Here is a 71779-nt window from a genome sequence, read left to right as displayed (position 1 = left end):
CTGAATGAAGCACTGGGAACAAGATGCCAAACTTAAATTCATCTTTCAGACTAATAGTGAAAGAACTTGATCCCTAAATGTTTGGGTTTATTTCATGCTGCTAGTTGTTGAAGAATCCCCAAAAGAAAGAAAAGTAATCCAAATTGAACAGAGTCAAATACCCTTGCAGCACACAGAGATGATAAAAAAAACAAACTCATGCACTGAAGAAGAATTTAGTTAAGAGATCGGAAAAAAACAGACCATGATCCATCATTACTTTCAGAAGGCTCATTCCATTTAATTTCATTTAACATATAAGCATTATTGATAAAGAACAGCCTTGACATACTGAAGCATTCTCATCCAGGGAGAAGAGAGAGAGAGAAGACTGGCCCTCTATTAAGAGAGGAAAAGGATAAAAAGAGGCTGACGAGGAGGAAGAGTAAGAAACCCACATTAGCATATTACGATTTACAGAGTTTCTCTCTAATGAATGTTTAAGTCTAAAAGTCTAGCCTTTCCTTCAACACATTTTTTCCAGCAAATTTGAAACTGAATTTCACCTCTCCCACTTCTATATCAGCCTCCATCACAAGATGAGGTACAAACAAAATCCTCCTCTTCAGGTAGCAAATGAGGCTTTCTTGAAGATTTGGCACCAATGAAGGAAATGCATGGAGCACATTTAAGCAGCAACATACTCATTCCACGTTCCACTGTCAGTAAAGATGATATAGCACGACTTCAAGTATGTTATTGCCTTTGTTCAACATGCATAACATTTTTTACAATAGTACCAAACATTAAAGATGCATGCTTTGGGTTTTAATTTAATAATTTAATTTTGGCTCTCCTTCAGCAAAAAGCAATTAACATCCTTTCTTGCTTCATTGCAATAAACCGAGCGAGTGAATTAAATGTAAACAAGGTGGAGTGATACAGTTCGAGTTATATGGTACACGTTCGTAGTTTGTACTCATGAAACGCCTCTTGTCCAATCACAATGCGTGATTGGAAACAAATGTTACATTACATACATTCTCATTTAGCTGAGTCAACAGCAGAAAAAACTTCAATTCCTACATCACCAACGTTGCAAGCCACCAAAAGTGAGGAGTGCAAGCAGTGCCTCAGTGCCTTTGCAATATTCCTGTGATCATAATAGTAAAGTTACATACTACTGTAGAGACTGGGAAAGCCCTCATGCTCAAGCACTTGGGGGAGATACTGTATGTTATAAAGTGAGGGAAAAGAATAAACCAATCAAGTCTATAGAATATGGGCGATGTAAACTTAAGTATCTCATAATGTGGCACACTCTCACACATAGGGTGTCCACAAGTCCTTACAAAAAGTCTTAAAATGTTTATTGTTAATGTTAATTACAGTATCTGTATTCAAGGGCTTAACGTGTCTTTAATATGGTGTTACCTCTGACTCTTAAAAACAGTTTCAGACTCTAGTGAGAAATATCTCTGGTACCGCTACTGTCATTTTTTGGGGGTGAAATTGGTTTTAACTCAAATTGGCAAGAAACTAGGGTCTTAACAAGTACACACACAAGTACAAATATTGCTAATCTCTCGGTTTCTCTACCTCTGTTCCCACTTTTACTTAGTTAACAGCAGAGAGAGGTAGGAACACTTCATGAAGACCGGCCCCTCCTCCCCATTCCACTTCCTCCTCCCCCTTTACTCCCCAAAATACAGATGGTGACCCTGCTGCTCCCAAGTTTGGGCGACACAGATAGAGCACACGACACTCCACCAAGCAAAGGGAGAAGGAATCACACTGTAGATGCACTTTAAAACGAGACAGCACAGGAGGACCAAAATACTTCATGTACCACTTCGACTGGAACCCTTCAAAAGGTTGGTTTGATCATTCCTCAACTCTTGCAGGCATCAAGTTCACGGTCTGCCCATGCAGAGCTAATACGTAATCTCGTTTCCTGAGATGTCATTGTGCATGTGTTTTCCACGGCTTATAAATAACAACAGCTCTCGCTCTGACCAGATGAGAGGAGAGAGTAAGTGTGTGGAGAGAGATCTTCCATGGAGCCTAATGGGACTTTAATGAGTTGACTGCCCAGGAATCTGTCTGCGACCCCAGCCACCCTTCAAAACCATTTACATCTTCTGCTTTACTGGAAAGCTATCATGGAACACCATAGATATTCCTTTGAAATATTCTCACTAGTATCCTAGAGAAAGTAACTTCAAAGGAACCCATCATAAAGAAAAAGACAGGAGAAGAGTGATTTGCCAAGAACTCAAACTCTTCATTTCACCTTAAGGAGGACGTGAACCAGAGAACAAGCAAAGGAAGTAGAAGAAGAGGGAGATACAAGACTTAGTTTCTGAGCTACACACCAATCACCCCACAACTGAATCTTCTTGAAACTTGGGGGTGGTGAGCGTTGCTAAAACAAAAGCCATGGATCAAGCGACAGAGAGCTTTCCAGGTCCCTCTGTGGAGAGTGTTCGTGAGGCGATGGTAAGCGAGGCCCTGGTTCGCTTTGAGACCACGCTGCAGGCTGCCGTGAGCGAGGTGCACGTGGACGTGAGCGCGTTCAAGCAGCGCATGGAGCAGAGGATGGAGGAGGTGTGCAAATCCAGCGGGCCCCTGGCCGAGGCGGTGGCCAGGCTGCAGGAGGATAACCAACAGCTCAGGGGGCAGCTAGACGCCCTCAGCCTCCTGGTGGAGGGTCTAGCCTCCGGGGCGAAGGGCGAGAGGAGTCCTGCCGAGGCGGAGGGGAAGAAGGAGAAGAGTCTAGAGAATGGACATGGACAGATACAGTCCAAGAGCCGTGAAGCTCAGAGTGGCCTGGTGAACTCTGGAGCTTCAGAGAAGGACCAGGCAAGTCAGTCCACCTCCACGCACCCAGAAACATCAGGGTCAGGTGTAGCATCGAGCCCAGCTGCTGCTGCTGCTGCTGCTGCTCCAAGTTCTGCTCCCATCGACTCCCCAGCCCCCCCTCCCTGGAGATCCAAGAGACATGCTGAAGTCAATGTGAGTATTTTCTACAGGTACTGCAGTCTACATAATAGGGTATTGCACGATTAGTGTGTATGTGTTTGTGAGACAGATAGATAGAAAGCAAGAGAGGAAAGTATGTTGGAGTCAAATCAAAGTTCTGCCTCTGCCACGCAATCTTGTGAGTTGATTGCCTTTCTCGGTTAGAAATTAAAATGCTAATTTGTTTTAAATCTCAGGGCTTCACTAATGAATGAACACTAGGAAGGCCAAGCCACTGCCATTTGATGGCTGTTTTGAATTTTGGGATTGAAATAGCTCAGCTTTCAAAATGTCACTCTGTGACTTTTCCTCGACCCACTTTCTGTACAAACCAGAGTTGTTAGATTTTCTAAAGCACGGAAGAAAATAGTAGTTATAATTATGTTTATCCTCTTCAAATGACGGCTTGTTGGCCTTCTCTTAGATCCCCCAAAATCCACTCACTTTTCTAGAGTTAAACAGTGTCAATATCACTGCAGCAGTTGCGATGACAGAAAGATGCTCATGTCGAGATGCAGTGCATTTGGAAAATATGTTGACTATTAACATTGAAAGGAAAAATCCACCTTAAAACACTAACGCTTATTTAACTAGAAGGGCACTCGGAGAGCGCAGACCTCCGCCAAGGTTCGTGCTATTATTGCTTGTTCGTGAGTCGGATCCGGATCCGCTCCAAAATTTAATGGGTTCTTCATTGGCCCATGCTACAAGTTTCATGAAAATCGGGCCACTAGTTTTTCCGTAATCCTGCTAACAGACAAACAAACAGACAAACAAACGGCACCAAAAACATAACCTCCTTGGCGGAGGTAATAAAACAGCTATTGGTGATGCACCATCATGTTGTCTGCTGATGTATTTTATATTGTATGTCATAGCTACAATGGAGTTTGACAGCAGAAAAAATTTCAGCTATTTAAAACATCAACAGTAAACTTCATTCAAAGAGCAAGGGCTTCTTTCTAGAGCTGCCATTTTGCACCAATGTTCAACCATACAGGGAGAAATCCATTGTAGAAGAGGCAGAGATACCAATTTCTACAGTGACAGCAGCCTCAATAGACCAGAATGCAATGCAGCCATAAAATATGTTGTGTTGTGAGTAAGAAGCGCGGGTAGTTCTGGGTAACATAGGAAATCACTAGCTGAAGTAGAAGTAGTTGAGGCAGGTTGAGACAAAGTATAAGGTATATTCCATCACTTCATAACAAAATAAGTCCTGGAATGCATTGAACATCACAGATTGATGATATCGTAAGAGTAAGAGAGATTATATTGTAAGAGTATCTGAGGGCGGATTTTTCCTTTCAAGATATTGTATTGATCTCATACATACTGTATGACACTTATTATTTCCTACCTCTCTGTCTCCTCTGTTACATTAGGCAAGCCAGCAGCAGCAGCACTAATAACTTGTTGTGTCCCCCAGGGTTCAATTCTGGGCCCCATTACTTTCTGTCTATTCTTGCTCCCATTTGGCCACATTATTCAAATGTAAAGTATCTTGCTCCATCTACCCATAAAATTCATTGATCAGGACAGCTTAACCAGCCTTAAAGAAAGCCCTACATTAAGTGGATTAAGATATTAAGTGGATGCCCCTACATTTTCAAAGATTAACAATAATAATAAATTTGAGGATGATTTGGCTCACCTAACTCTGCAAAAGTCCATCATCTCAATCTTCAAAGCATCTGTCAAGACGTATTTCAGGTCATTCTTTCTTCAGGTAACAAATGTCTCTTTCCATACCTTTATTTCTGACTGCTGTCTAAAACTTGTCCAGGATACTGCAACAAGAATTTTACTTATAAATAGGTGATGTGATCACATCACCTTGATCTCCCCGCACTGGCTTCCTCTGCATTTTAAAAGTGAGTTGTGAGTTTGAAGTGGGTCATATTTTTAGTCTCAGGGGAAAGAATAGAGTGCTTCATGTTGTTCTTGACCAAATATTTTATAGCTTTTGCCATACCTTTTGATGGCTCCACAGCCTCAACTGAAAACAAATGGAGTTCGGCCTTTTTCAGTCAGGGCCCCTAGACTAAATAGTGTGTCCAAGGAGGTCAAGCTGACCAAATTAGAAGGCCGGATAAGTCACTTTTACATGATGCGTTGATGCGAGTTCCTTTAATCCAATTGTCTCTCATAATATGCAATACTACTACTACTCCTACTACTAATAATATCCACCATTATTAGCATTGATATTACAATGCCCATCATTATTATTACCATTACCATTATTGGGATGATATCCCCACATTAAGCCCTTGGCCTAGCTGAACCTCAGTACCCCCCTCTCTCAGCCTCCATCTGCTCATGACCCTCTTTTATAACTGCAAGTCCTCCAAAGGGCACATGTATTTTTGGGTGGGAGGTTTGGGACTGAGCTGCTGCTCTTTGGAGCTGCTCTTACAGCATCCGCATGCTGTATCAACTTAAGCAGCATTGCAAATTCCTTCCTTACCTCGGACTCTTATACATTTTAAAAGTACAACTTTAAAAGTGGAGACAGGGAGAGGTGAAGAGTGGCTGCCTAACAATCCTTCCATGGCTTTCTAATAACAAGTCTCTGATAGGAGAAATTAATCTAATAAAGTCCTATAAATTTGGAAACCCAGCTGAAACCCATTTTAACTCAGTCTACCCACCTTTTTTTATTTGCAGAATAGAGTTTACTCACTTTTCTAGCCTGACATAAATCTAATGACTTCATTCCACAGTATACATTATAGTGGATAGTAGATAGGGTATTTTAAGGGGAAAGAAAGCATTAAAGGAATTGTTTGTATCAGTGGTTGTTGGCCTTGACCAACTGGAGATCATAGTTTATGCACCTTTTTATTTATCACTACATCCACTGTGATAGAATTATTGCCACTAACAATACATACAGTCGCACACACTGCCATTTCTTTCTGTTGAAGCAGTATAGACAGATGGAGAGAATAGGATCCAAAGAAGAACAATGCAAGGCATGCCCCTAACTGTACATAGTTGTTTGCATACCTATGACGTAAAACTTACACACACACACACACACACGCACACACACACTCACTAAGAACCATGTGCCGTGGTCAAGGCCCATAATGCCTTGCCCCCGGAGGGCTGAGGGCATCGCCTGCAGGGAGTCCTGCTTCCCGGCCAATCTCAGTCTCAAATCTCCAGATGGAAAGTTGAATTGCGTCTGTCTCCCTGTCAACGACCCCCTCTGACCCCCCCCCCCCCCCCCCCCCCCCCCCCCGAGTGGGACGACCAGCTGTCCTGTCGATGCACACACCCTGCCAACATTCCTCTCTGCTGAAATCACCTGGTCATTTCCCCTCGTCAACCCCCCCCACCCCCCCACCCCCACTTTTGACATGTGTGTGTGTATGTGTTTGTGTATGCGCAGGGCCGTAGTGGACATGGGGGCCATGGAGAGATATGTACGGGGGGGGATATGTATGTATGTATGTATGTATGATGTGATATCATCTTCTTTCTGAAATTTTGAAATCTGTTGAGTTGATCTGCTTAAATGCAACTGACATTGTTAAGACATTGTGAACAAACCCCTCTCTCAGCATTCTCTTATAATATGTATATATCATTAACTTATTCACTGGTTTGGAAAATAGTTTAACCCATGGTCTGTTCAGATTTTTGTTGGATGAAGGATAGGGAGTGATATAGCCTTGCAAAGTCCTCAATGAGAGTGAGAATTAACTTCAATAGTTAATACATGAAGTATCACACAAGCTGATTGGCAGAAAAATCAATGCGGCTACATCAGTGAAAGAGCTTTGCAACTCAGAGAGTGCACACTGACATGAAAGTAATCCTGTTTATATCCATGTTATGATGAATGTCTCGTGAATTATTTAACTCTGGTTGATTTATGTTTAAAGTTACAAGGAAGCTTTTCAGTGGCATCTTGCTTCCGTAATTGGATGTATTTCCGGTGGAAACAGGATGTTGGGACGGGACAGAACGCTGGTAGGGACTGTTCAAAAGTGGCCCGGTTGGACCAGAACAAAGTTGGAAACTGTGAAATCCTTTGTACGGAATCTTGAGCTTCACAAATTCCAGGTTCTTCAAAATGAATCCATACACCAGGACGAAACCATGGTGTCTTAGGAAAAGAAAACAGGGTTTTCACCACTGTACCATGTTGCCACTCTGTCCCTTTGAAAGTTGATAAGTTGCAGAGGCATTGTTCAAAAAAATCTGTGATGGTTGTATTGGTTCGAATTTATATGTCGCCTACTGGTATGGCATGAAGTAACCACTAAAAAAACACAGAAATAAAAGTAATGTAAAATACATAATATAACCGTATATATAATAAAAACATGAGAAAAATAAAAATGCAGTAATTTGTTTGGCATTTATTGTTAAACAGGTGTACCTTATGATGTGGAGAATCAGCTAACAAGATAAAAAAGTCATTTTTCATTTTTATTGTGACTATAAAAATCTAATAGGACAGGGTCATTCCACAACGCTGGTAAAAATTGTCTCAGCCCTGACCAAATCTGTCCCCCTCACTTGTGAAATGACGGCTACGCCCCTGTGTGTACGTGTGTGTGTGTGTGTGTGTGTGTGTGTGTGTCCAAGCGATGGCATGTTTCTAAGAAAGAGCAAAAGTGATATCGAGCTAAACCCGGCACGAGGATGAAACTGAGGATAAAGGGATGAACAGGGTCAGACGGAGACAGACTGTGATATACTGCCACAGCTACTGTGGAGCCCACAGATCATCGCGGTGCTAATCCCCTCTTGACGATGAGTTGACTGACTTGCCGTAATGGCTCTATTGCGTGGCTGCCAGGCCATTTCGTGTCTCTGGAAAGCCAACGGGTTGGGGGGGGGGGGGGGGGGGGGGGTTGAGGGGGTGTAGAGGGGGTGTTTGGGAGGACAAACATGGGGTGATATACTTAGGCACTGTTTTGACCGTGCCGACGAGCTCCCCCCACCCCTGATTTCCAAAGCGTCCATTTGGGGCTATATTGGGATGTAAGGGGAGCGGAGCGGGAGTATTTGCGAAGGGCCGATTACAAATCTAAAATAGCCGCTCACCGGGACCATGGGTTTGCCAGCCACAGCTGTCATTAAAGGAGAAGCTTTCGGCTGGAAACAGCTGAAGATTGCACACGTGTAGAAAAGCGGGCGCGCACACACACACACACACACACATATGGATAGATTTACCATGGATGATGAAGGTCTAAAACTAATTTTAGCCCCAAACCATGCAGCAAATTGAAAGACAAAAGATCCCTCCCCTGCTTTGCGGTTAGCAAATCTCTCAAATATTGTCTAGAATCTGGAAGAAACTATGATGGAGAGCAAGACTGAAAAAGCCAGTGAGCGATGTTGCTAAGGCAAATGTACAAATAGACAGAGATACAGATGCAGTCAGCTGTTTGTTATACAGCTATACATATTGAAGTTTATTAGGACATCATGAAAACTGTGTGTTAAGATGATAAGAAAGGAGAGAGGATTCCTCATGCAGTTTTTCATTTAGTTTCAGCGTTGCATTAACCTGCCTCATTTAAACATTATTGTACTTTTAAAGGAATACATTGTGGCGGACTCTATGGACATTATTCACCATAATCTGTGGTTTGGGTATGTTTAACACACGCAGTTATATTGTGTGCTTCTCAGGGTTAAGGAGATACGGTAAAGAAGAAACAAGAAAGTCTGGTTTTCTGAGTGACGTCAGCTCGACGTAGTGTTGTTGTGTTTTTGGGCAGCGCGATGTAAATTGTCTTTCTCTGTGGGTTTCAAATAAATGACACACGAGTTGGTGTAGTCAACGAGAGAAGTTGTCCGTCTCCACATTCCTGCCACTTCTACACTGGTGACCCCGACATTTGTCTGCTGGACGTTTCCAGTGACAGCTCTTCATAAACATGGCGACTAACGCAGTTTCCCTCAAACTGCCGGAGTTCTGGGAATCGTCGGCCTCAGCCTGGTTCGCCCAGACGGAAGCGCAGTTCGTGCTTCGGGAGATCACCGCGGATGCCACAAGATACTTTTACGTGGTGTCGGCCCTCGGGAGTTCAACTGCATCCCGAGTGGTGAACCTCCTCAAAACTCCCCCGCAGCAGGATAAATATGAGACACTCAAAGCCCATCTGTTGAAAGCTTTTGAACTTTCCGACGCCGAGCGGGCTAACTGGCTCTTCTTTCTGCAAGGCCTCGGTGACAGCAAGCCGTCTGAGCTCATGGACAGGATGCTGGATCTCCTGGGTGGACACAAACCCGATTTCCTCTTCGTCCACCTGTTCCTGCGACAGCTGCCTTCCCAGGTACGGGCTGCCCTGGCCAACACTGCCATCACTGACTGCCGTGCTCTGGCTGAGGAGGCTGATAAATTTTTCCTGGCTGGTCAACAACACTGCGCGGTCGTGCTGCTTCCTGCCCCAGCTCTTTCACCACTGCCTGGAGGCACAACGGTCGCCGCCGTAGCAACAGCTCCTCGTCGGCAGCAGGACCCCGGCACATGCGACCCCTGTACGAGGCTCTGAAAGGCAAGGCCCCCAAACACGCGGTGGACTGGTCCGCGGAGAGGGACAAGGCGTTTACGGACGCTAAGACTGCTCTGGCTAACGCCGCAATGCTGGCGCACCCGTCACCCACGGCCCCGATCGCCATCACCACGGACGATTCGGATTATGCCGTCGGCGCGGTGCACGAGCAGTGGGTGGGCGGTGCCTGGCAACCGCTCGCTTTCTTCAGCCGCAAGTTACGCCCCAGTGAACGGAAGTACAGCACCTTCGATCGGGAGCTCCTCGGCCTCTTCCTTGCCATTCGACATTTCCGTTTCCTGCTGGAGGGCCGCCAGTTCCCGGCGTTTGTGGACCACAAACCGCTGACGTTCGCCATGGCTAAGGTGGCCGAAGCGTAGTCCGCCCGCCAACAGCGGTAGCTCTCCTACATTTCGGAGTTCACCACGGACATATGGCATGTCGCTGGCAAAGCCAACCTCGTCGCCGACTGCCTCTCCCGGGCCATCGTGGGGGCCGTTCACTTGGGACTTGACTACGCTCGCATGGCAGCTGATCAGGCCGCCGATCCGGACGTGCAGGCTTACAGGATGGCTGTCACAGGGCTGCAGCTGGAGGACGTGGTTTTCGACAACGCTGGCACCACACTCCTGTGCGACGTCTCCATGGGTCATCCGTCCCCCTCCACGTTGACTTTCTCTGTTATGGTGAATTCTGGGGGGACGTATGTGGCGGACTCTATGGACATTATTCACCATAATCTGTGGTTTGGGTATGTTTAGCACACACAGTTATATTGTGTGCTTCTCAGGGTTAAGGAGACACGGTCCCTTTAAGAAAGTCTGGTTTTCTGAGTGACGTCAGCTCGACGTAGTGTTGTAGTGTTTTTGGGCAGCGCGATGTAAATTGTCTTGCTCTGTGGGTTTCAAATGAATGACACACGAGTTGGTGTAGTCAATGAGAGAAGTTGTCCGTCTCCACATTCCTGCCACTTCTACAACATCAAGTTTTGGGGAGACTGTCCCACTGATTGAGTTAGCTAAGTGATGATAATAGACACCAAAATCATCCATGTCTCCCATTAGCTCCAGTGCTCCATGCTAACACTTTAGCATACACTATGTTGAGTCAGAGGCGTTGTTAGGATCTTGAAACATTGGGGGCTTAGCCCAGCCCAGAAATCAGGAGGTAGAGCGGGTCATCCACTAATTAGAAGGTCGGTGGTTCGATCCCCGGCTCCTCCAGTCCGCATGTCGAAGTGTCCTTGGGCAAGATACTGAACCCCAAATTGCTCCTGATGGTTGCGCCAGCACCCTGCGTGGTAGCTTGCCGCCATCAGTGTGTGAATGGGTGAATGTAGGCGTTGTTGTAAAGCGCTTTGAGTGGTCAGTAGACTAGAAAAGCGCTATATAAATGCAGTTTAGACACTGTGCTCTACCAAAAGGTTCCGGTCAGGTGTGTAGGCTGCCTTTCACAACATGAAATCAAAATAAACAAAATGAGTGCAATCTGAGTTCTCATTCAACTTCGTTATTATTTTTATTTTCAGCAGCGGGAGTAAAATCCTAAGAAAAAATAAGAGCCTTGACGTTGATGAAGCATATGCTAGATTGTATGTTGCCAATGCTTTGCTCAATTTTGAAAATTGACCAACCCTGGCTTCTGCTCTATTGTGTGAAAACCGTTTGAGACCACTGAGCTAGACTAGCTAGCTAGCTAAAGAACCCTCTTCTTCACCAACCTGAGCTTGTAGATGAGGCAGTAGTACTCTCACGTCCTGACTCATCTGCTGCTACAGCAACAGGAGATAACTCTTCCTCCACCTCCTCTAGCCTCGCCTGCGCCTCATTGCCTTCATCCTTTTTCTTTTTGAAAAAGCTTCTTATATCCATAGCCTTCAAGTCTTGCCTTAGTGAATTAGCTAGCCAGCTACCACCAGATGCCAACAATGACAAGCCCTGTAACCGGTGCGCGTGCTCTCTCTCTCTCTCTTTCTCTCTCGCGCTCACACAAAATGCGTGCGTGCCAAGTAGTGTGAAGTAGATCTGCTGCTTGAATGACACACAGAGGACCCAAAACGTACTTGCGTTTTTGATCAATGATATCATATTATTTTAGAGGGCTTTAATGCATGATCGGAATGACAGATGAATAGATCCGGGGCTATTTTTTTATTATTCTTATTTTTGTAAAAAAAAAAATCCGGACGCCCAGGCCTAATGACGCCGCTGTGTAGAGTGATAGTAGGCTTCATGCTAACACTTTAGCATGGAGCATTATACTAAAGTGTTAGCATGGAGCCTACTATCACTCACCATAGTGTATACTAAAGTGTTAGCATGGAGCAACAGAGCCAACAATATACCAGGGACACATGGATGATTTTGTTGTCTATGTTCTCATCACTTAGCCTAATGGGTAAACAGGCCAATCTGCCAAAAACATGGTGTGTTCCTTTAAGGTTATGAATTTCCCTACCAGTTTGTTGATATGTGTATTTTCTTCAACAATGTGAAATCATGAAAAACTACAGTTCACCTAAATAGTAGAATTGCATGTCTTGTACTTTTTGTCCTTGCTGAATAGGGCACTGATGCAAAGGGAGAGAAAAACTTGGCCCATACATCCACAACTGTGCAAGAGAATGGGAATCACAAACAGCAAGGTACGCAGAAACGCTGCAAAGCTCAATTCAGGTGACTTGACAAATTGATTCTTGATCCGAACCTCTCACCTTTGGTTATGTTTGCTTGTATCTACTCAGAAAGCTTATTAAAGCTGCAGGAGGAGGCTTTATTGTTGGACTCTGAGCATAAAACCACCAAAGCTGTTCCCCAGTCTCATCTGCCTCTGACTGCCATTACCAAACCAAGCCCAGAGTCCTCAACCATAACCAGTCCTCAGTCTACGGTGGAAACTCCGAAGATGCCTGGTCAGTCAGTCCCTGTTGTCACCTGATTTGTTGTTTGCACCTTAAGCATCTAATTCATACATATTTCATGTTTTATCAAGTTTACATATTATGCACTACTTGTGTTTTCATAATATGAAAATAGAATAATTCTTGATGGATAGCTATATATCTCAATGACATGCTTGATTAGTTAAAAGAGTAAGATAAGATGGAACTTTAATGATCCATGTGGGGAAATTGGGTTATCGCAGCAGCAAATAGTAATATGATACAGCAAAGAAAAAATGGAATATAAATAAGATTAGAGCAAATGGGGAGTATTAAACATAACGCAGCTGACACTTCCAATGTGTCAAGAACATATGAAGTAGAAATGTATGAATGAAAAGTAGGAAAAAATATGAGTTACAGCATTATGAGTGTGCAAAATAAAGCAGCATATCAGAGGTGGACGACACTCACTGGACCATCTTCCATTTTCAATAAAGGCTCATTATCAGCCAGTTAATCACCAAGTATGTTACATTAAAAATCCATAACCACTAACCACTAAATAAATGCATTTAAATTTATTAAAATTGTTTATGTCTGCAATGCTTACTTTTTAATCATTAGACATTGGAGTTGTAATTGTATACACACATTAAAAGCAATGAGCATTCACTAAACTGCAAATTTCAAGCTGATATTTAAGTGAGCTTATTAACATATTTCCTAGATCACATTGTTTTTTAATTTTTATTTTTATTTTTTTATTTTTTTACAGAGCAGGAAGCACCAGTACTCCTGACCAAACCCCATCTCCCCCTCACTGCAATGACAAAATCCAGCCCTGATTCTCCAACTGCTCCTCAATCTCCTGCTTCAATGCCCAAGTCACCCAGTCAATCAACAGCAGAAACTCCAGTAAAACCAGCAGAATATCCTGCTATAGGTGGTGAGTGGGAAAAGATCTGTGTCTTTCATTCTATACTTCACTGTATTTTCCCCTTCATCAGATACCAATCAAACTCCAAACCTCTCTCTCCCTCGCTGCTATAACCAAACCCAACACCAAATCTTCAGCTGCTCGTAAATCCAGCTCAATATCTCCTGCTTCAGTGCCAAAGAATCTCATTTATCCAGAATCTCTCATAGTAAAACCCGAGTGATGTCCTTTGAATAGTGAGGGCATCATAGATGAAATGGCTGCAGTTGTATTATTCATGACATAAGGAGGCTCTAATTGCTCTAATTTAAACCAACACAGACTCACAAAATGTGGTGACACGCGGAATGATCACGAAATGCAGATTACGTGTTGTGGACGCAAATAAAGTGACGATTACTTTCCTCCACCATGAAAGGATTATGTTCATTTTTCATTTTATTCAATTTCTCCCTTTCTCAGATGTTACTGAACCCAAGCTCCATTTCCCCCTCACTGCCATGACCACCAAAGCCAATCCAGAGTGTCAGATTGCAGCCAAACCTGCTCAGTCTCCGGCGTCAGTGCCTAAAGCAACTGGTCACTCTGTAACAGAGATTCCGACAGTAAAACCAGGAGAATATCCTTTTAAAAGGGGTGAGTTATTTTCATAGAAAACATCAGCGGTTCTCAAATGTTGTCATGTCACAGACCCAAATAGACACACATCAGACCGTGGACCCCCATTTGATAGGATATTGTCTCCGGACCCATAGGAAAAAATGTTAGTTGTTGATATAGTACTGGATTATAGAACTGACTACACGTAGGGAGATAATAGTGGTGAGAGTGAAACCTATGATTATAAATTATTCTTTCATTCTCTAACTGGGATAATTTCTAGTAGTGAATTAAATTATGGTGAAATTAAATTATCCCTCATTTTACTCTGGAACCCCCTGGAATCCCTTCAAGGACCCCTGAAACCCCTTCAAGGACCCCTGGGTGGCACTCACCCCCACTTTGAGAACCAGTGGAATAAATGACCCTTGTTGGACTGTGTGATAGGGACAGAAAATGAGACCCACCTCTGGCAGGTTTTTTCTAGCTCCACCTGGTGGACTGTATTGATGACTCCAAAATGTCTGACTGCTGCTGGCACTATGTGAGAAACTACTCTGCACTGAGTTTCTTGTTGGCTCCAGTGACGAGAATCTATTTTTGGTACATTATCCTGCCAGGCTGGTAGAGAGCAGAGGCTGCGGTATTGACATTTCTACCTGCAATGACGACGTTTCTATCTGTGATGACAGCATTTCTACCCACGCCAATGATGTTTCTACCTGTGATGATGACGTTTATACCCACGCCAATGATGTTTCTACCTGTGATGATGACGTTTCTACCTGCGATGATGACGTTTCTACCTGCGATGATGACGTTTCTACCTGTGGTGACAGCGTTTCTACCTACACCAATGATGTTTCTACCTGCGATGATGACATTTCTACCTGCGATGATGACCTTTCTACCTGTGGTGACAGTGTTTCTACCCACGCCAGTGATGTTTCTACCTGAGATGATGACGTTTCTACTTGCGATGATGACATTTCTACCTGCGATGATGACCTTTCTACCTATGGTGACATTGTTTCTTCCTGTGGCGGTGACATTTCTACCCACGGTGATGGCGTTTCTACCGATGGTGATGACATTTCTACCCACCGTGATGGCGTTTCTACTATTGTTGTGAACGAACAAATCTTTTTGACCAAATCTTTCTAATTAACTGAGTGTAGTCAAGGCAAAGGTGATCTTATCTCTACCCTATCCTGCCAAGCGTGAATAACAAAAATCCTGCCTTGGTCAAGCAACTTAAAGAACCATACTGGTGTTTTTGCACGTTTTATCCCATCTCACCACAGCCCAAGTCACCAAAATACCAAATGGGCGCAGGGGAGAAAAAAAACACTTTGCGCCGGCGCAAAGCCCTGCCATACGCCCTTACGAAAATAGAGCCCAAATGTGTTTTTTTTTTTCAAATGTAAGATCCCTAGTGTACGATTCCATCAGACTCTGTCTCTTTTTATTTTATTCGTTCCTGTTTTGTTTCCATTTACTACATTATTCCATTTCCACTTTAGCAGGTCCATCTGAACCAAAGGAACTGAGCTCCCAGGTATCCCAGGAGCAGTCAACCCCTGTATCCCAGACTTTGCCCCATTTTGCCCTCAAAGCAGTGACCAAAGCCAGCCCTGAGACTCCTGCTGCATCAAAATCTGATCAATGTCCTGCTTCAGCACCCAAGTCTTCAAATCCTTCAATACCACAATCCCCAACAGTAAAACGAGGCGAATATCCATTTAGATGCGGTGAGTACAGTACAATATTGGCTTATGGCAAGGCAGCACAGGTGAAAATGGCAATTTTGGCTGGATGGGTCAATTTTGAGATATTATAAAATATTATAATATTTCATATAAATAATATATTTATAAACAGCTATTTCCCAAATACATTTTCCCATACATTTGCATATTAATGAGATGAGATCAAACTTTTGTGAAACTTTTCTTCACACCACTATAACTCCTTAATGCTTTAAGATACAGACTTCATAATACCACCCATGTGAATGTTTTATGTGACAAATATGTTGACATAGAAATATTGCTAATTAATGCATTAAGTAGCTTTATTAGTGACCTCATTAGCATAACTGGTTATGTTTAATATATCATGGTAACTATGGTAGGGCATTAGGCAGCTTAAGTGTCTCTTGTTTACAGTGGCTTTTAAACATGAATATAGCAATAATATATTTTAAAAAATGTTTTAGAAATTCCTCAGTAAATTACCAACAGTTATTCATCAGAGTGAAACAGGAAGATACACTCTGACTCTATCAACTGAGAGAAGTGTTCTACCTGATATGCAAATTTGCACCTTTTTCTAATTTGAAATGTCAGTAACAACATCAATAAAAAATCATTCATCAAAAAATGTATTTGTGTCCATATCCTATTCACCTGTGGTGCCTCTTATTTCTCAGATACATTGCTCAGTCAGGCTTTAGTTGTCTCCTCTTTCTGGCTCCCATTTCAAATGTTTGCTTTTTTCCTCCTTTCATTAGACATCACCGAACCCAAACCCTATCTCCCCCTCTCTGCCACGACCAAACCCAACACCGAATCTTCATCTGCTGCTATACCGGCTCAGTCTCCTTCTTTGGTACCCAAGTCACCCAGTCATTTAATATCACAAGACTCTGCAGTAAAACCTGGGGAATATCCCTTCAAGCGGGGTGAGTTCAACTCGGGGTCAAGGATCCCCCTCTAAAATAAGTGTCATGCAGTCATTGTTAGTTACTTTTGATGGTTTAAGAAGGAGGCTGAGGACAACAGGGTGGGAACAGTCCTGGAAGATGGAACAACTTCACTTTCTCCATTCCTCTTTCTTTATTATACACATCTTCAAATAACCTTCTTTCCCACTTTTCCCCTTCTTTCTCTCTCTCACTCCATCACTTCAGCACCAGTCCTGAAGACACCCAGCCCCAGTCTAAAGAGAAGCGTAAGCTTTCCTCAATCAGCAGGTACAATACAGTTGCCCCCTAATAGTCCAAATTTTCCGCACATACCATACTAACAGTTTATAACATTTTCAGAATGTTTTCAGCTTTTTAAAAAAACTACTTGATCGAATGTTTTTTATCTACAGGCGTGTACAAGCGTGTGTTATTGAAATATTATCCTGTTTATTATATCATGTAGATGCACACACACTGCACAAAAACAATTCCCAACTTCAGAGAATAAATGTTGCATTGGTTGCTTTGTCAACTACAGATTTCTGAGCCTGTGGATGATTTTTTGCACTTTGTAAATCTGTGCAGTTCCTGGAAAGCTGCAAAAACAGTCAACAAAAAAGTGTGTGAAAGGAATCTCTTTAAATCTGCAAGTGTATACAAAGCCCTAGCAATCCTCATGGTGTGCATATGTTTGTTTTGATCTCTCTCTCTTCTCTTTCATGTTGTCTCTCTTATTCACTCTTACTCTTTCTCCAACTGTGTCTCTCTGCAGAGAAATTACTTCCCTCCAAGTCGGTTATAAAATCGGGTTTCTCCCCTAGTTTGGAAAAGTAAGTCATAAATCATGAATTCTGTTTTATAACATGCAGTCAAATGGATTACTGTTGACTACGGTTAGACTGATATATTGTTTTGCCAATATCCACCTCTGATATGAAGCAGTTTGATTATGTATTTGTTGTGGAATTGATCAATACTACATTAGTTGTCTATGGGAAGACCTTAACCTGAATTGATTCTAATGAGACATTTTGACTGGATTCCACACAATTATGCATGAGTACGTATTATTATTTTCTTGGATTTCAATGGAGATTTGTAGTGTCCCATGATGGTCTAAATGCTGTTTCAGAGGCTTTTTCACCCTGACAATAATACAATTCTGGGGGAAACACTGAATTTTTGGAATTTCTTTGTTATGAAAATGGCAGCTTCAATCCAAAAATACTGGTATCGGCTTTCAAAGACCCATATAGGTCAAACCCTATAGTCCTGGCATTGTGCTTCATTTTGATGTCCACTAATTATTAGGAAAGTGGACAAGGTTGAGAGCTTGGCATCAGGCCGGGGTGTGGATTGGAAGCAGGATCTGATGAAATCGCAGACTCTTCCTCGCTCTAACGGCACGCAGGCCAGACGGGCTCTCTTTGAGAGGCTGAACTCAGACCCTGTCAAGTAAGTATTTTTGAAATACTTATCTTAAACCAAAAGTTTATTCCCAGATGTGAATGACATTTTACTGCAGTGAATTGTGTTTCCTTTGAATAGGCCCAAGTCCCAGGAGTCCAGGCCCAAACTGAAGCGCTCTCAGAGTTTCGGAGTGTCCAGTGCCAGTGGGATAAAACAGATTCTCTTGGAGTGGTGCCGCTCAAAAACCATCGGCTATCAGGTGTGGCAGCAGATACTGATTATTTATCCTTTTCTGTCATATCTTTACCTGTGACTAAAATCCTCTTTTCGTAGCAATATAAATTTTTAGTAACAACATCAATAGCCCAATTCAGTCACCAACCAGTGAAAAGGGCCATTATTGTACACTTTGAAAATATATGATAACAATATTAATCAGTTACATATTACAATAATATTGGTGATTTTATAGTTTTGACCTCAAAAATGGATCGATGTGATTATAGCCTATAGAGTGTAGTTTATTAATTAAATTTTACATAATACATTTTTCCCAGTAGACAGTTTCAAGGGGGTAAGAGTTATATTTTGCTATATCCTATGCTTATTACAATGCAATATATAATTACAATTCAACAGAACCCATTTTGTATTATAGAAACAAACTGCAATTCCAGTAAATTTCATTTGCATCACAAAAATAACGCTGTACAACAAAATACCATATACCAAATATAAACAGTTGGTGTGGCCAACAGCTCGCTCCAGCCCGATTCATAAAAAGCAAAAAATGCATTTGAACATTAGCTGTTAGCTAGCATCCACATCAAAAGTAGTAATTTTGTGTATCATTAGCTTGTGCTAACATTCCATTATAGAACCTCCTTGTAGCAAACGAGTAGCTTGTGCATTAGCTTGTGCGTTAGCTAATAAGTTAGCTAGCATCTTCTATCTATCTTCTATCTCTGCTATCCACCAAACACATTTAAAATTAAGTGCCATATACTTTTATGAATATGCCATCATACCAAGGAAAAATGATGGTTAAAAATTTGCTTTCCATGTCAAAAACAGTGGGAAGAAATAAGCTTCCATATATTGGCTATAAACATGCAGAATAGCCTATATGTTCACCTGCTCATTATGCGCTGTTGTCAGCTGATGCGCTTCTGAAGCTTCAGTAAATCATTGACCTTGTACATGTAAGATGCTTCCAATCCTTCTATTTTGATTGTTTTTTTAATTAGCTTTGAAATGTAGTGGGTGGAACAGGGTTGTGAAAATAACAGAATGGACTGCTATTCTTTCAAAAAACACACAATGGCAATGTGCTTACCTTGGTTACCTGATTCTGTAAGCCTATAAAAGTATTCAGTCACTGACCCCTTGGGGGACATTAGTACATTTGTGTGCAAGAGTCACATTCATAACTGTGTCTGGAACACTAGATAAAAAAAGTCAAACTCAATCAAAGGCTTGATTAGATATTAGATTAGATTAGATTTTATTGATCCCTATGGGGAAATTGTGCTGTTACAGCAGCAAAAGTAAAAAGATGCAACAAAGAAAAATAGAATATAAGAACAGAGCAAATTGGGTATTAAACATAACACAACCAACAATTCCCACAGTCAGACATATAGTAGAAATGTATGTGCTAAAAACAAAAAAACGGTCTGGATTCCAGATGTGCAGCTCAGCAGCAGTAGTATCAGGAGCAGCAGAACCTTTTGAGACACAAAGACAATGTGAGATTTGTGTATTATGAAAAGGTGGAGAAGGCTATAAAAATTATAAAAATGGCAATATGGCAATATGAAAGTATGAGAAAGACAATGTGAAAGATTACAGCATGTATATAGGTTGTGCAAAATATTAGACATTATAACATCATCAACATTTTATCTCACCACCAGAACATCGACATCCAAAACTTCTCGTCTAGCTGGAGTGATGGGATGGCTTTCTGTGCCTTGGTGCACTCTTTCTTCCCTCTGGATTTTGACTTCAACACGCTGGACCCCGCCAACCGCAAACACAACTTAGAGCTGGCCTTCGCTACTGCAGAGTAAGCTGGCTAGAGTGCAGTGAGTGAGGCAGTGAGCAAGTGTATGATGTTGTTTTTGGTTACATTTGAGTGCAGTTTGTCAGTGTTATTAAAGGTGCTACATGTAGGATTTTAACCATCAATATATCATTGTCAAATTATCAATTATCGTAACCAAAAGAGACCGTGGTGGAAATGTTTGGTAGCCTTCCAGCAAGCATTTCAAGGCAGGAGGTGGTTAAGTGCAATGTCAACCCAAACAAGAACAGAATTTTCACAATATGATATTATGGAATGGCAGAAATTCATATTAAAACAGCTTTTGAAGCTGTTTTGAACTGATATCAGAAAGATATTTAGGTCCCAATTTCACAAAATGATACAGGTAGCAGCTATAGACGACTACGGACTACAGGTTTCAACATTGTTGTAGTGGCTGTCATACTAACATTTATTCCCCGTCAAAATGTTAATTCTCATGCCAGTGGTACTGTTAGTGCTAGTGTGTCTCAAAATAAAGGCCTAATTTCCCATAAACCCTCTTGCCTCCTGCCCCCTCCCCCTCCCTGGTGTCTTTGTCTTTACTGAAGAGGATAAACATGTTGAAAGTGATTTTTTCCATCTGCCTTTCCCTCCTTCCACCATCTGCCATTACCAGAAACTCTGAAAGCTTTAGCTCCGTTTGCGCAGGAAGAACAGCACCCTCTTCCTGTTTTGTGCCGTAAAGCAATCTCCCTTTGTGCCGTAAAGCAATACAGCAGATTACCTGCTAAATCTAATCCTGTGGCTCACAATGTAAAATGCAGTGTAGAGGCCGGTAGAGGCTGCCAATCTTCTCAGTGAGGGTCTTGTTTATTTATGGTAATTATACTAATTTCTCAATGATAATTTATAGCACTTTTAATACACTTTCCTGTTCATCCCTCCTCTCCCTGCAGGGAGCAGGCTGACTGTGTGCGTCTGATCGAGGTGGAAGACATGATGGAGATGGGGAACAAGCCAGACCCCATGTGTGTGTTTACGTACGTCCAATCCCTCTACAACCACCTGAAGAAGTTTGAATGACTCTGTATCAGAGACAAATCTCAAAGGACAGATTCCCCATCGGACGCCCAGGACTTAAGCTCCAGACAAGCAAACTAATATTAAACCACTGTTCTCCAAATCATATGAAGAATGACATTAGTATTTGACAAATAATCCTCTAAATAATATCTGCTGTATAACTTTTATATGTGTACATTTGCCATTTCGACACATTTTCTGTATCATATATAGTGGATGTTGGAAAAAGACACTGATTCATAAAATGCAGTTACTCATGAAATGTATTAGTAAAGTGCTATTGATATTGTGCGTGGCTCTAATATTGCCTTATTTATTTGAGGGGGGGTTGGCTTTGATGTCATTTTCATCAAATCAATAGAAATTGTTCAATGTTCAATTTATAAATTCACCAATATTATAATAGTCAGGGTCGATCAATCAGTGTTTGGGAACATGAGCAACTTTCTCCCAATGCTAGAAACTACGAAATCAGGAAACCTAATATGTAATGTCATAATGACGAACAGCATGGAGCTGCTCCATTGACAATAAATGGGAGACTTGACTTTGTGTATTCATTTAATGTTTGTGTGAACATAAGCATCCCAATAGTTGTATCATGTCCTGGCCAGTAAATGTTCCCCTAGCACCAGGAAATAAACCTGTGTAGTGTCACAGTCACTGTTTTCATATTGTCACGTTTAACTTATTTGTATTTATGGATATAAAATCAACCATAAACAAACTGCAGCAGACATTGAGTAGAGTTGACCGTATTACTGTGAATATCATTTATAATTTCGATTTTTATTATCTTGGACTGCCAACACTGATGAATCCACTGCAGTGTTTGCAGCCTGTGCACAATTTGTGACTCCAAGTGGGAGATATTGGAGCCATTAAAAATATCTCACATATCCTACTTGTAATTACCACTAGGAGGCTGACGTGAACGGTTTTTCACAGTCGGTACCTCGTATTTACGGTAAATCCGACATGACTTGAACGCGGCATAAGTGAATGGAATTCTCAAGCAGGAAAATCGTATCGACCGTCTTTCCCCATGGGACCTGAATGCAGCATACGGGTCATATACGTAATATAAACAAAGATGGCGGCCTGCATCCTACGGCGTTCGCTAGTGTCGACTGTTAATAAATTCAATGTAGAAAACGTTATGAGAACATTGAGCGTTTATACAACTAGTAAAGATCGATTTAACGGACTCCATTCATTATGTTCGGTATGTGGGTTATTCAGCGTCCAACAGAAACGGTTTATGTCGTCCAGGTAAGTTGTTAACACCCAAGCTAGGCTAGCTAATGGCAATGCTAACGCTAACCTGACGGTTCAAGTCGTCGCTATCAATTTGTTTATACTCACTTAACACCATATCTTAAGTTGAAGCGGATGGTTAGAAATGGGTTCTGGCACTGTGCCTTTCTCTTTGGGTATATACAAATAGTTATATGTAAAAAGTGAGTTTAAAAGCTCGCTTTAGCTCTCAAAATGAATTTAAATAATGCTGCCTTCAAGTGCTCCACGCAAGCTCCTACCTCTGACTTATAACGCGTTCAAGTGTCGGAAATGGGACGTCTTTTCATGATTTTGTTTTTGTCATTCATGTGATTCATTTTTCTGCCCCACGATACGTATTGTAACATTTTTTGTATTGTGATATATTGCATTTTTATATATCGTCCCATACCTACTGTCCAAATGAAGTTTTTTAATATGACAAGGTCAGCGGTCAACGTTAGACAGAGACTAGAGTTACTAAATCACATTCTGCACATTGAATGTTTATTTTTCACGAGTCAAAGGTTGGTTGCATGTTGTATCAAATGATTATTCAACATTCACCTAAATGCTTTTACTAGTAAATAAGCCACATGGAAATGGAAACATGCTGTTGTCGTAGTCTTATGTTTGTCTTAATCTTATTATTTTTAAGCTGTCTGTGTTCTGTTTCACGACCTAGGCCCGAGAAGAAAGTTCTGGAGACAGTAGGAGTATTTGAAGCACCGAAGCAGCAAGGGAGATATGAATCAGGACAAGTGAGAGATGTTTCCCATAAATTCACCTACTGAAGGGTTTTAATCCAAAATGATCCATAGCGAGGAAAAATGTGACGTGCTGTTCATTGCCTAATATTGAATACCTTATTGTACTTCCTTACCATGATTGTACATTTTTGGCTTCAAACAATCCTTGTGGTTTCCCCCAGTTGTTTCTGCACAGTGTGTTTGGGTACAGAGGGATTGTGCTCTTCCCCTGGCATGCCCGCCTCTACAATCGCGACATCAGTCCTCCGACCACAGAGAGGTAAAACACATCAGCAACACAATACCACGCAGACACACTCTTCAAACAATATATTTTAATATAAAGAAGAGTCATTGACAGTTTCTATTAAGGTTAGATGGGGCTGGGTGATGTGGTTGAAATCAATATCACGATAATAAAGGATTTTTTCAATAGATATATATCATGATATGTCTCATGTATGCAAAATCACATGTTAAATATTCAAATTAATTATAATTATGTGATGTCAAACAAAACTGAAAATTTCAAATAATATTCCTTTCATACCTCAATTTTTAAATAAAATCTGCTTGTTATCAGCAATTTAGACAACAGAATTGTGTGTCATGATATCCACAAATCACTCTACTGAAAGACGATATCGAATTATCGCCCAGCCCTAGGGTTAGATCGAGATATCGGTTTGGCGATACATAGAGTCGATATTGGCCTTTTATTAAAAAACGCATATTGGCCAGTGCAATATGAATGAGGCTCCTCCCTTTTTTCTGCTCTTGCAATAAAACCTTCCTTAACAGTGGAATCTTGTTGTATTGTCCCTGTATCACCTGCCCCTGTTCTCACCTCACCTTACTGTTGCCCGCAGTAAGCCAGAGGCCTTGGGCACACACAGTTTTAAAGAGCTGAAGGCGAAAACTCACACACACTACCAAGTCCTTATAGATACAAGGGACTGCCTGCACATAGTGAGTATCTGATCTGATCCAAATGCCAATGTGCTGCAAAAAAAACTTGCATCTTAAAATAAACTTGCATCACTTAACCTATGTGGAAACTGTGTGTTTGTCAGTCTCAGAGGTCCCAGACTGAAGCGGTGACGTTTCTGGCCAGCCATGATGACAACAGGGCGCTCTACGCCATACCAGGTCAGTGGGACTCTTTGGAAAAACAAGATCTTTGGGGCGGCGGTACCCTAGAGTTAAGAGAACCGGGCTTGTAGCCTGAAGATTGCTGGTTTGAATCCCAAGACCGGTTGGGAATATGTGGGTGGTCATACAAAGAGAACCAGTAGATGATCTGCATTTTTATTAAATACTGTCATGTTTCATAGCTAGTAAGTTCCAATGTTCCCTGCCTCCTTATTTCTACCTGTCGATCTGTCTCCAGGTTTAGACTATGTGAGTCACGAAGACATCTTGCCCTACAACTCTACCGACCAGGTTCCCATCAAACATGATCTGTTTAAGCGCTTCTTCCAGTTCGATGCATCTAATGGTAAGTCAAAGAAGGATATTTATTAATGATCTATTTGTCTCCTGGCATTTGACTATTATAAATCCAAATTTGATATGGTCAACTGGTGCCACAATACCAGTAATGACTATTAGTATGATTTCTGTCCTTGTCCATGTCCGGTAGCGCCCCCCTTCGTCCCCAAGGACACACTGCGGATGTGGCAGGAGAAAAACCACCTCTGGCTGGAGCTATCGGACGTCCACAGAGAAACCACCGAGAAAATCCGAGTCACCGTTATCCCTTTCTATATGGGCATGAGGGTACGCTTGTCTGGCTGATAGCCACTCAAAATAAGCTTTGTCTGCAGTAAACTTTTCATATTGTATTTCTAGACACTTCAAAAGCAAATGGGATGCTAATGTGTGTTCGTTCTCTCTTTTCCAATAACAGGAAGTCCAGGATTCTCATGTTTACTGGGTAAGAGGATATTATTTTTTTTAGTAATTACCATTCTTGTGATTTTTATAGTGAAAACCTGTAGTTTTATGGCGGTTTTATGGTGAATAATGTTGAGGAGTACCCATAACATGGTAGTGGAATAACATTTTCATATTCTATGCATGAAGAGTTCTGCTCCAAAATTGTCTATAGATCTATTTTGTGTGAACAAGTTATTATTTTAAGTTTGTCATTCAGTCTCAATGTAGAGAATCCACTCTGTAGAAGCATTCATTTTTTTGTCAAGAATTTAAGTTACTCATTCTTGAATGACAACCTTCATGACTCCTGTGCGCTGTTCTTTTCCCAGTGGCGCTACAGTATCCGTCTGGAGAACATGGGGGATGAAGTGGTTCAGCTCAGAGAAAGACACTGGAGGATCTTCAGCCTTTCTGGCACCTTAGAAACCGTCAGGGGCAGAGGAGTGGTGGGACAGGTCAGTCATTTACCATCACTTCTTTTGAATTATTCAAGAGTCTGTGTGCATGTATGCTCTTCCATTAGAAGATTCCATAGATTGTTTGTTTAAGTTGGTATTGATGTTCAAAAACCCTTATTGTTCCAACCCTAGGCCAGTTTGTGACTTATAAATGTCACTGTCAAATCAAGGTATTTCATGTAAAATGGCAGGAATTTCCACAAGGACTTTTATTTTGAAAATTTAATAGACAGTTTTGCACTGCTTTGTCACGCCAACGACCCTAGTATTACATGAACACTTAGTGGAAGCTGACATGAGGATCGACCCAGTATTCGTGCAGCTGTTGTAAAGCATTTGTTCAGATGTAATGTAAGCAGGTGAATGTGTTATAAACCAGAGTTCATGTAAGGTTTTACCCAGAGATCTGTGTGTGTGTGTGTGTGTGTGTGTGTGTGTGTTTACAGGAGCCGGTGCTGTCCAAGGAGCAGCCAGCATTCCAGTATAGCAGCCACGTTTCCCTGCAAGCTCCCAGTGGACACATGTGGTGAGCCCTGCCAGTCATCACAGACACACTCTAGGGCTGCAACTAATGATTATTTTGATAACCAGTTATTCTGCTGATTAATTGATTATTCTGCCAATTATTACAATGTTTATTCTATCTATCTCTTTGATTATTCTGACTATTAATCAGTTATTCTGACGATTTATTGGCTTAATTATTTAAACCTGCAATAAGTGATATCAGACCTTATAACCAACCCTGAACCTAATATGTGCTATGTGGAGATTTCATTGAGACATAATGATATAAACCAATATCCACACAGCAGCCAGCTGTGTTGCTGCTTTCACCTCTTTTCTAAACCTTGTTGTCAAATTCGGTTTGTGTTTTTTTTCACCATCAGGGGGACATTTACCTTCCAGCGGGCCGGTGGTGCCATGTTTGAGGTGGCCATCCCCTCCTTCTCGTTGGACAGCCACGGCCACAGAGACAGCCCATACTCCTTCCTATTCTGAGAGAGACACTGCCTGGGAAAGCCAGTACTGGACTGGCTACAGTAAGGGAAAGGACGCCCTCTCAGCTCCTTAATGTGTTTTATACCTGAGGAAAAATTCTTCTCTCTCTCCTTGTGGACTTACTCTTGGGCGTCTAAGGCAAACATACAGTAGTATAAGCAGTCAGTGGGTTTTATAAATATATACTGCTTTGTATATATTTGTACATATATAAATATATGTATAAATACTGGTGCTTGGCATCTGACTTTTAAACTTAAAAGGACATACTGGTAGATTGTCCAAAAAACTTTGCACACAATTTAAGCTAGTTGCAGATATTGTTCAAGTTTACATTTGTAGCCATATTGCCGTTTGGAAGTTTACAACATGGTGACTATAGTGTTTTTAACTGCCGTTTTGGACAAGGTGCAAAGAGTGATAATACTCTGTTTCGTCAAAAGAAGACATTCTGTAACTACCTCAAACTGTGACTTAAAAAATAAAAAAAAACGTTTTACTATTTGATAAAGCATGAATATGCTCACATTCACAATAGTGTATGTCTCTATAACAAACATGCCAATACAATGTTACCTCTCACTTTACTACAAAAAAATATATTTATGGAAATTACTACCATTTGCCGAAGTCTCCAAAACTCACGATGGAAATCTAGACACGCCCCCTGAAATTTATAGGGGGAACCCAAGAGGAATGAGCCCTATTACCCCTATGTATAATCACCACATTTTAGATGCATGACAGGCCCTTTTTAAATTGCTGGCAGTTCTTCAAAACCCTTTGAATACATTGTCTGTACTCTTGTCCAACTGCTCATGATGTTCATTCTTTCAAAAATTGTTCGCAAAATTTAAGAACCCAAACTGTGAAGCTAACTCAACTCAAGCTTGTCTACGTACATCGTGCTAGCAGTGCCAACACATTCCAACTGCACAGCTGGTTGGCAGGCAGCGCTGGCACTAGCAGTCATTAGCACAAACTGTACTGCTAGTATAATATGGAAGCATATTCACTTTTCACATTTGGATAACCATTTGCACTTGGCTACCTTTATAGTGTAGTATGTTTTTGACAATGACATTTCAAATGCCTTATTAGAGAGTGCAAAAGTATGGTAAATGACTTTTTTCAATTATCATTTTGACACCATTATTGCATAATCACATGAAATATACTGTATCTATGCAGTTCGGGAAATACATTTTCCAGTTAGCATTTTTGTTTGAATAAAGCTAATCATAAAATGTGTAAATCTCTGTTTAAATTAAATGTCAATACTAGTATACGAAATGGCAAATGCAAAAGACATTATTGAATTTTCATTATTCAACTTTCAATTTTCATTTTGAACCAAAATTTGCACATACATTCAAATGTAGCATTACATTGCCATTTTACATATTACATTTCAATTGTGCCTGCGATATGCTTCCATAGTGTAAGAGTTGGGATCTCAAAATGAAAATAAATGTTTCAACATACCATTAATAAAACTGTACTCAATCCATGTTCATTGTGTGTTTCACTCTTAGTGGTCCACAGTAATCCATGTAGTCCCAGTTGGTTAGCATATAGCTAGCAGGATTGCTAGTCGGCCGTAGCTACTGTCCTGGCTTGCGAGATGACTCCAAAGAAAATGTCAGATTCAGAGAGCATTGCTACTGATAGCAGCAGAGACGGTTCCATTGTGTTTGATGCGGCTTTGTTCAGTGAGGTTGTGGAGGTAGATGAGGCCGAGGATGAGGACATGCAGCTAGTTGTTGCGGCAATACAGCTGTTCAGGTTCGAGCCCGATCTGCCGGAGCCAGCAGTTGGTGTGCGCATGCCTTATATTTATACCCAGACTTAACTAACGCCATCTGCTGGCGATCTGACATGTGGAACTGGAATATCTTGACAACTGCATAGCGTTGGCGGAGGTGTGCGCTTTACTGAGTGCCATCAACAGTAGTTGATTTCACAAGTTCATAATTGTTCAGCAGCCGTTAAGCCAGAAAAAATTGTTTTGAATATGCACCCATATGTATTGGCATCTTGTGTGATGCACAGTCACAACCATAAAAGAATCTGACAGATGTATTTTACATATAGAATAAGAAATGGATGATGTAGAAATTAAAATTTGTTATTGTATAAACTAACGTCTACAGTAAACAGGGTGTCCCCTTTTGGGCCAGCAATTGAAATTTGTCAATTGAAATTTCCATAATGTTGAAGGAAAAAGTCTGAAAGTTCCTGAAAAACATAATTGGAGGACATGATGTATGATGTTGCATTAGATATGTACAAGGTGCATAATGATGGTAGCTCAAAGTAAGTTGGAGATGCTTGTTCAAAGTGGTCATATAATGGCTAATGTGCACCCTTTAGGGCCAATCAAAGTACTCTTGTTAATGCTGAATCTTATGCTGCATTCATATCCTATGGGAATAACCACTGCCACAACTTGACAGCAACAACTTGGAAGTGTCAGAGGTTCAAACTTGTTTGAAGCTGTAAAACCCCATGATTGTACTTTTCTGTTGATTTTGGTGGCTCCTAATCAGCTTTTTCACACTTGATACACATGCGCTTAGTGATGACACAATTGAGTTCATGTTTTTCAGATACATTGCAAACATTGCAATGTCAACCACAAAGCAAAACTCAAGCATGTAGTTGTGGCTTGCCATGGCATTTACCATGTTGGTAAAGTGGGAAGCTCATATTTATCTTTGCCATATGACTTGAATGCAGCATGATTACAAATGAGTGAATTTAGTTAAATTCAATCAAATAGCTGGTAGAAATTAGATCAAATTTAAATATATTTTAATTATATTGACAATTAAATGTATGCCATCTGGATGACTCACTTTCTGATTACCAACTGAATCACTTGCTAGATCTTGTCAGTGTGGTCTAACTAATGACTGTTCCAAAGAGCTTTAAAGAAAAGAGTTGTGACTAGCTATCATTAGCTGTAAGTCAAAAATCACGTTGTGTATGTAGTCGCTCAAAGAATGATGGGTGAGTAACAGGGAAGGAGTGCACAGTCTGGTCACAGTTTTTGTGTTTTGTTTTTTAAATGGATGCATTCCAAATGGCCATTTGGTTAAGAAACAAATCTTAATTTTTAACTATCTCTGAGGTTCCCCTTAGTGAAATTCAATGCTGCATTCATGGCCCACATGAAAGACAGACAGAGTTACCTACCTGAAAATAACACTCACGTCAACTTCCAGGTGTCAAATACAATACTGTTCACCTCAGCTGTCAAATCCCGAACAAGTCTGAACCTACAGTATGATCATTACCAAGTCACTTCCAAATTGTTCTGACTTATTCCCATAGGACTTAAATGCGGCTTCCAAGTAGTATAACGGTGGATGGCAGCAATGCGCCTGCAAACGTCTACTCTGCCGTAAATTCAAAAGAAGAAGAACAAATGGAAAGTTCATATCTACAATTATTTTGTGGGACGTGAATGCAGCATGCTTCCCATTGACCAGGCATCACTTCCGGTAGATGAGGTCAACTTTTCCCCCCCAGATCCGCCATTTCAGCCCCTGAGTTTCTTGTTGCAAATTACTTTTGGATTTTTTTGTAAATTTTCTACGTTTTAGCATTTGAGTGTTATGTTTTGTGGCGCAACATTTATTTAGTCAACTAAAGGTCCGTACCTTAATTCGTGGAAGTTGGCCGAAGTCGTAGTATTATAACGTTTTTGCAGGGGTAGCGTTAGTGAACCAAAGTTTTTGTATGAGTTGCGGATAGGGAGAGGCGAAGGGGAAAGGCCTCAAGCCTCGGACTGGATATTGCAGCTATGGCCGGTAATTTCGATGCCGAAGACCGTGCTAGCTGGTACTGGGGAAGGTTAAGCCGCCAGGAAGCAGTTTCCCTCTTGCAGGGACAGAGACATGGCGTGTTCCTGGTTAGGGACTCGATAACCAGCCCCGGCGACTACGTGCTGTCCGTTTCAGAAAACTCCAAAGTGTCACATTATATAATCAACAGCATCAGTAACAACCGGCAATCTGGATCAGGTAACGTTGAATTATTTGCCAACTAGCTACATAGCCGAGCTTGCTACACATGTACACACAATACTAACGTCATATAAGTATTTTAATTGCAGTTTTGGCTTGCTAGATACTAATCCCATTCCGTTCGGTCTCTCTTGCATGGATAGAACGTCAAACGTGTGTCCATGGTTATCGGCAAACGTACACAGACCCCACAAGATATGACTCAAGACAGTAACTGAATCATTAGGAGCCACTTTTAAATTCGGCGTACATACAATCCCAACAAGCAGCACTTAATCCTATAAAATTCCAATTTTTAGAATTGGTTGCCACTGCTCGCTACCGCCCACCACTGTGTATTTTGGTTGAAGTGGATTGTGGGAATAACAGGCAAGCCAGTGGAAAAAGTTGACATTTTATTGAAATAAAATGCAGCTTACAGTACCTGGTGTATGCCGAATGTATCAATGCAGCCCAACGATTCAGAAAAGGTATTAAGTCATGCCCTAGGAGATGTGTATGTTTACCGATAAGCAAGGCAGCATTAAGTAGAGTGATTTTGAATGGAGTTTGTAACTCAGTAGCTAAGGAGATCACTTGGACCAATCAAGCGGACCTCATTTGTTTGACCGCAGTACTCTTAAGTCAGTTATCTGTGTTTTCAAACTCGTCGGATGAAGGTTTGGCGGTGTTTTCTCCTTCTTTAGGCAGGGCCTGGTAGCTCAGACAGCAGCAGGGAGGTGGGTTGGGCTGCTGCTGGGAATGAATGGAACTGGGCAGGCTGGGCTGTCACAACTGGAGGATGACTGGTCAGATTGGTGTTTGTGGAATGTGTGTGTGATCCTGCCCTGTTGCACATACATAGGCCCGCTTACAGGTCTGCTGCTGTGCTTGTACCTCTTTATGGCTATTGCACAACTCGTGTCCTTTCTTAGGCTGCCTTACTGTTGGCTTTCCATCAGTATTTCCCCAGTAGAAATGGTGGGTCATCACAGCAACTAAATTATCACCGCTGCTAGAGAAAATCTGAAAAATTAATAAAATATTAAAGCAGTCATATATTCTCTCAAAACACAATTAGATGATGGATGTTTAGGATCAATGCCTTATATAATTAAAAACAAAATAAGATCAGTTTAAGTGCTACATTTTGAACTGGAATCAAATCTAGAACCAAAATGGTGATTGCGTCCAACCAGCAATCTCGGTAGAAATAGAATAATTGGTCATGCAGTATACTGTTTGAAAGTGCGAAAACTCTATACATGATTTTATGATCCCAATGTCATAGCAGCAACGATCCCTTCTTTTGTAACAGGAGTGCACACAAAACAGACGCACTCAAAATGCTGACTCCTTACCTTCTATGTCTCATAGAAATCCACAGACAACACAAATCATGGTCAGTATGCTAATCACGGCAAGGGTCCATTGAACAAAATCGGTTATAGTTTTTAATCCCAAAAATGTGCCAACTCTGAAAAACATCAATAGAATATCCATTGTTTACTTTGCGATTCTTCTGAGCAGATATCATTGATGTCTGTTTCTCCATTGGATACGCATTGTGAATAGTGTGTACATATGAAAGCTTAGTGTCTTCATGTTCTATAGACTCTCTGGAACAGGATGAGTCTACCTCCACGATTCTCCATTCATTACTGGCCAGTAGGTCACTGGTCAGTAGCTATATCTACCCAACGCTGCTGATGCTGATGATGGCTCTACATGATCAACCTAACTTCTCCCCAGTACAGCCAGCCAGTGGCAATTTATTATAGTGATGATTGACAAGGTTTTAGCCAATGAAATTACGATTCCAACAGTGTAAAGGTTGTTAGCCTTTCAAGAATGGCCATGTTATGGCCTATGTTCAGATTATCTTTTGTGGTCTGAGACCATACGACCCAGCGCCATGATGCAATGACTATCTGTGTTACACATGTTTAACCTGCCCTGCACATATAACAAGTTAGTGTAGTACCCTCTTTTGTGGTTAAACATCTATATTATCGGTTTTGGCAGATATTTTGATAGATACGGACTGGTTTTGAAATTGAGCCTAGTCTTCATGCAACCAAAATCAGAATTACCCCATCGACCACTGCTATAAAAAATATAGAAAGGGTAACACTGTCTACTTTGAGAGAGTATAAATAGTTCTTATGGAGATTTTTTTTATCAATGACATTGAAGTTTGACAGTTAATGTCCTATTTTAGGGAATTTGAATACAATAACAGTGCATGCAATATGCTGGTCCTGTGCATGTTATGGAAATGGCAAGATGCTAGTTTGATTGACACTGGACTAATACTAATCATCTAGGCTACCTCTTTGCTCTGAACAGAAACAGTAAGCTTGCCAGTTAGGCCTAGCTCATAAACTGCCCATTCGCTAAGTTCAAAGCAAAGTTGAATTCTGCTGATGATCATTGTTCAAGAAAGTATGTTGAATCTCAGAGCCAGTTCTCCAGATCAGTTTTATATGATGCTTCTACTAAGTACTGTAATATTGTGGAGCTCAAACCTAACCGGGTGTTCACACTGCAAGCAACTTGGTTAATGGATTGCTCTACTTGGACTGATTGTGGGTGGTGTGAGAGGCTCTGAGTGTATCTGTGTAGTGCTCTGCAGCTACAAAGTTCTGAATAGGCAAATCATGTATTTTTCACTGCTTTGGTATTGCATTTCAATACTTAACTGAGGAGTCTTGTAGTAAGGCATCAGTCAGACTTCTCTCCACTCAGTGCAGGAGAAAGGAGCGTTGCTCTGACAGTCTCCCATTCTTAAAACAAAAGTGAAAACTAAAACTCTACATGTTTGTAAACAAATTATAATTTAAAACTTGCTCACCCAATTATACAATGGATTTTTTTTGTTTTTGTGTGTTGCCACATGGGGATAACGTTAGGCAGGTTAACCATCCAGGCCACAGAGAAATAGAAGTTTAGATGCTACTGCTTTGTGTAAAGATTTGATTGGGCCACGTTCAGAGTATAGTGGCCAATAGAGACAGAATTTAAGAAGAGCACACCAAAGACACACCAAACACCAAAGACTATATAACCAAGGCACTCCAATGTTATTGTATGAAAAAAAGAAGGGCCACCTGCCACTGACTTATCCACCAAAGACAAATTTTACTAGCTTTTGGCACTTGGTCGGTGGTAATTCCGGACCTTGCTTTTGGCAGTTTTTTTTCCTTTAACAAACTTACTTACTGACCTTTCCCTCACCAGGTTTGGGTCCCCCTCGGTTTCGCATCGGGGATCAGGAGTTTGAGGCACTGCCGGCCCTGTTGGAGTTTTATAAGATACACTACTTGGACACCACCACGCTCATAGAGCCCATTAGCAAGGCCAAGCACACAGGCTTCATCAGCACCTCCACCGCCGGCGTCCCCCAGCAGTCCGAGGAGGCCGAGTTTGTCCGAGCGCTGTTCGACTTCCTCGGCAATGACGAGGAAGACCTCCCCTTCCGCAAGGGCGACATCCTGCGGGTGCTGGAGAAGCCCGAAGAGCAGTGGTGGAACGCGGCTAACCAGGAGGGCCGAGCCGGCATGATCCCTGTACCCTACGTAGAGAAATACCGGCCCGCCTCGCCCACCTCGGCTGGCCTGGGGCCCCCCGCTGTGGGGGCCGGGCAGGGGGGACACATTGGAGGGGTAGCGGGCAGTACAGACGGAACAGGCGCCCCGCTGGCTAACCCACTAGGCGACCCGGGCCAGTACGCTCAGCCTGTGGTCAACACCCAGCTTCCCAACCTCCAGAACGGGCCAGTCTACGCCCGGGCCATTCAGAAGAGGGTGCCCAACGCCTATGACAAGACGGCGCTCGCTCTGGAGGTAGCTATTCCACCAGCCATTCATTTTCTCCAAGGCCCTACTGCCCTTTCATTTGATTTTACCTCTTTTGCCCCTCTCTTCTTTTTGTCGGGCTGCCCTATATCTTCTCTCAGCTGAGGGGGGAGTAGATTGTCCTGGTTTTTAATGGCTTACTCATGCATGTGAGCATACACACAAATATCTTTACAAATGCAAGCTGACAGCGTACATGCAGACACACTCATGGTAGAGATGGCTGCATAGAGAAAGGCAGGCACACAGCTTTCACAATGGCCTCTGTTTTTGTACACAGTGGGCCTTAGATTAATGTGAATGTTACATTCTACATTCATTACCACTAGCGCTGAGTGAACAGAGTGTTCGCTATCCCACTTATCAAAGAGGGATTAGATACTAATGAAACAAGCGCTCCCCCTTGTTGCCCTCATCTCTCTCACATAGCTGTGCCCCCCACCCCCCCACCCCCATGTGCAAGGAAGTAGAGCAATTACTCAGCAGCTGAACAGAGCCAGTAAACCAGGCACTTAGTAAGATTAGGAAGAGTTGGGCTTTGGGTGCCACACAGTGAAACGGCAGAGACAGAGCAAAGGTTACATCACTCATAGCTCATAGCTTTGGAGGACAATATATCACTGTCTACCACACCCCTAGGTGTGTGTGTGTGGGCTGCTTTGTAGGGCTCTGTACCTAGTGTGGAGAGAGTATGAAGCAGTACAGGGTTGAGTACCAGAGTGTACCAAGTAGGGTTTTACCAGTGTGAGATTTTGAAGGCTGATACAGTACCAGTATATTTTTGACTGAAGCTGCTGATATTTTGTGCCAATACCTTTACATTTCTATCCCAAGAAGTTACACATATTATTCTTGTCTGGGTGGAAAAAGCCTCTGAAATGGTATTTAGACCATGAGGCACTAAAAGTCCTCATATTCTGTTTACAGTCAATCCAGGTTAAGGGATGCTATTAGACAACCAGTGTAATATTGATCATTTTTGCAATAAATTTGTAATTAAACAAATTGCATCATAGCCATCATATCAGGGGTAGACGACACTTAATTGGACCATATCTTATTTTTTTAATAAAGACCAATATTGAACCCAGATATTGGTCTAATCCTAGTACCAAGCACATACTGGGCTGACCGTGTATGGTTTTGTTGTTATGTTTTATAAATGAAGATGGGTCAATCAATTCCATGTCACTTCCACTCCCAGCGTTTCCCCTGGGAAATTTTTCAGCAGTGGTGACAGGGACCCGGGGGTAGAGGGAGGGTCAGAAAAAATACGCTTTTTTCCGCCATGCAGCCTCGGTTACATGCAGGATAGAAGTGGCTGAAAACAATGGCACTGGTGTGATTGAAATCCCATAGGAGCGGCGGTAAAAATGTAGCAGAAACACTCTATGGGCTTGATGGAGTCATGGAGACATTTGGCACGAATTGATGTGTTCAACTTGGGAACTAATTCCTCTGCATGAACTGATTGTGGCTGTATTACAATATTATATATAGAGACAGTGCACTTTATTAGTTTTGAATGGGGAACATCCATATGGCGCTCCAACAATGTAAAATGTATCATCAGTGAAAGTGGCCAACAGTGTCCTTTGAAACAATTTTAACATTCCATGTTGTTAACAATTCAGCGGTTTTCATAAATATGTAATGCAAATGATTGTACGTATGTCAGAACTTTAGATACAGACGACTCCCCATTCAAAGAGATAGGAGTCTTGTCTTTAGGGCTTTTGGGGGAGCTCCGGTAGAAACCACGCCGTAAGGGATTTCTGGAGTGTGCGTGTGTATGCGTGTTCTTTCATACACACATTTCTGTCATTTTCACACAGGTGGGAGACATGGTGAAGGTGACCAAGATCAACGTGAACGGCCAGTGGGAGGGCGAGTGCAAGGGCAAGCGGGGCCACTTCCCCTTCACCCACGTCCGACTGTTGGAACAACACCATCCCGACGACGAGAGCTGAGAAACACGCGCACTCCCGTCAGTCTCGACAATGCCCGGCACATCCCTTCTCCTTTGGTCATTCGTCACACAAGCACACAGTACGGACCTACGAGTCGAATCGGTCGGTCGCCCCTGACCCCACCGATGCCAGATGGGTTGGGCGGTCTATATCTTAACGCCATTTTGATGGAAGTCCTCACAGACGGCTACACATGTTCTCATACCCAGTCATACTCATAAGAGTTTACACTAGGGTTAGGCTGATATATCGAATTGCCTGTATTGGCCTTTTTTTTTAAAAAACTTGGGCCAGTCAGTATCGTCCACTGCCGATATGAGGTTCCTCCCTGACCACAGCTACACAAAGTTTGTAAAACCTGCAATGAGATTTTGTTTTCGTTGCATATTTTATTTATTAATTTAATCAGTTTTTTAGTAAATTAATTCTTCATTTAAAGGCAGTAATGTATCCCAGAGTTTCACCCACCATTGAACACAGCCCTACAAAGTGAAACAGCAATAACTGCGTGTGTAGTGAAGCACACAACCAACAGTTTTGTCGGTACAGAAGTGGATAATATATCATTTAGTAGCATTTATTGGTCGAATTTTTGTTGACGTTAAATCTTAAGCAGTAGTCACGACTCTTTGACCTTAAAGACACAAACAGTAGGTATTGCTTTTTGCTTTTGTAGGGCAGAATGGGTAGGGTGGCTCACCCTGCCTTAAAGAGCTGCTAACCTTGAAAGAATTTAACTAGTCTGGGTTTTAATGTTTTAGTGTCTCATGATGGTCTAAATGCTGTTTCAGAGGCTTTTCCACCCTGACAAGAACAAAAACTGTGGGTGAAACACTGAATACTTTTAATTCCTTGGTATGAAAATGGTCAAATTTGAAGATTTTCATTATCGGCAGAAGATATCAGCTTCAGTCCAAAAACAAAACCTCACAAAAAAAAAAAACCCATATCGGTCAAACCCTAGTTCACACCTCCAGCCCAGTATTGAAGTCCGTGTCACACATACACAGCAGAGTCCACCTACCCCTCCTCTTCCTGTGGTATCCATGAACCCCCCCCACCCACCCAACCCTCCCCATTTCAATCAAACGCACACAGGAGATGAAACACTTGGCTTCTCTCACAGAATCATGAGTCACTGTTTTTTTTTGTAGTGCTAGACTGTGAATCTTGGAGTGAGATGAGAAAAGACATTTCCTGATGACTCCCTCTTGTGGAGAAGGACGGTCCTCCCCGCAAAGAAGACTTCACCAATCCCAACCCACTACATCCCACACACTACAAACCAAGTCCTCTTTTTTTTGTACTAAAAATGGAAAATATTATGATAGAATTGACTATATATATGCACCATTACATGCTAAATACTGTAAATGTTTTTTTCTTTCCTTTTTATATTTGATTTTCTTTCACCATTTGTGTGTTACCAGAGACTGTACACTATTTTGTGTTCCTCTTTAAAACACTATTCACCGCCAACACGGATCAGTGAAACTCGCTATGCAGTAGTGTCAAAGAAGACGATGAAGACCCTTTCAAGAAGGAAGAAAGAATTCCTCGAGGCTGCTTTAGAAGGAGATGTGATTGTCTCCTGTCTTTTGGAGAGACTTTAAAGGAAAAATCCACCCTAAAACACTAATGCTGTTAATAATCACCAATGTACCTTGCGTTCCTGGATCCATTTTGTTATTCGGTGGTGTATTTTTCTGTTGTTTTGGATAAGTGGCCAAACCTAGATGACATGACGTCATGATGACATCTCTCCAATGCAGCTACAATGGAGTTTAGTAGCAGAAAATGTTTCAGCGATCTAAAACATCAACGGTAAACGCCAGGTTTTGGCATCAGTCTCTCAGAATCCAAGGGTAACGTCGTCTTTCTAAAGCCGCCATTTTGCACGTTGACGTTTAACAATCGTACAGAAGAAGAATCGTAGAAGAGGCAGAGACACCGATTCCTTCACCAATAATAGCCTCAGTAGACCTCAATGCCAACACTTCATCACAAATTAGCTCCTGAAATCTGCTGAACAGCTAGATGATATCTAACACTAAGAGTATCCGAAGGTGGGTTTTCCTCTAACATTAAGCAGACAATGAGTTTGTGGGGGACAAAAGCAGCCTCCGTCTCTTCCCGTCCCGTTCACAGCTATTCCTCTCATCTATCTGTTCCGTCGTCTGATCCGTTTCCTCCGGTTCGCCGTGCCAAAGACGCTAGGCACATTCCAGATGGATGGCATTTAGCAGCTAGTTATCATCCCACAATACACAACAAGGTTTTATACATGAAAGCCAACCCGGTGAGATGGTTTTTCAATATTATATCCGACTGCTCTCGTCAGTGAATGGTCGGCCTTGGCTCACCACCTAATTGCACTGTAGTTGAGGAGTTCCAGCCAATTTTAGTTTGGTAGAAGCCCTGCTGTTGCTCCAAAGGCAGGGTTCCCACTGAGAAGTGTGTTCTAGACGGGGAACGTCAGGGAATTTGATCAATTCTCTGCGGAAGTCAGGGAATGTTACAAATGGTTCACTTTACAGGAATATAATAGATTGGATTTTACAACTAGTTTCAAACTTCTGTTGCATCACATGGTGGTTTTCAGCCAAGATATAGTGGAAACCAGACTGTTCACCCTGTTTGAAGTCAGAAGTGGTTCAAAGTCACATAAAAGTCATGGAATTTTTCATCAAGGCTACGGTGGGAACCCTGCCAGGGAACAATGCTGCATCTGAAAAGCAGAATTGGCCCCCCAAAATGGCTTTATCCTGTGGTTCTGTGGCTCACTAGTTTTCATGCCATACAGTAATTCCTTGGCTTTGTTTACAAACTGGTTAATTATAGGGTCCACATTATCTCTGGTTACTTCCCTCATGTTAGTACAGACTGTTTTCATGTTGTATAGGAGAAGCCGTCAGAACCACTTGTCAACTGAATGCAGTGACTTGGAAGTGTTCGGCTTTCAAACTCATTCGACTTTGACAATTGACTACAGGTATTTCCTAGTTGGTAACATTAGAGAAGTCAGGGTCCATCACCAAACCTGGAGTTCCCAAGTAGCATCTACAACCCGAAAGCTGAGGGGAACGGTATTTTTCAAGTCAGAAACTCCTATCCAACATCTTTCCCACGAGACAAGAGTGCAGCATTATATTACCCACACAGATACTGACAGCCCTAACCCAGGATGTTTCTGTATGCTGACAATGTTACCATCTAGAAACACAGTGACAGTGAGTGACAAGATCGCACATAGAAAATAGAAATGTTTTTATATGTCAATCAACAGAGAGGATCTGCTGATTTTCGTCCTCTCTACCTCATGTCTGATATTGTAAGAGATGACGACTTTTGAATAGGAAATTCACTGGCCTGAAGCTCCAGGCTCGGTCCATCAGTATTTTATAAAGAATGTTTTTTTTTTGTTTTTTTTAAAGAACAATTTACACATACACAATGTATCCTGTTGTGGTATTTTATGCTTACTTTTTGCCTTTGGAATCACAATTTCAACAAAGTCCTGATGTCCTGAAATCTAGTCTTTGGGTTTACAATGCTTTGTAACTGTATGAACTCGTCGATTTCCCCTTAATTCCTTTCATCATTGAGATTCAGATGTAAGCAAAATAACTTTTTGTATCCTACGTTAATGCCATTTCTTTATCTACTGATTTTTTTAACAAATAATTTAAGCTACACCATGAAGTGATACTGAAACCTGAGGTGCCATTTTGTTACCTTTATACCAGTAAAAGAAAATGGAATAGCTTAAATCCCTTGTATTCCACATTTCTCTGTTGGTTAAGGTTGAAAATTTAGAATTTTTTGTTGAAAATGTGGCACTTCATGTGCTGATAAAACCCACCTATATGTAACTGCATTATACACTACTGGCGCCGGGTGCTTGTAAAGAGCTAACATGGGTATATAGTTTAAACGGTTAACACTAAACGACTGTTAATGGTAATAGTCCAAGGCATTTGTCGTGTTAGTTACTTGAAGTCAAGGCTCAGCAATTTACAACACTTGTATTTACTGCTGCAAACTTACTAATGCTCAGTAAATAGTATGCATTGAAAAATCTGAGATCTGGTGTGAATTGTACCCCAAAACAGGCAGGGTCATGTGACCATACTGATGTCTCTGTTTTTGTGTAAGACTAATACTGTCACGAAATTTGAAATCATACAATCTTTGAAATGACAGAAAAGCTTGCACAAATAAGTCAAAAATCCAAACTGAACATGCGACATGGGAAACTGCCAGTTTGCACAACTTGAAATCAGTTGGATATGAAAGGACAACATTACCATGGTGGTTAGTGGTGGTGTGCTGCTGTCACATTTCCCTTTTACTTTCCTTTGATTCTCTTGTCTTTGAATGGAAAGAAGTGGCTGTTGTGCTTCCCAGACTCGTTTGTGTCCACTGTTCAAAGCATTTATGTAGTGTTACCGGTTTGTTTTCTGTATTTTTTTTTTAAATCCATTTCTTTTGCTAGAATGCCTTCATGCAATATCACAACATCAGAGCGCTACTCTGATGTATTGCATTCAGATACCTGGAACCGAAACTCCCTCTCATGGTTGCCTTTTGAGAGGAAGGATTATCCTGATTTCACAGTCATGACACTATTTTAACTTAACTGTGCCATCGCAGTTAGTTTATGAAGACCAATGATTGCTTGTGACTTATATATTTTAAAAAAAGAAGAGTGTCTTTTTAAGAGAATACCACTGATGATCCTACAATATATGCACCTTATCTCCTCTACGGATCATAAAAACGCATCACCATGCCAAATCATGTTTCATTGCTCTGTTTTGTTTTTCACAGTGATCATATTTTTTGTTTTCGCGCCATTTCATCCCAATTTTGAAGAGGACCGGAACCAGCGAAAATAGGAAACTTTTTTTTTTTGATTGTACAATGTGTCATTGTGTTATAAAAGTATATTATTTGAAGTTAAAATTTACCTTTTTTATTTTCTGTAGCATGTAATGTGTCAATATACCTAGTCAATAAAAAAACTAGCAAATTGTCAGTTTGGCCTTTTCATTCCTATATCAATATGGTGATATTCCATGTAATTTCATTCAGGGATGTTGATGCTGAATTAGACTTTACTTAATACCTAATCCAACTTTTCACATCCCCCCCAATTGATGAGATTTTGTCCAGTGGACCTTAATTCTAGATTTTAATAGACAATGTTCACTGCATGACACTTATTCAACTTATTTAATCAGAATTGCCACTCCCAAAATAAAATATAAAATTACAGAAGAGGAAAGGTCTTCAAAAAGGCAGAAAGAAAAGGAATTTGGTTAATTTACATTTTAAATGAGAAATTTGGTTATAGCATTTGGGGATTTTTTTTTATTTTTTTTTAAATTTAAACAACATATTCAAATCCAACATCATGGCACATAACAGTTTCCGTGCATCAACAATAGACTACACATAAATCTATCCACAAATGAGCTCATTCTAACACAACAAATTATGGAAAAAAATGCATATTAAAATAAGGGAAATTAAAAAACGGGTCATAGATCATTTTGAATTAATAGTGCATTAAGATTTCGATAACTCTACAAATTTCAAGGCTTTCCCACATAAATGTCTCATTTTTAAAATGTCAACAGGTAAAGTTTTGATAAATTTACAATTGTGGGTGTTTCTCAAGTAAACAAATTATTCTACATTCTATTTTTTTTTTCCCCCAGTAAAAATGTGTGAACTGTCTGGTAAAACAAAGCAAAAACAAAAAAGTGAAGAGGTGGTGTATGTACGTAGCCCCGAAACATGAAAGGTTATCTTTAAAAAAAACCTTTAGCCAAACTCTATTCAAAAATATGGGAATTTAATGTTGCCTAGCTTATCGGCAAAAGTGCTCATCCCATAAAAATATGACTCAGACCTTTAATGAATCCGTAGTTTAATCATTAGGAGACATATTTCAATTCGGCACCAATGTAATCCACAAAACAGCGAAATTAAACTTCTAGAATTGGTTCCCCAGTTACTCCAACAATCTTCTTCCGCCAAATATTGACCATGGTGGGCAGTAGCGAGCAGTGTGAACCAATTGTAAAAGTTTAAATCTTATTGAAATAAATGTTTCTTGGTGGACGATATTTATGCCGAATTTGAGAGTGGTTTATATGGATTACAAATAGGTCTTGAATCCTATTTGTGAGGCATGTGTTTTTTCCAAAAAGCAAGACCACGTTAAATTTCCCGATATTTGAATGGAGTTTGGCGAACGTGCTCGACATGAGGAGAACGGCACGTATCGGGGCTAGGATGTAGGGGAAAGACTGCAACTGTTTCCCGGATGGAGTCCCGACGCCATCTTTACTCCAGTGCTACCGGTGGCTCTTCGGTTACAGCGGAGGGACGCTGCTGTTGCTGCTCCACCACCAGGAATCGCCGACTGGGACCGACTAGCCCACGCTAAATCCTCTCTTTCCGCCAGGACACTACCAACAGCCCCGATAACCGAGCACCATGGCAGATAGAGAGCACTTAGTATACCAAGCAAAACTCGCCGAACAAGCGGAGAGATATGACGGTAAGACTCTGGATAGATAACGGTCATTGCAGAATGCCTGTCCCCTGTTCCCCTCCTTACTGTCCCTACGCAGGGGGCTTGGAGGAGCAGGTAAGGCAGTTCAGATGTATTTGTTTCGTGAGAGGAGACAAAATGGCGGAGGTTTCTCCAGCCGATTGAATTATCAAACGTTTAAATGGCTAAATGATGGTTTCTGACTTAAAGGGGAGGAGCTGTTTGCTTGTTGAAAAGCGTGCAGTTCTCGGTGCTCTGGTCACTGGCTAGGCGGTGAGCTAGTCGCCAGCCAACGTTAGCTCGCTAGCTAGCTGAATATAAATGGCTGACTACTAGGTAGGTAGTCCATCGTTAGCCTCGATATGTGCCGTTCTCCTGTATGAAGAGAACGTCACGCCAAACCCCATTCAAAATCCCGGTAATTTAATGTTGTCTTGCTAACTGGCAAACGCACACGTCATTAAACGTGACTTACGCCTCTTCGGGACCTAAAGTATCCACTAGTAAACCAGTGATACATCCGATCCAACAAGCAGCATTTTATTTCACAAAATTGCCACTACTAGAACTGATTCACTCCGCTCGCTACCGCCCCACTGTGTATTTTGGTGGAAGATGTTTGCAGGAATGGGAAGCGAACCAATTGTAAGAGTTGACATTTTACTGAAATAAGTGCTGCATGTTGTGTTGGGTGTGTGCCGAATTCAAGAGGGTCTACTAATGATTCGTAAAAGGCCATGAATTAATTTATACCAGGTGTGTACGTTTGCCGAGCAGCAAAGCTACATTAAACTGACAGCTATTTTTGAAAGGAGTTTGGCGTGCTGAGGAGAGAACACGGAACGCACCGGTGTATCGCCATGCTACTGAGCTGAGCTTGCTGATTGATAGGTGTAGCACCAACGACCATGCAGCTATAGGCGGGGCATAGAGTAATGCTATTATATGATAGGCTGCTGAAGGGCAAAGTCGCCCAAAAGTTCAGCTGCAGCCAACTTTTCTATCTGTCTGACCTGGGGGGTCCAGTAGTAGTGAATAGATGCAGTTGGTTTGCCTGTGCAACAAATACAGATTCTGTACAATCCCATGGTGCATTCATATAGACTTTATCAGTTTATTTGAACATGATTTCAGCTCTCTTGCTTCCTAGTTGACCATCTGACTTGATCTCCTTTATGGGAAATACAGTAACATTACCAAACATAGCTCATAGCATATTACATACATGCTTAGAAGCCACATGCTGATAAAATGACCACATGCTGATAAAAAAAAAAAGTGGATAGAGTGATGTGTTCTTTGTTTCCATAACAATATCAGACAATCTGTTCAGCTGCTAATGACGTGCAGCGTTTTCATTGTAAAAACACACGCACATTGCTTAAACCAACAACAGCTACATGCATGCACGTTGCATGTACCGCTGGTTTGGGTTTCTGTGTACCTTGTTTGACTTTGGCAAAGAGAAGACTGCCTGTACTGACTTTGGTGATGGAGAGGAACCAATCAGCTGCCTAGGTATTGTTAAAGCCTCCTCTTGCTTGTGATTGGCAGTCTCTCACAAAACTGCTTCACGTCATGTTGTCTCTTCTAAACATGTTAACTTTTCTCAACCTCACGCGCTCCGCTATGCCTTAAAAATAAGTCACACACAGTGTGTTTTCCATAGTGGCTGCATTTGATATGCCTTGCAGCCCCTCTCCCCATTCACTTTAATGTAAAAAAGGCGCTGACAGTTTGAAAAAAGTAGTGTGGACACACCCCTTGTGTTTACCTCTCCAGCCCACACACTGAGTTTTAACAGCTCCACGTGTCTGACAGAATACAGGAACTGACTTTTCCCATTGTAGAAAGAGTAGGCTAAATCTTTTGTCACAACCATTACTGAATCATCCATTCAGATCTTTGTGTAGGAGATGGCTTTTCTGAACTAGCAAACTAGTAAAGTAGGTTTTTGTTGGTTATCAAAGTGCGGAACATCATCATTTAAGGCAGCATGATATTTACAGGACTTTCCCTGCATAGCAAAAGGTGGACAACTTTCTGATTTTTCTCCACCACCTTAGACAAATTGCGCAAGTGAAAGCAAATGGAAACCTTTCATTCTGTGCCTTTGTTTTGCTAAGAAGTTCCATTTTCTGTAGCGGTTTTTATCTCATGTTAAAGGGGAGTTGAGGGACAGGACAACATCAGAAGCTCCAAACACATTTCTTTGGAGGCATTTAGTTAGTGAGCTGCCTTTCACACTGCAGGGAGCCATGTTCCTGCCCACTAAACAGACCTTAACAAATTTCAGCGTGGTGTTTGAGAGTGTCTTGAAATCCAGTTGTCCCAAAACGGAATACGTCCTTTTCTGGTTGACTCCAGCTCCCGTTGCTTGTGCCACCAACAGCAGCAACGTCCCGAAACCTGGTGCCCAGAGGGGTTCTCTTCAAGCCCGATTTGTTCCACCCTCCGGCCAGATTGCGGTCAGCATCAAGATCGACTTACTAGATCGTCTTGCTTGTAAAGCTACGAAAACGTTAAAACTGTTTACAGAGGTCATCGAGTTCAGTCGAGTGCACGCCGGCCTGGAGGGGCAAGTGATCGAAGCAGCATAGTGCTCTTCCTGGCTTCTGACCGCCGTGTATCAGGTTTCGCCGGCATGCTATATGGAGCCCTACTGTTGGCTCCTACAGATACACCCCGTCTCTGAAGCTAAAAGCTATACGAATGGCACTCCTCCATTTGTGTGTTCAGCACGGGAGATATGACTCTTCTGCTGCTTGAGCCACGTTTTTGTTTTAACCAGTAAAGTATAAAGTGCTTTTAAAGATGATAGTGGTCATTTTTCTGCTGTATCATGAGCATTAGCCACACCCAGTGCCACTTACTAGTGTATCAGAAAGCATTTTCTGCTCGGCCCACAGGGTGTTGTGGCATTTTCACATTGCAGCACGTAGTAGTACGGTATGCTGTTTCATACTTATTTATTCACGTTGATCCAATAGAAAGAAATTGCGACACAAAATGTCTTATTGACAATTGCAGAGCCAATATATTTAGGTGTTTAAGTTATTTTCTTGTAAAGCCTCCCCGGACGGCTTCTTATTATTTGATTTAAAGAGGCCCCATATTGTGTCTTGTTTTGTATAAATCCCAGAGGAAACGGTTTGCTCTAATGATTACTCGCTCCTTTGCAGAAGAGTGTCAAATTGTTTTCATCGCTGTTTTATCCTTGAATTCTCCAGACTAATTTTTCATGCCGCAGCACATCGGATCACTTTGAAGACACGGAATTTAAAATCGCAGGAAGACCCACCTCACTTGATCTAGCTCAGTCTATTGGTTCATTATGCTGGCTCACTTCCCAGCATCCTACATCCATAGGTGATGAAGGTCTGCATTAAGTTTGTGCTTGGGCAGCGCCCCAGGCACTCCATTAACAAAGTACTGAGGACAACGGAAACCTTTCAAGGTTTTGCACCATCGTTTAAACTCTCCATGTAGAAATGGGAGGAGGATGTGCTCATTTTGAATTGAGACAATCAGTGTATGAAGGGCAGTAGCTTTGGATCGAATCTGTCAGATGGATTGTGTTATGTAGATGTTTAAAGGGGAAGTGGTAGCCTAAAAGTTAAGGAACTGTGGTTGTGACCTAAAGGATGCCAGTGTGAATCCCAATAGCAGCTGTGAAAATTTGGGCAGGGAAAGTGTACTGGAACTGCTCTCCACTCCCTTGAGGTTAACGCCCAACTCCTCCAGTGTGCAACTGTGGATGCACTGGTCAGCTGCCAGTGTGTGAATACATGTAGCCCTATAAATGTGTATCAGGGCATTACTGGAAAAGAACGGTGACTGAACGGTAATCAAATTCAGGGAAAAAACTTAACTGTCAATTACAATAACGGAAATTACAGCTTTCAGATGCAGCAGCCTATTGTTGCTGCACGCGTCTTACGTGTTTTTATTCCTTCTCTCTTTCAGAAATGGTGGAGTCCATGAAGAGAGTGGCCGGCATGGACGTGGAGCTGACGGTGGAGGAGAGGAACCTGCTGTCGGTAGCGTACAAGAACGTGATCGGAGCCAGAAGAGCCTCCTGGAGGATAATCAGCAGCCTCGAACAGAAGGAAGAGAACAAGGGCGGCGAAGACAAACTAAAGATGATCCGGGAATACAGGCAAACGGTCAGCCACCGCCATGGCAGCCAAGTTGACTAACTGGTTGTAACACACACTTTTCAATTTATTCATGCATTTCAATGTATTCTCCCTACTTTCAAAATAAAAGCTGTAGAGAACTGGGAAGCTTTGAACGGCTAGAATTGGCTTCTTGTTCAAGAATAAGTCCACTTGCCAGGCAGGATGATCTGAAACTAAATTGCATGAAGCGCGGCAATCTGATTGGTTGTTGACAATGTTGCTTTGGCAAACTTTTCAGCCGAAAAGCTTGCTGAGTATCCACTCATCGGCATGTTTCCCCGGTCGTTCAGCTCTATAGCAAATGAATGGACTTTCAGTGATTTGTCGATCGTGTTGCCTGCAGAGTCCAAGCAGCGGTTATCCTCTACAAGAGCGCATTGAAGTTTCATGAGAAATTAGGGGTTTCACTCTGAGGAATCCAGTGTTTACTCTGTATTCATTTAGCAGTGGTGCAGTACTTGGAGCAAGAAAATGACTGCTGCTACCAGAGAAAATGTGAAATGAAAATAACATGTTTTATTCAGCCAAATGTCCCCCTAAAACATAAGCGCAGTCTTGAGGAAGTCTTGAGGAAGTTTCAAGTATTTTTTTCAAAGTATCCAAATGTTGTTTGTTTTTAGTGCTACAACAGAATTGCAGTCTTCTATAATGTAATTGTTGGCTGGCATGATATTAGTGTTTCTTTTAAGTTTGGTGTGCCTTTGGTGTTTGTTTTTTTTAATGAGACTTTAAAATTCAACGGAGACTTCAAACGTCCAGCTGTTGTAATGTTTTATGTCGCCCCACAGTTCATTTACAGCAGCGTGTGTGTGTGTGTGTGTGTGTGTGTGTGTGTGTGTGTGTGTGTGTGTGTGTGTGTGTGTGTGTGTGTGTGTGTGTGTGTGTGTGTGTGTGTGTGTGTTGATCTGCAGGTTGAGACGGAGCTGAAATCAATCTGCAACGACATTCTGGATGTACTGGACAAGCACCTCATTACATCTGCCACCACGGGAGAGTCAAAGGTTTTCTACTACAAAATGTACGTGTGTTGTGAGACAGCATATTTTTCTCTTATATGGAATATGTCGGCTCTGACAAATTGCATACGGTGAGGCACACACATCTGTACAGTTTGATTTGACCAGATCTTCTATCAGAAAGAGAGGACAGTAACAGAATTCCTTTTCCTACTTTATTCCACCCCGGCCAGCAATTACATTTCCAAGAAAAAATTATGTATTGTATCGTATCGTGAGATAGGCACGTCCTCCCATACCTAATGAATATTGAAATGAACTGCTTAAACATGATTCAGCCAGTGAGACCTGAGGACCAATGTATGGCGAAAGCAGATTTCTCCCTCTGATCCCAGTGTTCCCCTCTCTCGTGTTCAGGAAGGGAGATTACCACAGGTACCTGGCAGAGTTCGCCACGGGCAACGACCGGAAGGAGGCAGCGGAGAACAGTTTGGTCGCCTACAAAGCCGCCAGCGACATCGCCATGATCGAACTCCCTCCAACACACCCCATCCGCCTGGGGCTGGCCCTCAACTTCTCTGTTTTCTATTACGAAATCCTCAACTCGCCAGACCGCGCATGCAGGTGGGTATCATAATTGTGGTTTTTTTTTTGTGCAATTATCTTTCGGGGATGTGATTTTTCTTGTTTTCATGATTTTTTTGCCCGTTTACCTGCAACGTCATGGGCTTGAATCCGACCTGGCACACTCAATCTCTTTCTTGTCTCTGTCTTTACTGAAGCAAAGCAAAATGCCAAAAAAAAAAGAGCAATAGCAAATGGCTGAAGGGAAATGATACCTTGCCAAGGCGGTCTGATTTAGGGCCAAATAATAAAACGGCATAGAAGTAAATACAGTAAAGCTGACATTTGATCATGAAACAAGGCCAGATACCCAGAAAGGGATTTTTATTGCTGGCATTGAAGAATTTACTGTAAGAGAATTAATTTCAGTCACACCAGCGTTCCCTAATGTAAAGGGAAAATCCCCCCTTGGATACACGTACACTGTTAGACAACATCAGTCTGTGATGCTCAATGTATTCCAGGAGCTACTTTGTGATGAACTGTTGTCATTTACTTTTTTGGTGTACCCACTTTCCCTCAACTTGCCTCGTCTACGTTTACGTCAGTCCTACATTTCCCAGAATGCCTTTCAACAACTCCCAGAGAAGGAGAGAGAACATGTTGCTTTCAGCTTTTCTGCTTTCGGCTCTAGAAAGAAGCCCTCGCTCTTTGACTCTGATGGACTGACACCAAAACCTGACGTTTACCGCTGATGTTTTATATCACTGAAACATTTTCTGCTGTCAAACTCCATTGTAGCTGCACTGAAAATATCTCAATGTGACGTCACGTTGTCTACATTTGGCCAGGAATAAGAAAAATACACCACCAAATAACAAAATGTATAACTGAAGGTACATCCGCAATACCTGTTTTTTTTTAACAGTTTTAAAGTGTTTAGGGGGATTTTTCCTTTAGTTTACAGTTTAAATTTAGGTTGGAGATGAGACTAAATAGTTGCACTTTAGCACTCTGTAATGGAAATATATGTGACTATATTGTCCTGTGTCTTTTCCACCGGCAGGTTGGCGAAGGCGGCATTCGACGATGCCATTGCAGAACTGGACACGCTGAGCGAGGAAAGCTACAAGGACTCAACACTTATAATGCAGTTGCTACGCGACAACTTGACACTATGGACCTCAGACATGCAGGGAGACGGTGAGAGACCCATGCGCACCTCTTGAAGAGTGTGGCTATTTTTATGCCTTCTCAGGTCATTTTGAATAGCCTTTTGAACAGTGTTGACTTGTTCACTGATGGGGCCTTGCGTATAATCGGGGCACATGCACATTGAAGATGCATACATGTCTTTTTGGGGTCTATATAAAGCAAGCGCGATGGGATCATTTGTGTACCATTGGGCATACCATTGCATATATTTTTAAGGGGATTTGGGCGTGGAAGGTAGGCTAATGCAAAATCTTGTTTTTTCACTCCTCATAATCGATCTAATTTAGAGTGGCCATTATGAAATATTCATATAGTTTTATTACAATATTAACAGGTGGAATTCTGTGTAATGTTGACCTACGTACGTCTTATGTTTTTGTTAAATTCAAAAGGGAAAATCACCCAGTAACAGATACACTTGAGTAAGAAAATAGTTTTATTATGCCTTCCATGTAGCTGTCAAACTCTGTCACAAAAGCTACATGCAGAAATTATATTTAAAAGCTGTTGATGTAATAACTAGGACTCCGCTTCTTGAACACAAACAATTAAGTCCTAATATTTGTGGCCATACTGAAATCTCTCATAATTCTGCTTCATGTATAATGATGCAATCCTACTGTTTGGCACTGCTGGAAGACAGGGCAGATTCTGGTGAAACAATGTCATGCCAGCGTTCAGGTGTTTTGATGATGACGATGATTGCATTTGACGACTTTATTACCATCGGCATCATTTCTTGCCGTGTGACAGATTTTCTTTTATTTGCAATGCCAATTCGTTCCTCCAAATAACCCCCCCCCCCCCCCCCTTTTTTTTTTTGAACTCTTAGTCATCCCTGTCCACAATGATAAACCTCACAGATGGCGAGGCTGCGGTGGTTCAGATTTACTGCTCTGTGCTTTTTATTGGCGAGACTGAATTAGAGATGAAGCGCTGAACAGGTGAAGCAAACATTTACGGCCAATTCTGGGAGTTAATAAGCTTGTTCATGTGAGCACAAACCCACCGCTGTTTGTGATTTACAAGAGAGGCACGTGCTCGTTTCCTTCTTTTTGCATAGACAGTAGGGTTAGACCGATATATCAGCTTGTCGATATGATGGCGTTTTATTCCTTCATTTCATAGTTTCATTATGTCTTTGCGTAAATGAATCCCAGAATTTCCCCTACCATTGAATAGGCAAGCGGGGGTCACCCTGTCTTAAAGAGCTACACCGTTTTATCCATGAGGGCCCAATGAACCGCCGCTCTTCTCTTCTAATGACGATGATGTTGAACGAGATTAAGACGAACGTCCGCCCCCGGATCCCATCTAACCCTTTCCTCTAACCTTTCCCTTCAGCACCGCGGTCTCTCTGAGCTCAGAAGCCCTCTTCCTTTCGCCACTCGTCCTCTTTTTTTCCCCCTTCTCTCTCTCCATCTGTTGGGCTCGGTACTCGTGCTCACTTGCTCTAACTTCTCATCTCTCCCATGTTCCTCTGTAGATTCTTAAGGACAGCCCCCTTCCTCCACTCCTCCTCCATTATAGAACTGTATTTTGTAAGTCATTCCTCCTGTCTTGGGCATTTTTTTTTGTTTTCTCGCAAGCTATCGCTCACTATTTTCACCGACTTGCCACCCCTCACTAACCCACCTACAGTGCAACTTCCGGTCTCGTTCAAATCATTCAAGGCGAGGGGAGATGATAGCCTCTTCCACCCCGTTTACCCAGAATTCTAAAGGGTTATGGAGCGGCATTTAGGAAAAATGTGTACTTTTCTTAAGTACCCATCCCCCGCCTCATTTTGCATGAGTGGAACTGAGTGCTGTGAGTGTTTTAGTGTCTCCAGGGTGTCTGCAGGTCCTTAAAAAAAATCTTAAATCGTATGATATGAACTCAAGTCCTTCAAATCACTTTTAGTGGTCTTAAAAATTTTGCGCTTTCTTGATGTGCTGTTTTTCCAGTCAACTCAGGCGTGCAGATCTACATTCTGCTAGGTCTACAGAAGCTTTCATTTTCAGGTTTATTTCAACTGTGAAATTGGTGTTATATTTCATTCTGGCATTAAAAAAGTCTTAAAACATGCAAGGGTGTTATTCAAACTCTGGAGCTTTTACTCCTTAGTTGGGTTCATGTGGCCAGGTGAGAACAGGTGCAATGACCCCAAACGCAAGGCTTTATGGGTATAAGGAGATAGATGTTGACATCTGATTGCCAACAGTCCCTCATGCTTGGAAAGCCTGGCATAACAAAATGAAGTGAGGGAAAACTGCAGTCTGGACTGATGCTCATATTCAGCTATTTCTTCATGTGTTCTTAACTGGTTTGAACACTAGAGAAGGGAAATTACAGCAAAGACCACAGACAAGTCCATCATGTTTGGATAAAGTTACAGGGACTGGAATCAGATTTGTTTTGAGTCCCCGCATCGCAGAAATCTCTAACCTGGTGGGCTGACAGGGGATAACTGGGCAGTGTGAACCTAAACAAACCAAATACAAAAATGCAACAGAGTAAACTTGTCCACTATGGTTTGGACCAAAGAAACTGAACTGTAGGTGTGATCGCACCCTTAAATTTCACTTGATAAAACTTGCAGACGCCCTGCTCTCTCACTGTGCACATCAGTATTAGCACCTTGTTTTGAGTATTGGCACCTGGCACTTATTCAGTAGTAGTGATTTGGTGTAGTGTTTACAGACTGCACATGATGTCACTGAACACGGCGCACTCAGTCTTCACAGCAGCTCAGCGCTGGGCTAGAGGTAGAGAGCTTGGACGTGGTTTCACGGGGAAACCTGCGAGCGCGGCTTATTCACATGTGATGCAACGGACAAATTAACAGCATGCGAGGCTGCTGCTCTCCGTCTCCTGTGGCTTTCTCACATCCCAGTTAGCTACGGCGCTAATGAGCACCATTATTATGGTTTCTATTTTGATCATGATGGATTCTCAACCCTTTATTTGTGCCTTTTAATTCTTCACTACACAGATGGCTGTGCCATCTCTAAGGAAACCTTTCTAAGCAACCCCCCCCACCCCCCCACCCCCAGTAAATCAGACCGAGGCTTTTTTGAAGTCACTGTGAACTAACTCTGGCTCACTGGGTTACATACTGACAGAATCAACTCCGTACCTTGCAATATGTGTAGTGGGTTTATTTGTAGCGTGGCTGACTGGTCTGTCGACCAGTACGTTTTTGGGCTGATCCCACTCAGTTTCTAAAAGGAAAAAGATAGTTGCACACTCTTTTCTCAGTCATATGATGTTTATTGACCACCATTGTTTCAGCATAAGGCTTTGTAGAGAGCCTATTCTATACACTTTCTTATATAGAGGGATGCATCCTGCGGAAATGCGCCCATTCCAATCGTCATCAATATGAAAAACCTGTTGCTCAAATCTTTCCCAGAATAGATCGCTCCAACTAAGGAAGTGCACAGCCTAGGCTCTGTACATACTGATGAAAGCCTCGTGCTGAAACCTTAGTGCTCAATAAACATCACACGGGTGAGAGAAGAGAGCATGCAACTATCCTTTTCCTATTTGAAATGGATGTCCTCCGGTACTCCTCCGTTTTTTTTTATTAGGTTACCGATCCACCTCACCTATCACCAGCCTTTTGCCAACACGGTCTCACAAAATTTCGTGAAATGAGCACAAACTATGAAATGCAGATTACGTGTTGTGGACACGGATAATATGAAGATCACGTTCCTCCACCACAAAAGGATTGTGTGACAATGGCACAAATTGTCACGTGGAAAGGTTCACTAACCAGCAAAATTTTAAGTCACACAACACTACTGCCTGTTTCATGTCTCCTTTTGTGGTGGGGAAACGTCATAAAATGCAAACGGCGTGCTCGAAATGCTCATTTCGCGATCTTTCGTTAGAAACTTCACCCCTTCTCTTCCCCCAGTCGACTTCTTGGGACCATAAACTTTGCAGGGCAGAGGTCCTCCTGATTGGTCTGGTCCCATTATAACAGCCCCACCCATTTAGTTGCCTTCTCGTTTGGTGTTTTTATCGAGAACGCAAAGGTAATTACAATGTCCACAAATCCACGTTTGTCCCTTTCTCTTCCGCAGGTGAAGAACAGAACAAAGAAGCACTGCAAGACGTCGAGGACGAGACCCAGTGAGACTTCTCGGCCAATACAAGACAAACCCTCTTTTTTTCCCCTCGTCCTCGTCCTCCCTCATCTCTCTCTCTCTCTCTCTCTCCACAACGCTAGCTCCATGTCCCCAGCGAGAGTTCTCAGCTGTGTTCGTACCGCAGCCCCACTCTCTCTGTACCCGCCTCCCCACTCTTTCCTCCACTTCTACCTGTCTCTCTCTCTCACTCTTTCTCCTCGTCTGTCCGTTAGCTCCAAGCCCCCCTCAGGGCTCCCTAGGGTTATCGTTTCTGTTTTTGCTTTTTTTGCCTTTCTGCTAAACCACCCCATTAAATTAAGAGGAAAAAAGTAAACGTTTGGAGCTGCCCCAGGGTTTTACCTGTTTTTTTTTTGTTTTTTTTACTCCTGTTGCAAGCCCCATACCCACAAGGATCATGTCATCTTTTTTTTTTATTTTGCTTTACTTTGCTGTATCATCTGTTGCCAAGTATGCTTGCCTGTATTTGTAACACACATATGGAAGAGTTGATTTAAAGACTCTGCTGTCAAACTTGTGTCTCTGTGTGCGCGTGTGTGTGTGCGTGCGTGTGTGTGTGTGTGTGTTAAGGGACTATAGATTCTCCATGCTTCTGTTAGTCTCTTCCGAACATTTCTGGTTAGCAACATGAGGGAATAGCGGTGATGTGAGATTTAAAAGGGACATGCTAAAGCTCGTAGAAAGAACTAAGTGCCCTCTTTACTTTGTGGTTACCCAACCTACTCTTGCATGGCATCAATAGGTCTCTGTTTTCTAAAATGACGAACAACAGAATGTCCCCCTTCCCCAAGCATCACTCTCTGACCTCCATTCATGTCCACTCTTGGACCAAGTATTGTGCTGCAAGGCTGTAGCGCTTTTGCTAATGGCAGTTAGTTAGGTAATGGCTTTTTAGTAGACGAAAGCACGGGGGGGGGGGGAAGAAGACAAGATATGCTGAACACTCTGATTGTAATGCGATGCAGTTTTGCATTGGCACTATATAAAGATGTTTGGGAAATAGAGGCCTGCTGTATCTTATTCCCCTGACTCTGTTCTGTGTTTTTCCCCTCTTTTCTCCATTCTCTCTCTCTCTCTTTCCCAGCCACCTTGTTTTTCTCTCTCTCTCTTCCGTTCGGTATGTGTAACGTGAATCTGATTTGTACTACTGGATATTCTGACCGGAGCCACAAGTACCATCTGTATTCTTACTGAAACACAGCATGGAATTAACATTAAACTTCAAATAAAAAAAAATAAATAAAAAAAAAGTTAAATTATCATGCGTAGGATGTTGTCTTTTTCTTTCTGCATGCTTAAAATGGGCTTGTTAAATGGTTTTTTGAGGTTTTAATCACTAGAGGGCAGTGCAGGTCAACAGCTGCATGAGGATTCTCACTAGTAGTTGGGGTTCAATGCAGTGGTCCGGCTACAGGACCAGGTTTAGAATTAGGGGTTCAAACCCATAAGGCTGAAACCCTGTTGTTTTTGTTAGGATTCTTCTTCTTTTTCTGCCCTAAAATCCCTAAATCCTAGAGCAACCAAATTTGGTGGATAGGTTTCAAATCTCCCCCACCACTCAGGCTACAAAGATTACACCAATCAGCCAGATGGTGGCGCTATAACTAGCAACTTTATGTTTTAATAACATAAAGTTATAACTCTGAACCAAAAGGTCTAGAATCAAATGTTTTTTTCCCCACAGATTCCTTCGCTCAAGCTGAATCCAGTGCACACATTGGTTTTCATTTCTGCCATGATAGTATTTCCACCATTTAGAATTTTATGCAACAGCTATTTTTCACTTGCAAAGTTGATCCAATCTCAACAAAACCTTGCACACAGCATACATGGACTTCCCACATTAGGGCTAGTACCCAGAGTTTTGAAAAGCCAAACAATTTGGACATGCTGCACAAATTGTGTTGATGGCAAAGATGCACAAACAGGAAGTGACCAAACAAGCAACATACTGTATATATACAGTATCAGGGCTCCAGACGGCGACCAAAATGGCGGCGACCATTTTTTGAGAGTGTGTGAGTTAAAATTTCATGTGGTCGCATTCGTGCGAGTCCATGATGATCATTAGGCTGTCTTGGTGCCCCTCCGCCACGAGTACTGCCTTAGCCATTGTGGTTGAAAGTAGTACTTTTTCTTCTTCACTGGCTCAGTCGGTCTCTCCCTGCCTGCACTTTCATCATCAGTGCGTGTGTACGGGGGGTGGGGGTGGGGGGACGCACTGGAACGGAGATCAGTATGGATGTATGGACTATTAGGCTGCGTTCACACATAGCGTTTTTTGATGTGGAAAAAGCGCTGCCTGGAGCGCTTTTTGTGAGGAGAAATAAAAAGCGGATCACGGCAACGTCACCTGACGTTAGCTGAGCAGCTGCTAGCTCACTAACCAGCTGGTTTACTTCTAGCAGACAGAACAGTGTTGTGCAACAAGCAAAGGCTTACCAGATATTTCCAATACATGTCCAGTATAATCCATACTGCCTTTAAGATCGCTGTTGCGGTAACGAAAATTCACTTATTACAACGTCCAATTTCTCCACCGGCACTTTCACTTTCTCCATATGTGTTGTTGCTATGGGAAACGGCCAGCGTCCCTGTCATCGCGATTGGTCGGCTGGAAAAAGCGGTTCACGTCACCCAGCGCTTTTCTGAAAAGTTTTCTGAAAATGTCTCAACTTTTGAAAGCGCTCCACTCTGACGAAAAAAACGCCGCTGCAGCACTTCTCGGGAGCGGCTGCCTTTTGTGCGCCTTGCGGCCGCTTCCCATTACTTTTCCTGAGAAAAGGGCGCTGGCAGTTGGGGAAAAAACACTATGTGTGAACGCAGCCTTATTGCAGAGTTTTTACCGGCTTGCTTGATGCATTAGGGACAGAGGGACCGCGGTAAGTCAAAACAAACACAAACAATCTATACATTTATATCATATTGCCGTTTATTTCCATGCAAATGCGCAAGCTCTGTCCACCTGACAACCCTCTGTTCTGTCAGCGGAAAGAGAGACACAGAAGCATGGAGGTTTCGACGCGTCAGTCGACGCTTCCCGGAGGTTCCTGGGGGCACGGTGGCGTATGAGAAATACGAAGATTTACGAAGAAAAAGAAAAAAGGGTGCGACCAAATCATGTGCTGGTGTGACCAACTGAGAAAGTTGGTAGCACCAGTGCTACCAGTGGAAAAGTTAGTCTGGAGCCCTGAGTATATTTGGGAGGGACCCAAGGTGTGACAGATCACATTTGGTCACGCTCCATATCACCACCTTCAGGCCAACCTTCTAATAGCACGTATTTTTTAAGTTACCTTAATCGACACCAAATTTTACACACAGTATATTTCAACTATATGTTTGTATCACAGAATTTGATACTGACTGATTGGCCGTGACACAAAAGGAGTTGATGTAGAACATGGAGCTTGGACCTCACTGCATTTTAATACCATGTGTTATGTGAAGACAAGTATGTTGACAGAAATATTTGCAAATGCCTAAATTAGTTAAATTAAGGACCTCATTAGCATAACTGCTTATGTTTAATTGTGATTATGGTGGAACATTAGGCAGCTCAAGTGCCTCTTAATATCTACTTTTTTTAATCTTATATTTTTATATAAGATATATATTTATATATTTATATATATTTTTTTATAATCTTATTTCCTTATACAAACCCATACTGGTTCAAACCCATTTACAAGTTAGTAGATTGTGCTTACATCAGCTCCCATGGGCTCCACTACAGTTTGAAAGTACTGCATGCATTGAAAATACCACAGTTAGACTGATATATGAAGCCGATGTTGTCCTTTTTATTAATATCAGATCTGGTCCAGTCAGTGTTGTTCACTTCTGATATAATAGATATGATGCAGTTTGTTTGATTATATATTTATTGTAGAATTTACCAATGCTACACTGGTTGTCTATGGGAAGCCTTTAAGCTAAACAGATTCTAATGAGACATTTTGAGCAGATTCCACACAATTATGCATGAATATGCTTGTTATTGTTATCCAGGGTTTCAATGGAGAGTTTTAGTGTTCCATGGAAATACTGTTATCGGCCTTGTAAAACCAATATTGCTTGAAAGCCCCCACCTCCCTAAACACACACACACACACACACACACACACTGACCATCTCTTGTCATCCTATAATTGATACTTGAAGGAAAAACAATCCTAAACATGTGTTTGGCGCTCCCACCCACCTTTGCTTCTGTCTAATCAAAGAAGATTGATGTAGACATTATGATGTACGGTGTGTGTGTGTGTGTGTGTGTGTTACGCTATCTCCTGCCAGAGCTGTTATTCTCGCTGTCACTCTGAAACACACACACACACGCGTGGTGATTGCGGAGGCTAGTCCTCTGCCGATATTTGACGGAATAAAGACGCTGCTGCTGCTGTTGGTTTAGCGCAGCTGCCATTTTGCTGCAATGTTGCATCAGCTGATAAGCTGCCATGCTAATGTGGGAGCTGGAGGAGCCTCCTATCTGTCAGGGAGGGGAGGGTGTGTGTTTCTAGGTGTGTAAGTGTGTGTAAGTGTGTGTGTGTGTGTGTGTGTGTGTGTGTGTGTGTGTGGACAAAGAGGGAGCTGACTGATTAGGACCAGTCAGTCTGTTTGGCTGTAGGCTGAGGTCACCTGAGGATGCGGCTCGTTTGGTGAATTAATGTCACTCCTCGTCTACTCATTCACTCCACCATCCCAAATAGGGTTTGACCGATGCGGGTTTTTGAAAGCCGATACTAATATTTTTGGATTGAAGTTGCCAGTAGATGATATTGAAATTCGACCATTTTCATAGTAAAAAAAATAACAACATTCAATTATTCAGTGTTTCCCCCGGAATTTTATTCTTGTCAGGGTGGAAAAGCCTCTGAAACAGCATTTAGACCATCATGGGACACTAAAACTCTCCACTGAAACCTGGGATACTGCTACTACTAATTAAAATAATCATAATAATGAATAAAATTGGACTCCAGAATCCAATGAAATGTCTCATTAGAATCAGTTCAGGTGTCATACTGATCAATTCTACAATAAATATGTAGTCAAACAAGCTGCATCATATGAGCCATGTGTTGTGTGCAAACCCCTTAAATTAAGACCTAATGACTCTTAAACATGGACTTTTACAATCTGGAGAGGAGATCCTTCACTGTAGAAGTAGCTCTCTCACCTCGGTGCTGGATGTGTGTGTCTTAGCTGGAGGTAAGTCGGTTAGCTGACTGATGGATGGTCCTGATAGCTCGGCTGACAGATACAAAACGTACAAGTTGACTTGAGGCTCAAACCGGATCAAACAAGTTTTTAGGGGAGAATCAAGACAAGCTGATCCGTGCAGCGAGAGTCCGGGCCGGGCTTGTTGAAGTCGAACAGATGTTTTAGAAAATGGGGTGCTGTCAGCGTGCCATGTCTCAGTGCAGCACACACACACACACACACACACACACACGGACGTATTACTGTACTTGTGAGGACCTTTCATTGATCCCATTCATTCCCTAACTCTTAAAGCAATATTCCACTTAGTTTTAACATGGGGGGGTTTTCGGCTCTTGACCGCATATTAAGATATTCAACAACAGATCCTGCTACTGTGATTTTCAACTGACTGTGGGTCCAATGTTTTAGAACATAATTTCGCCAAATAGCATTTTTATTGATAGAAGAGAACATAGCGGAGGGATACCATTTAGGAGAGATAGTTCCTGAGATCAAAGTAGTTCCTACCGGATCTACTTTGATTTTTAAATACAAATTTGAGTGTAAACCAAGAATAGAAATGCAAAATGAGGACGGACCAATTACTGCTTTATTGTCTTAAAAGCAGGATCTGTTGTTGAATCTGTTCACCAACGTGTTAAATGTCAGTTTTCAGTCTATTTTCGTGGCTCATTCAAATGAATGTGAAGTAAAAATCTTAGTGATTAGTTTATATTCTGGTTTATATTCTGTTTTTTTCACTTACCTCTTACCTACTCACCCTCTTGTTTACTTACTTTTCTTCTTGATTTTATTATGTATTTGGTTGCCTACTGAGTTCAAGTTACTTACCTAAACCTAATCCTAATTCTAATCTTAACCCTAAACCCAAATCTTAACTCTAAACTAGCCCCTTGTAGAAGAAGGGACCAGCAAAAATTCCTCATTCCAAAGGTCTAAAACTCAAACTGGTTCTCACAAGGATAGAAGTACGAGCACACACACACACACACACACTTCCTGAGCTTTTGTCAGAGGGATCTGTTGTCAAATTCACGAGTGCCTCCAGCTTGCTTCCTAAGATCAGAGGGAGAGAGCAGAGAGGAGGCTACAGTGTGTAATGATAGCGCAAGTGGAAATACTTGTACATCACATCAAAGCGGTGGATTAGCGCGGATCAGCTCCAGACAAACTCGGCGGTAATGAGCAAAAAAGGCAAAAACTGCAGCGCAACAGCGCGGCTTGACACACTAACGTCAATTTCGGCAATCCTCACGCGTTAGTCAGCACTTCTAAAGCTGGTCGTGTGCTTGCTGCGGAAAGAAAATTCAGCTAGTTCGTACAAAGGAAAGGGCACGTTTGTGGAGAAATCGAACTCCAAATCTTCGAAAACGCCTTCATATCCTTTTGTCCATCTCCATGCCAACATCTCTTGGGTCAACTCTTCAAGACGAATCGTTTCAAGGCTAGGCGTGCTTCCTGTTTTCCTTTTTTGCGGTGTAAAATATGCTACAATAGCGTCTAAATCCTCGTAATCTCTCCTCATAAGCCTTTGTCGCGTTTTGAAGGCAGCCATTGTTGTTGTCCTTTGAGTTTGGGTGGATGCTATTTCTGGTTTCCCTAGGTGAACGTTTCCTCTTTAATCTTCACGCGCTCCCACTGGTGTGCAGTGTCAGTAAACAAACAATACAAAGCTGCAGTGAGTAGACAACTTTGTATGCGGTGACATGTTTGTCTGTGGTTTGATTTCAGGCAAGTTCACCTTCGTTGTAACAGTTCTTCCAGTCAACAAGCTAGTCGGTCGAGAGAAGTTGGACATGGCTGAACTTTTCACAGTCGTCGGCTGTCAAGAGCAGATTTCCTTTCTGGTTTCTTCATTTCCCTACCGATGCGATTTAATTTCATCAATAATAGTTCTGCCTGGCAAGCGCAACATGGACGAGAACTTGATTCCAGCCTTTCAAAGCTTTCCAGTCCTCTACAACTTTTATTTGAAAGTTGTAGAGAACAGAGCAGTGAAAAATACATGATTTTCCTGTTCAAAGCTTTGTAGCTGCAGACCGCTACATACAGTAGATGCAGTCGGACTTCCTTCCATGAGGGACCAAGCTTGGTGGGAGGTATTGTAGTAGTTCTCACTGACACTAAGCCAGATATTGCAATTGAACTAGGACAAAGCAGCATGCTCTTCTGGCCGGGCTACCCACCCGTGCCTGAGGGCACAAAGGATCATGATTGGTCCAGAGAGATGACCAATGAAATCGGAGAGGAGGTGGGAACCACGGCTTTCCACTCCGTTTGAAAAAAAGGAGGGAACGTCACGTCAGTGGAGTTCTCCATTTCAAGGCAGAAACGCACTTCTTACAAAGGTGAGTTTTCTGTGATTACTATTATTATTTTAAAACGTTAGAACTGGAAATTGGGGATGAATGGAGAATAAATGCTATGCTCATATCAGTCTATTGTATACAGGGTATACAATGCTACTGTTGGGGTAGGAATATTGTACTGCAGGTATATAACATGTTACCCTAGTATTAGCCTATTGGTCATCACACCACATATTGGTATCAGTCTATTGCATACAGAATATTGCTGCTCATGGGGCAGAAACAGTGTTCTGTAGGCATTTGGCATTCTACCTTTAGTAACGGCCAATGTTACACATTTATGCTGCTCTTGGGGTAGGAATAGTGTACTATGCATTTATCATGCTACGCTTGTATCAGTCTATTGTATACGGGTTATACAATGCAATTAATTATAAGTATACAATTGTGCTCTGGTACCACAATGGTGGAACGAGCTCCCCCGTTCTGTCAGAATGGCTGAAGCATTACCCATCTTTCGCTGGAGGCTGAAGACTCATCTCTTCAAGTTACACCTGGACCCCACTTCAATTAACCTATCTATCATGTAACGATCCTCTTTCCCTTCTAGAAAAAACAAATTAAAAAAAACAACAACCTCTGATTCTACAAATGCTACTTGTTCCTATTGAAGGCTTGGCTGATGAAGACTGTGATATACGGTCGGTTTGACTACTGTTGACAAAATGTACTTATTGTAAGTCATGATGTAATGTAATGCATAATGCATTTTTGAAGAATGCATCTTTGTGCATCATCTGTGTGTTTTCATCTTATTCATACTCTATGTTACAGCTTGAGGTACATTTTCACTAACATTTCACAAATACAACTCCTGCCCATATGCTGCCAAGGTGTGAATGAGATATAAGATGTGTAAAAAAAACCTGTCAGTGTCATTTTGAGGAGAATTGGCTATTTACTATTGAAACCTGATGTGATCCTACAAAATGTACGCATCAGTTCAGCTTAGTTCACTTCAACTCAGCTTCAATTGAATTCATTTCAATTCAATAACCTTTATTGAAACAGGGTTTATGCAATTAGAGCAGCTGAAGATGAAGATCCCAAACCTCAAATTCAATTTACTTTTAGGGTGTGGGGTACTAAAGTCAAAGGCTCTTTAAAATTGAGCTCATTAAACATATTAGAAAACTGATGATGACACTGCAAGTACAAGCATTTAGGGCTACAGGGATGAATTAAAGGCCTAACCCAGTAGTGTCATAATCTTGAATCTTTTGCCTTAACTCTGCTCAGAGGAACCATGTGATATTGTGAAATGCACAGCAAACCACAACCAACCAACGTCTCTTCTGGCGCATGTTGTCAGTCACACTGGGATTCTGTGGTTAAGCTTGGTGCCTGAGGAAAGTAAGAGGAACGCTGCTGTTCCACTCAGGAATCCCTAAACAACATCACTGTTTTTAATGTGTTGTTTCAACATGGGGAGATGATGCAGTTACTGTTAGAACTCCAAAGGCAGTGCCACTAATTGACCATGTGAAGGCGCCAGTGGGTAACCATCATTTCCCTCCTCCACCTCCACCCGACTGCAGCAGCTTGCTGTACCTGCAGCGCATTCAGATAATGGAATGTGTATTGCAGTTAGAATAACCAAATGAACGGTCCCATAGCTTTGCACACTGCATGCTGTGAGACTGATTATTTTTTTTTATGAATCCCAAAAACTGACACACTTGGATGCACGTGCACACACACACACACACACACACACGCAGTTGTTAAAATGGTAATCTGCTTGTTTTTAACAATCTCTTCAGAATGCAGAGAAGTGCCTTGTTTTCCAAGAAAATCAATTTCATGCCAAGAAGCAGGGAAATGGCAGCGCAGATTTCATTTTCGCAGCTCTAATTATGTTAAATTCCTCAACACTGCCCTATTGATTAAGCGTACGCGGCTGCAACCTTTCCAAGCACTCCAGGGCTCTCATACAGATATATAACATTATACAGCAGCATTGGGGAGAAAATTCATGACTCAAACTGTGTATGCTATCAAAGATTCGCCAGCACAGTGGATTGATTGATATGTATGTCAATAGTGAATCCAAATAGGTTGATCTGTGAGTTAGGAATGATGCCATGATGTTATAAATAAAGCTGATATGTATAGCCTGTTTATTCTCTAAGGCAGTGTTTCTCAAAATGGGGTCTGTGGACCTCCAGGGGTCCTTCAGGAGGTTCCAGGGGGTCTCCAGCAAAATGAGGAATAGTTTAATTTCGCTATTAATTTCATTCAGTAGAAATGATCCAAATAGAGAAGAAGAATGAAACAACAACAAAAATCTTCCCACTTGGGTCCCTGGGAAAAAATCTTATGGAATGGGGTTTGGTGGTCTAATATGTGTCTATTTGGGTGTCCTTGATATGAAAACAGATGGAGAAGTTCACAGGATGGTCTAACCGCCAGACCAACCTGGTTGACTTCATTTCATTGTCTTAATTTTTTGGTCATCTGCTGATGGTAGATCATGATTTATAAGTAGTCACACTACATTTTTGGAATTGAAAGTCTTTTTTTTGGGTCTAAAACGTCATCAACCCTCTGAAGGTCAGCTACAAACAGGACAAATTAACTCGCACAGCGAATGAAAACCTAAAAGCAGGAGAGTAGGAACATCTGAACTTTAAAGCTTCTCTGCACCTGCCTGTTTTATCTGTCGGCTGCCCAGCTTTAACACTGGTGAGAAAATCTTGTGCAATGTGAATCTTGCCTTTGGTGTGAATTGGGCCTTGAACTGCTCTTTACCTCATTCTCCCTTTCCCAAAGATAGACACTTCTGTTGTGCTCTAACTAGAATGACGGTTCTTCTAATCAAGTAAAAAAGTAGCGCAGCACTAGCTACATGTGAGCGTCTTGGCGAATAATGTCATGAAATCAAATCACCAATAACTCACGACAACAGCTAATGTTACTTCTAACATACACTTAGCAAGGCCCGCTATGCTAACGTTGCGTCCTTAACAAAGCTTTAAGCCACTTAGAATGAAGAAGCGCAACAAACAATATGCAAAAGCTAAATCAAAAAGACAAATGTTGTAAAATGACATGACTTATCTTATCAGGAAACCAGGGAAATGAATCTTCTACTAGCTAGCCAAACGTGAAATGTGAAACGGAAACAGCGATCTTCCAATGCAGCTGCAGTGAAAATTAGCATCAGCTGTGTCTATAAAGGTTACTACCACAGGCATTTCAGACATGGCAGTTCAACAAGGACCTAATGAAAACTCTACAGGCTCTTAGAGACAGCAGCATATGGAGATGCTGGACCTTTTGGCTAGCATTAAAATGGTGTACCGTTTTGAGTCACTGGGGCATGACTTGGAAGGACTTTGTGTGTGTGTGTGTGTGTGTGTGTGTGTGTGTTGGGGGGGGGGGGTGTCCATTGCTAATGCATTGAGAACAACTTCTTGACATCAGGGCATACATACAAGCATCTGCAGTGTCTGCATTGATCTGCCCTTAAGGTTGAGTTTCTTCTCCGTCTTCATCTTCCCAAAGCGGCAGTTTGCAGGGAGAGGATCCGTGTTCGGCAACAGAGTGTTCCAGGTCTGCAATAAAAATTCTCTTTGATCCACTCCTCGTTGTGTTGCACTCTTTCTTCTCCCCCCCCCCCCCCCCCCGCTCTTATTCCCTCCCCATTCACACACACACACACACTCATTCTCACCTCCACTCTTTGCCTCTCCATCACTTATTCTCATTTCCCTACCTCTCTTCCTTACCTCCTGTACTTTCCCTCTTTTTCTCATTGTGTCACCCTCTTATACCTTTCTAACCTCCACTCCTCTCCCCCTCTCTCTCTCTCTCTCTCTGATTAAGCTTGCTGGTGCATTAATAAAGTGCAGCTTCCCCTCCCTCCCTCCTCCAGTGGGATTAGGCAGAGCACTAATTCCATCTCCAGTCCTGCCCGCTTTGAAGTCGACTGCCAGGGAAACCGCCAGCTTCTTCAATTTGCCATTTGCATAATCCCACCACTGCACTCACACATGCCCATCAGAGTGGAGGATGAGCTAATATGCTGGATAGAACTGCATATTGGCATTATAATAATCCAGTGGTTCTTAGCGGCGTCGCTCTCTTCATCGCCGGTACCATCGGGGATCAATGGATCCTCGTCATTATCGTCATCATCATTAGGATGTCATCATTGTTACAAACCACATCCTCATCGCCCTTGATTAATTTTGGCATCATTATCATAATCAGTAATTAGTATGTGGAAATGCTAATTTTGCTCATCGGCAGTGGCTGATTGTATTTGTGTTGCGTTATCTGCCTAAGCAATAACGCAAGGGTAATTCCCAGGTCTGTAGCATGGCACTGCAGTGATCTGAAAGGAGTGTCTATTTACTCTCAAACACAGCAGTTGTAGTGTGAATGCAACTTTGTCATGAATCCTCATTTATCTTCGGAACTTTAGCTGATGAGAAATAATTGAAATGGGAGAAAACGGAACATTGCAGGTTCTTTTAAAGGGTATCACCTCTACATTGCCCAGTCCATGAGTCAGCACCCATGACAGTAATTTAGCATAATCTTATTAAACAGCATATGATCATTAAGATGGATATAAGTGTGACAGCAGGAAATAAATTTTACATGACACCTCCCTCTACTTGACAAATTTGAGGCTACAACTTATATCGCCATAGGCAACCTTAGAAATGTTGAGACTCAAAGTGAGGTCCCTCACCCCAACCTCATCTGCTCCATATTTTTATTATAGCTTATGTCATGGCCTTGGAGAATACTCAATTGGCTGAAGGGTGTCCATTAAAATTGTTAAATGTGTAACTTTAAACCTCTGAAGTAACTGGTTACCATGTTAAATTGATGCATTTGGAAGGTTTAGACAGAAGTGGAAGGTTGACATTGCACTTGCTGTCCACAGATTGGAGTTTTAGTTATATAGACTTTTCTTGGAGGCAGAGCTGCTCTGCAGGCAGAAATAATCTTATTGGTTGAGTTAAACCTAATGGGCGGAGCCAAAGAACCACAGTTTTTCAGAGCGCTAGTTAGCTGACTGGCAAACTGGAATGGCAAAGAAGGAAGTCTTGTCAAAAAATATAAATGGCAATGACTTTTTTTTTTCATTCATTCAAAACTACGGCATTCATGATGTTGGAAGGTCAGCAGCTAGCTAAATAGCTTACCTAGATAGCTATAGGCAAGTATGACTAGTTTGAATTTGGAAGGTCAGCTAGCTAACTAGCTAACCTAGATAACTTAGTATGCCTAGATTGAATTTTTTTTCAGTTAGTAACAGAGCGCTAGGCTTCATAATATTAGCTTCCTCCTCTCTTACCTCGTCTTTTTCACTGGGATTCAGTCTAACGTTACTTAGCCAGAAAAACTGAGATTTTATGGCTCCGCCCACTGAGGTTTAACTCAACCAATGAGATAATTTCTGCCTCTAGAGCAGCTCTGCCGCTGAGAAATGTCAATCCATTCTTGGTGTCAAAGTTCAGATCATGAGCGATCATGATTTTTGTCACACATAGATTAGCTACCGCAGTTGCAAAGCTGTAGCTACCAAACACCGGTTGACTGACTGACCTGAATTTGGCTCCTTCCTGATGAACAGGTCTTGTGCAGTTGGGTTAATAACTCCCCTACTTGTGTAACTTACTTACGTTTATTATTAGTTTATTATTATTATACACATTATTATACTCCAGTTTTCAGTTTGGATTATGGCTGTTTCACCTCATCTCTTCTATGGATATATTTGTTCTCTCTGCAGTTTGCATTGCGGTCAGAACTAGACTGAGCTATACTCACGCGTGATTGACAGGCAGTAGGTACGCCTCGTCGCAGAGAGCTTGCCTGATTGGTTGAGGCCAACCGGAAGCGGTGAGATTTTGGAGAGCCTGAAAACAGAGGCAGGAGCCTCTATCACAGAGGCCTGATCTTCTCTCAGACCATTTGGATTACTGATAGCTGACAAGATGTTATGAAATTTGCGGCAGATAATACAAAAAGAAAGCTGCTTACCCCAGCTTTAACATCAATTTATTCTAAACAATTTGATCATGTTCCAAACAAGTATGAATGAATAGTATTATTATTATTGGGACTTTTAGTGTCCCATGGTCTACATGGTGTTTCAGAGGCTTTTCCACCCTGCCAAGAATAAAACTGTGGGGCAAAACACTGAATACTTGCATTTTTTGGAATATTTTGGCATGAAAATGATCAAAAGTCACCAGCTTCATTCCAAAAATATCAGTATCAGTACCAGCCTCAAAACTCATATCAGCTGAACCCTAGTTTATAGGCTGGCCTCTCTGCACAACATAATTCTTCCTGGAAGTTAAAGCTCGGCACAACAGGAGGGCCATCAGAACAACCTGCAGAGAGGCTCTCTAGACGGTTGTGGTTCAAAAGGAGCAATCCATGGATAATGCATGGTACTTGGACTCAAGCTGGGGGCTGGATCGACTGGGTGAGGGTGAAAGACCCAAAACAGCCAGTGACCCCAGGTTACATGACTGATGATGCGTCCAGTCACATCGGAAGAGGGACAACATCTAAAACAACAACCAGCCCCTCATCCATCCCTTTAAATCTGTAACATGCAGCATGTCCACTATTATCCATTACTTGTGTTAAATGGGTGTGCGCTGCTGCATGTAACACAATTAAGTCAACTCCTTAACCTAGTTAAAAACTGCTGAATTAATATTTTATTCCCTCCTTTTGAAATGCATCCCACAGGAGGAAACACTTGGTTAGTTTGATTTTTTCCTTACTTCAGAAAGCACCAGCATCAAAAACAACAGGTCAGGAGAGGTCATAGAAAAACTGATCACATCAGGTAAAGACTCCACCAAACACTAAATGCGTTTCATTCACTGTTCGCGACATGTTTGCACCAATGGAGACACCTCAACTGATTATAGCAAGTTGATTTTTTTCTCAAGCAATTTTTCAAGCCATGGAATGTCTTTATGTGCTGCATATAAAGATCAGCAATCATCAAATCATCAAACATCAAATCCATAATAGGATTTTGAAGGAACATTGGTGTGAGGGAACATAGTGCTGAGGGAGCATAGGGCCTGAAATTGTGGGAAAATGCAATGATGAGACAGGGGGCTGAGGGAAAATAAGGCCTGAAGTTGACTGCAAAATTTCCCCATGGAAAGCATTACTTCGTGTCGGTACAAAAAAGATCTTCTCCAAATCCTCCCACTGCAAACTACAGCAGACAGTTTCCCCACACTGGAAAATATAATTGATGAGCAAGATTTTAATTTGGACTTTGACAAAAGGGCTTTAAATAAAACAGGGAGCAGCTGGCTGGTCTGGACACACATTAGCATTCAAGGGAGGCAGAATGAGCTCTAATCAACTACAGAGCCAAGGATAAGCAGTTAAAGGTACAAATGGAGTAAGGGAAATAGAAAGAGATGGTGTGTGTGTATATGTGCGTGAATGAGAGAGAGAGACTGTATGTGTGTGTGTGTGAGAGAGAGAGACAGAGAGAGCGAGCAAGAGAAACAGAGAGAGATGGAAACCAGGCAGCCAGCAAAAACCTCATTATGGTATCAGTGTTTACACAAGGAAATTTGTGATATAATCTCAGTATATTACAAAAAAAATTAGTGTGTCTTATAACAAGTGCTGTGTTAAATATAAAGGTGCGTAAACTATGACCTCCAGTTGGCGGTCATCATAAGTGAATCAATTAGAAAGGCATTGATTTATGCATTGATTTATGTTGTTTTTCCTTAAAAGACAGACTATCTCCATATAACTTACGTCAGTTTGATATGACTCTATGATATACACTAAGAATTTCGGTCATAAAGATTCATGTCAGCCTATCAAGGTGGGTTTACCCTCCACTACATTCATTTTAACTATTTAAAGGGGAAGTGACAATAATCGCTGAGTCATTGGTATTGATCAACAATCCTATCGCAGATATGTTATGGTCATTTTGTGTCATGAGGCATTCAAAATATGACTCAGTGTACCTTTAATGAGAAAACCCTCAGCACCCTCTACTGCCAAGAGACCACTAACATTTTCACAGCATAGCAAACATTATCACAGCTATTCCATAATAACTGTCACCCTTTCTGTCTAAAGCCATATGTTTTTGCATTGTTTTCAGTACCTTAATTAGCTTTTGGGCATGAACTGACTGTACCGGCCATTTTAGAGTATAACACAATTGCTCGGTGACTGTGAACACAGCACTACACCAGGTGCCATAATTGTGTATGCTGCTATACAATGGTACCTTTCAGCAAGGAGCATCCTACCATACACGCATACTAAGTAAGCAGGATGCCAGTAGTAGGGTTAGACCGATATGGATTTTTGAAGATATTTTGCCAATAGTTTATATTTTGTGCTGATATTATCTTCAAATTGATCATCATCCTGAATTTCCCCAAGGGGATTAATAAACACAATAAAGTGCTATCTTATCTTATCTTATTTTCATACCAAAAATTACAAGTACTCAGTGTTTTCTCCAGAATTGTATTCTTGTCAGGGTTGAAAAACCTCTGAAACAGCATTTAGACCATCATGGGACACTAAAACTCTCCTCTGAAACCCTGGAAAACAATATCAATAATAATAATAAAAAAAACATATTCATGCATCCTTGTGTGGAATCCAGTCAAAAATGTCACATTAGAATCATTTCAGGTTAAGGTTTTCCCATTAACGACCAGTGTAGCATTGATCAATTCTACAATAAATATGCAATCAAACTGCCCCGATATCTGCCTTTCAATAGCAGCCCAATATATCGGCAAAGCAATATATCAATCTAACTCCAGCCAGCAGGCAGCATGTATATTTAAACACATTGACGACAGGTTCCTCTCCTGCTTGTAAGTCTGATCATGTTGATTTCTGTAGCGCGGTGTTCGGTGTAGTCCAGAAACGCTGTACCTGCATTAGAGCGCTCAAAGCAGTAACTCAGCTATACAGAGGCCAAAGGACCTGTCAGCTTGCATGACATCACCGCCAGTTCTCCTCAAAGCTCCCCTCTCCTCTGACTGATGAAACCGCAAAAACAACCTTCCCCTCCTAATCTCGCAACAAACTTCAATTTGCTGCTAACACGGGAAAGGGGTGAGTTAAGTGTTCAATGCATTTACGGTTGAAAGCGAGTTGAGCGTGAAGAAATTAGTTTTCGATTGTCTCAGGGCTGTCGAGCACTCTGACTTTCCCATGAAGCCGAGCTGGCACTCTTTTCTCCCCTGCTTTCCTGTTCTCCAAATTGAGGAGGGAATTTGCCACGTCTCTGTCCGCAATGTAACACTACGTCATACGGTTCAGCCGGCTTCTGGGGACGTCATTTAAGGAATGATACAAGAGGAAGAGGAGAGAGCGTGAGCAAGAAAGCGACAGCAGAAGACAGAGAGGAAAGCATAATGAGGGAGAACTTTATGAGAGTGCGGTCGGTTTTCTTCTGTGGGAACCATAGTGGAAGAGACTTTGTTGCATTTTTGTATTTGGTTCATTTAGGTTCATGTTGCCCAATTACAAGCGAACCAGGGCTTGTAAACAAAAGTCACATGGACTCACAAGAAATTCCTTTATTAGACAGAGTTTTGGTGACCTGTCATCCTGCCAGGTTAGAGATTTTGGCAGGGGGGCGAGTCAAAGTGTCTGTTTCCAGTCCCTGTAACTTTAGCTATGGACTTACCTGCGCTCTTTGCGCTAATTGACCTTCTCTGGTGTTCAAACCAGTTAAGAACACATGAAGAAATAGCTGAACATGAGCATCAGTCCAGACTGTGGTTTGCCCCTGGTTCATTTTGTTACGCTAGGCTTTCCAGGTACGAGGTCCATCTCCACAGAAAACCTTTCGTTTTGGGGTTGTTTCATGTAGTTGGTTCGGATTACCTTACGAACTGTACTGCAGTTCTCTCGTTAGAGGACCGAGACTTGCATCTTCAGGCGTCTTGGTGCCGTTGTTTGGTGCCACCCAAGTTCAAATGGCATTGTTCTCATCTGGCCAAAACGAACCAAACTAAAGGAGTAAACACTCCAGAGTTTGAATAAAACCCTCCGAACACGTTTGGTATGAACATGTGCCGGAGATTCATTCAAAGAATGACTTTTAATTCAGTTGAGAGAAGCGTCTGCACTCCAGCGCTGCCCTTT

The 71779-nt window shown here is 41.9% G+C and overlaps 4 protein-coding genes across 5 annotated transcripts; all 4 read left to right on the top strand.

Annotated features, from left to right (window-relative positions):
• Positions 1 to 15014: 15014 nt before the first annotated feature.
• On the top strand, positions 15015 to 21217 carry LOC139921179 (smoothelin-like protein 2). Its single transcript, XM_078286427.1, has 9 exons — positions 15015 to 15032; positions 15540 to 15699; positions 16461 to 16631; positions 16860 to 16922; positions 17410 to 17467; positions 17949 to 18092; positions 18186 to 18306; positions 19964 to 20115; positions 21033 to 21217. The coding sequence occupies exons 1-9, from the start codon at positions 15015 to 15017 to the stop codon at positions 21157 to 21159; spliced, it is 1014 nt and encodes a 337-aa protein (XP_078142553.1). The 3' UTR covers positions 21160 to 21217.
• A 1035-nt stretch (positions 21218 to 22252) lies between these two features.
• LOC139921185 (polymerase delta-interacting protein 2-like) lies at positions 22253 to 27054 on the top strand. Its single transcript, XM_071911355.2, has 11 exons — positions 22253 to 22431; positions 23123 to 23198; positions 23369 to 23466; positions 24056 to 24155; positions 24260 to 24335; positions 24577 to 24684; positions 24829 to 24965; positions 25096 to 25122; positions 25454 to 25579; positions 26029 to 26108; positions 26473 to 27054. The coding sequence occupies exons 1-11, from the start codon at positions 22253 to 22255 to the stop codon at positions 26582 to 26584; spliced, it is 1119 nt and encodes a 372-aa protein (XP_071767456.2). The 3' UTR covers positions 26585 to 27054.
• Positions 27055 to 30171: 3117 nt separating this feature from the next.
• On the top strand, positions 30172 to 36550 carry LOC139921186 (adapter molecule crk-like). The gene is made up of 3 exons (XM_071911357.2): positions 30172 to 30612; positions 33835 to 34439; positions 36287 to 36550. Exons 1-3 carry the CDS (start codon positions 30393 to 30395, stop codon positions 36419 to 36421), a joined length of 960 nt encoding a protein of 319 aa, XP_071767458.1. The 5' UTR covers positions 30172 to 30392; the 3' UTR covers positions 36422 to 36550.
• Positions 36551 to 42803: 6253 nt separating this feature from the next.
• Positions 42804 to 55298, top strand: LOC139921176 (14-3-3 protein epsilon-like). 2 transcript variants are annotated; one of them, XR_013506835.1, is made up of 7 exons: positions 42804 to 42992; positions 46953 to 47152; positions 48079 to 48185; positions 48541 to 48747; positions 49754 to 49890; positions 53976 to 54373; positions 54417 to 55298. XR_013506835.1 is itself a non-coding variant. In XM_071911339.2 (6 exons), exons 1-6 carry the CDS (start codon positions 42929 to 42931, stop codon positions 54026 to 54028), a joined length of 768 nt encoding a protein of 255 aa, XP_071767440.1. In that variant the 5' UTR covers positions 42804 to 42928; the 3' UTR covers positions 54029 to 55298. The 2 variants fall into 2 exon arrangements, 1 of the variants encoding a protein (XP_071767440.1); XM_071911339.2 differs by having other exon boundaries at positions 53976 to 55298.
• Positions 55299 to 71779: the final 16481 nt, after the last annotated feature.

The sequence above is a fragment of the Centroberyx gerrardi genome, chromosome 11, assembly GCF_048128805.1.
Source record: "Centroberyx gerrardi isolate f3 chromosome 11, fCenGer3.hap1.cur.20231027, whole genome shotgun sequence".
NCBI classification, from domain to species: domain Eukaryota; kingdom Metazoa; phylum Chordata; class Actinopteri; order Beryciformes; family Berycidae; genus Centroberyx; species Centroberyx gerrardi.
This window is presented reverse-complemented; position numbering and strand designations above follow the sequence as displayed.

Bases quoted from the DNA above. Each gene is read 5' to 3' on its own strand.
- LOC139921179 (XM_078286427.1), top strand. The intron at 16,632-16,859 runs GTGAGTTCAACT...CCATCACTTCAG, and splicing joins GGAATATCCCTTCAAGCGGG to CACCAGTCCTGAAGACACCC. The intron at 16,923-17,409 runs GTACAATACAGT...GTCTCTCTGCAG, and splicing joins AAGCTTTCCTCAATCAGCAG to AGAAATTACTTCCCTCCAAG.
- LOC139921185 (XM_071911355.2), top strand. From the start codon at position 22,253: ATGGCGGCCTGCATCCTACGGCGTTCGCTAGTGTCGACTGTTAATAAA. The intron at 23,467-24,055 runs GTAAAACACATC...TGTTGCCCGCAG, and splicing joins AGTCCTCCGACCACAGAGAG to TAAGCCAGAGGCCTTGGGCA. The intron at 24,156-24,259 runs GTGAGTATCTGA...TGTGTTTGTCAG, and splicing joins CAAGGGACTGCCTGCACATA to TCTCAGAGGTCCCAGACTGA.
- LOC139921186 (XM_071911357.2), top strand. From the start codon at position 30,393: ATGGCCGGTAATTTCGATGCCGAAGACCGTGCTAGCTGGTACTGGGGA. The intron at 30,613-33,834 runs GTAACGTTGAAT...TTCCCTCACCAG, and splicing joins CAACCGGCAATCTGGATCAG to GTTTGGGTCCCCCTCGGTTT. The intron at 34,440-36,286 runs GTAGCTATTCCA...ATTTTCACACAG, and splicing joins AGACGGCGCTCGCTCTGGAG to GTGGGAGACATGGTGAAGGT.
- LOC139921176 (XM_071911339.2), top strand. From the start codon at position 42,929: ATGGCAGATAGAGAGCACTTAGTATACCAAGCAAAACTCGCCGAACAA. The intron at 48,748-49,753 runs GTGGGTATCATA...TTCCACCGGCAG, and splicing joins TCGCCAGACCGCGCATGCAG to GTTGGCGAAGGCGGCATTCG. The intron at 49,891-53,975 runs GTGAGAGACCCA...TCTCTTCCGCAG, and splicing joins CTCAGACATGCAGGGAGACG to GTGAAGAACAGAACAAAGAA.